The sequence below is a fragment of the Salvelinus sp. IW2-2015 genome, linkage group LG23 (genome assembly GCF_002910315.2).
Source record: "Salvelinus sp. IW2-2015 linkage group LG23, ASM291031v2, whole genome shotgun sequence".
In the NCBI taxonomy this organism is placed as follows: domain Eukaryota; kingdom Metazoa; phylum Chordata; class Actinopteri; order Salmoniformes; family Salmonidae; genus Salvelinus; species Salvelinus sp. IW2-2015.
This window is the reverse complement of record NC_036863.1, coordinates 11,347,220-11,419,308: the sequence shown is the minus strand read 5'-3', so window position 1 is coordinate 11,419,308 and position 72,089 is coordinate 11,347,220. Positions and strand designations below refer to the sequence as shown.

Below are 72,089 nucleotides of genomic sequence, written 5' to 3'. Positions count from 1 at the left end.
TAATAATACTTTTAGCTAAAAGGTTTACTTTTAATTTACAATCTGTAGAAGCTATGAGAATAGAAAGGTTCAGAACTTTTGTGAAGCATCACAGCATAGTTGAAAAATATATGGCAAATAGAAATCCAATATGGATGGTGTTAAGAGATAGATGGGAGGGGTTGAATGGAGCTGAAGGTTGGGACTAATAACTAATAACAACAATATAACCAATGTAAAACATATTGTGTCTAAAAAACGTATATAGGTTCAGAACTTTGGTGAAAGAGCACAGTGTGAAAGATATGGCAAATACAACCGGATGGACATAAAAAATAGATGGAAGAGGTTGAGGGTAGAGGAAGGACAGGAGTAAAAACAAACAAAATAGAACTGTTGTAAAATAGACTGTATCCATAAAATGTATATACTACAGTTGAAGTCAGAAGTTTACATACAGTTAGGTTGGAGTCATTAAAACTCGTTTTTCAACAACTCCACAAATTTCTTGTTAACAAACTATAGTTTTGGAAAGTCAGTTAGGACATCTACTTTGAGCATGACACAAGTAATTTTTCCAACAATTGTTTACAGACAGATTATTTCACTTATAATTCACCGTATCATAATTCCAGTGGGTCAGAAGTTTACATACACTAAATTGACTGTGCCTTTAAACAGCTTGGAAAATCATGGCTTTAGAAGATTCTGATAAGCTAATTGACATATTTTGAGTCAATTGGACATGTACCTGTGGATGTATTTCAAGACCTACCTTCAAACTCAGTGCCTCTTTGCTTGACATCATGGGAAAATCAAAAGAAATCAGCCAAGATCTCAGAAAAAAAATTGTAGACCTCCACAAGTCTGGTTCATCGTTGGGAGCAATTTCCAAATGCCTAAAAGTACCACGTTCATCTGTACAAACAATAGTACGCAAGTATAAACATCCCGCTCAGGAAGGAGACGCATTCTGTCTCCTAGAGATGAACGTACTTTGGTGCAAAAAGTACAAATCAATCCCAGAACAACAGCAAAGGACCTTGTGAAGATGCTGGAGGAAACGGGTACAAAAGTATCTATATCCACAGTAAAACGAGTCCTATATCGACATAACCTGAAAGGCCGCTCAGCAAGGAATAAGCCACTGCTCCAAAACCCCCATAAAAAATCCAGACTACGGTTTGCAACTGCACATGGGGACAAAGATCGTACTTTTTGGAGAAATGTCCTCTGGTCTGATGAAACAGAAATAGAGCTGTTTGGCCATAATGACCATTGTTATGTTTGGAGGAAAAAGGGGGATGCTTGCAAGCTGAAGAACACCATCCCAACCGTGAAGCACGGGGGTGACAGCATCATGTTGTGGGGGTGCTTTGCTGCAGGAGAGACATGTGCACTTCACAAATAGCTGGCATCTATTATATGGATATATTGAAGCAACATCTCAAGACATCAGTCAGGAATTTAAAGCTTGGTCGCAAATGGGTCTTCCAAATGGACAATGACCCCAAGCATACTTCCAAAGTTGTGGCAAAATGGCATAAGGACAACAAAGTCAAGATATTGGAGTGGCCATCACAAAGCCCTGACCTCAATCCTATAGAAAATTTGTGGGCAGAACTGAAAAAGTGTGTGCGAGCAAGGAGGCCTCCAAACCTAATTCAGTTACATCAGCTCTGTCAGGAGGAATGGGACAAAATTCCCCAAACTTATTGTGGGAAGCTTGTGGAAGGCTACCCAAAACGTTTGACCCAAGTTCAACAATTTAAAGGCAATGCTACCAAATACTAATTGCGTGTGTGTAAACTTCTGACCCACTGGGAATGTGATGAAATAAATAAAAGCTGAAATAAATCATTCTCTCTACTAATATTCTGACATTTCACATTCTTAAAATAAAGTGGTGATCCTAACTGACCTAAGACAGGACATTTTTACTAGGATTAAATGTCAGGAATTGTGAAAAACTGAGTTTAAATGTATTTGGCTAAGGTGTATATAAACTTCCGACTTCAACTGTATGTATAAGCTGGAAGTAGAAGCCTAAGCGTTGTTGTTCACTAGTTTTCTTCAATTAGGGAGGGGGGGTAGGGTTAGAAAGTAATAAAGGAAAAATATTTTTAAAAAGACATGTATATTTATATATATATGTATTTATATGTATATGTAACCGATGTGGAAATGGCTAGCGGGGGGGGGGGGGGGGCTAATAACGTTTCAATCGGTGACGTCACTCGCTCTGAGACCTTGAAGTAGTTGTTCCCCTTGCTCTGCAGGGCTTTTGTGGAGCGATGGGTAATGATGCTTTGAGGGTGGCTGTTGTCGATGTGTGCAGAGGGTCCCTGGTTCGAGCCAGGTAGGGGCGAGGAGAGGGACGGAAGCTATACTGTTTCATATATGTACAGTACCAGTCAAAAGATTGGACACCTACTCATTCCAGGGTTTTTCTTTATTTTTACCATTTTTCTAGAATAATAGTGAAGACATCAAAACTATGAAATAACACATATGGAATCATGTAGTAACTCCAAAAAGTTTTAAACAAATCAAAATATATCCAAAAGTTCTTCCCAACTGTATGTAATAACACAAAAACAATTCTGGGCTAATAATGTAAGAAATAACACACCAAAAAAAAAATACTGCAAAGTCTCCTAAGAGAAGAAGTACGGCAGCCCTATCTGTCGGCGCCATTTATTTTTTTTCTTCGTGTCTTATTGGTGTCCTTTAGTAGTGGTTTCTTTGCAGCAATTCGACCATGAAGGCCTGATTCACGCAGTCTCATCTGAACAGTTGATGTTGAGATGTGTCTGTTACTTGAACTCTGTGAAGAGTTTATTTGGGGTGCAATTTCTGCAGCAGAGGTAACTCTGGGTCTTCCTTTCCTGTGGTGGTCCTCATGAGAGCCAGTTTCACCATAGCGCTTGATGGTTTTTGCGACTGCACTTCAAGAAAGTTCTTGAAATTTTCTGCATTGACTGACCTTCATGTCTTAAAGTAATGATGGACTGTTGTTTCTCTTTGCTTATATGAGCTGTTCTTGCCATAATATAGACTCTGTCTTTTACCAAATAGGGCTATCTTCTGTATACCACCCCTACATTGTCACAACACAACTGATTGGTTCAAACGCATTAAGGAAAGAAATTCCACGAATTCACTTTCAACAAGGCACATCTGTTAATTGAAATGCATTCCAGATGACTACCTCATGAAGCTGGTTGAGAGAATGCCAAGTGTCACGCCCTGACCATAGTTTGCTTTGTATGTTTCTATGTTTTGTTTGGTCAGGGTGTGATCTGAGTGGGCATTCTATGTTGTATGTCTAGTTTGTCTGTTTCTGTGTTTGGCCTGATATGGTTCTCAATCAGAGGCAGGTGTTAGTCGTTGTCTCTGATTGGGAACCATATTTAGGTAGCCTGTTTTGTCATTGTGGGTTGTGGGTGATTGTCTATGTTAGTTGCTTGTGTCAGCACATTTCTTATATAGCTTCACGTTCGTTGTTCGTTTATTGTTTTGTATAGTTTGTTCAGTGTTCTCTGTTTATTAAATTCATGATGAAAACATACCACGCTGCGTTTTGGTCCTCCGATCCTTCCAACTACTCCTCCTCAGACGAGGAGGACAACGAGCGTGACACCAAGAGTGTGCAAAGCTGTCATCAAGGCAAAGGGTGGCTACTTTGAAGAATCTCAAATATAAAATATATTTTGATTTGTTTAACACTTTTTTGTTTACTACATGATCCATATGTGTTGTTTAATATTTTTGATGTCTTCAATATAATTCGACAATGTAAAAATAAAGAAAAACCCTGGATTGAGTCGGTGTGTCCAAACTTTTGACTGGTACTGTACATTATCATGCATTTCACACGTTATCCAGAGACTGACTGTTAGCACTTGGTGGTCTATAGCAGCTTCCCACAAGATTGGGCTTTAGGTGAGGCAGATGAACCTGTAGCCATATTACTTCAACAGTATTTAACATCAAACCCCCTTCCCCTAGCCATCCTCAAGTACTTTGTGCCCCCTCCGATTTTTGGGGTGCCTGAAGCCCTTGTTAAACTGCATAATATAGGTGCATGTTTATAAACGGTTGTAAAGATCCCAGAGTGGGCCTTTAACAGGTAGCTGTTCTGGTGGCACTGGTGTAAATGCTACTAAATATGGTAGGAGGCCGAAGTATATCTTTGACTCAGAGAGGAAATCCGAAGGGATTCAGGCCTCAATTACGCCGGTAAAAGTCTAGTCAGCTGCTGCCGGCCGGCTATTAATAGTTACATAACATGAATGGGGTTTAAAGTGCTGCGCACACACCAGTGCACACACACACACACACACACACACACACACACACACACATCCGCACACACACACACACACACACACACACACACACACACACACAGGTGGTGTTAGAGCATTAAGCTCTTAACAAATGCTAATAGGGGGGGCACAGTCATGGGGGCATGTGACCCATTGTGCTGGATGAACTCCACCTCTGGACTGTTGCCGAGAGAGGTGGATGGACAGAGAGGGAGAGAGAGCGAGAGAAAAAGAGCTAGAGGGGGCGAATGAAGTAGGGAGGAAATTAATGAAAGGGAAAAGAGATGAATGAGAGAGTGGAGTGGGTGGAGAGCGACAGAGAGAGAGCAAGAGAGCGAGAGAGAGATTTAAGAGCAGTGTTTCTCAGACTGCCATGGAATAGACCCGTGTGTCCACAACAAACTCTAGGAACAAACTCGATGTCACTGGTTGCGTGCCTGCATCACTGTGTGTGTGTGTGTGTGTGTGTGTGTGTCTTTGTCCTCATAGTGCTTGTTCACCTACTAACAAGAAATGTGTGTGTGTGTGTGTATATACACACCCAAGTGTGTTTTCGTCTCAACAATTCCATAAAAAAAGTAACTGTCCAGTGTTTCCTGATTTCTATGAAATATGACTTTTAACTACAATATGATCGAAATAGCCAAGCAAGCACATAACGTTCTAAGAACCATATTTTTATTAGAGCATGGTGTGAGGGTGGTTGTCCTATGGTTATTTTGCATACAACCTTCCCACAATTTCTGGGAATTGTGCAGGACAGTTGCTTGGCTTTGGAACATTTTCAGCACATTTAAGGAACTTCACAAAAAAACTTTAACAGAACGTTTCCTAAAAGTAAAAACATGTTTACATTTAAATTCTCCAACTGCTTTCACATTGGAAATGTTCTCAAATAGTTCAGAGAACGTTAAGAAACAAATCAAATCAAATTGTATAGGTCACATGCGCCGAATACAACAGGTGTAGATCTTACCGTGAAATGCTTAATTACAAGCCCTTAACCAAAAATGCAGTTTTAAGAAAAATAAGAGTTAAGGAAATATTTACTAAATGAACAAAAGTAAAAAAGAAATGAGCAAAAATAAAATAATGAGGCTATATACAGGGGGTACCGGTACCGAGTCAAACAATGTTCTTCTGTGGGAATTTCAGTAATTCAGCATGTTTCATCGTGGTTCTATTTAAAGTCATTCTGAAATTGTTCCGAGAACGTTAAGAAACAGCCTTCTTCTGTGTGAATTTCAGTACTTCCACAGAACATTCCACACAAGTTCCCATGTAGTTATATTTAATGTCATATCTTTACTACATTCTGGAAACCTTCTCAAAAATGGTGACTGAAGCAATGTTCTCAAAACGTTCAGAGAATGTAAGGTTCTCTTATGTCAGTTCTTGGCAATATTCTGGGAATGTAGAAAAACATGTAATTGTACGCATTAACATCAATAAGCTCTAAAATCCATTCTCCGAACAAGCAGAGAACTTTCCATAAAAAACACAAGAAAACTTTAGTAACGTTCAGAAAACTCTCTATCCCCTATCTTGTAAAGTGTGTTGAGGTGTGTTGGCCACACCCACTAATTGGCCACAGCTGATCTTAATGAACGCTTGTTTCCTTTGAAATGGGGCCTGTTTGAATTAGGGGGGAACGACTGCCCCCTCTCATTGAAACCACGGAAGTTCAAGGCTGACCTTGGTAATGCAGGCATTGTTAGCAGAAAACAGGATTCCCCATTATAGTGAATGGAAAAATTGCATGGGCAATGTTAGTGGAAAAAACAAAACAATTTGAAGACAATCATGGTACCAATAATTGCCTCTAATAGACCAGATGTATGTCCTTGAACCGATTATTTTAAAATCACACACAGAAGAAGTTATAACGATAATTTACAATAGTTGCTAAAGGCAGCCTGCACTGCCCCGGCTGGCCTTCAACTTGAGTTACCGGTCCTAAATGTCATACAAGTAGACCGCTGATTAGCCAGCTCAAACAATGAGCTAACATGACATCATGTTCTATGAGGAAATAGCAAACATTTATTAAACAGTCTGTTTGAGGTGTTTTTTTAAAAGTCTTCCGGTCAGTTTGGGGCTAAAGTTGGGATATTATCCAAGAGTGTTTGGCAATAGGATAAAATGAGACTTGCTTCATGTCGTGTTGATGCCAAGCAGTGTGTGTAAAAATAAATAAATACAAAATTCTGGTGGAAAACGACCTCAATGACCAAAACCAAATTTAAACAGTGTAGACATGATAATGGACCTACATTTGAGTCTCTTCCCTCTGTCCAGCTCGCTAACAATTACAGAAAAAAATCGAGACAGTGCATTGGAAATTCCAAAAACAATGGATAGATTACCATGTTTTGCAAATTTGGACTGTGAGGAAATATAACACATTTTCAGTATGGCCCTCTGGATCTTGACACCCTTGTACTAGACAATTGCAAATCAATGGCTGACTAAGTAAAGTGTGGTATATATTTTTCAAGGACCTTGTGTGTGGTGTGTGCATGAAAATCAAATGTGCATTCCTACTAAGCAAACCTGTCAAATCTTTGTGCTGGACCAGAAAACACACATTGCAGTATGTGTATCACTGGCATAAAAGTTACTATGGGAGAGACAACTCAGCAAAGTGTCACCTTAACACCTCTGTTCTCTCTTGCCATTTCTTTCAAGACATCTGACTGTCTGACTGTGTAATTCCTGTGCCTTAAACTAGCACAAGTCTGGTTTTCACCTTGTACACACACCACACACGCACACACACACACACACACACACACACACACACAACACACACACACACACACACACACACACACACACACACACACACACACACACACACACACACACACACACACACACACACACACACACACACACACAGGAAAACACCCGCTTTCACCAAACAAACTGATGTTAAACATCAATCACAAAATGCCCTGGCGAGACCTTGAAGAGATATCTTTTCAACTCCTCTTCATAAAAAGAGACATAGCTGCAGGCATATTTTTAATTAATTTTAATTTCACCTTTATTTAAACCAGGTAGGCTAGTTGAGAACAATTTCTCATTTGCAACTGCGACCTGGCTAAGATAAAGCAAAGCAGTTCGACACATACAACAACACAGAGTTACACATGGAATAAACAAACATACAATCAATAATACAGTAGAAAAATCTATATACAGCATGTGCAAATGAGGTAGGATAAGACAGGTAAAGCAATAAATAGGTCGTGCTGGTGAAGTAATTACAATATAGCAATTAAACACTGGAATGGTAGAATGTGTGGATCGGCGTGTAAAAGATCTGCCCTGCTGCTTACCCAAAACATGTTGTACTCTGTGCTATTCCTGTGCTTTGCAACAGTAACCCAGAGTCTGGCCTGTGGTGAACTGTGAAGAATGCATTTGATAATATCACATACTACGTCCCAAATGACACCCTATTCCATATTTAGTGCACTACTTTTGACCAGATCTCTATGGGCCCTGGTCAAAAGTAGAGCACTATCTAGGGAATAGGGTGCCAATTGAGAAGCAGCCCACAGTTCCTCATCACAAGGTCTCTAGTCTTCTGACATCATCCCCACCACCCACTCTGCTCTCTGCTCCCAGCCTGCTGTCAATCACCCCTATTGCTACAAAGTAATCTCCCACAATACCACACTTTAAGGTGGCACATCAGCTGGTTGTGGTCCCGAGGTTCTGATTGGTTGATGAGTGTCAGCACCTTTACTACCAGCCAATAGGGCGGCTTTTGGGCGTCTCATGCATTTAAATTATTCATTTTGACTTTATGATATAATGTGCAACTTACAGAACGTAGCAATACATAGTCTCTGATGATCTTTCTGTTGAATTTCTTTATGGAGAGAGCGAGTGAAAGAGAGCGAGTGAAAGAGAGAGGAGAGAAAGAGGATAAGACAGAGATAAAGAAAAGACAATATAGAAAGTGAGAGAATCAATTACTTTCTGGTGCTTATTGAGAAAACTACCTGAAACCAAGTGGTTTATTTCATACTTGTTTCACTGAATCCCACAGCAATCGAAAGGAATTTAAGCAGGTAATCATGAGGTAATAAGGCTGTACCAAATAATTTCCAAGTAAACACCAGGTAAAAACAAACGGTTTCTTGTAAGAAGGAAAGACATGAAAAATAAAAAGGAAAATGCTGCAAACTGCTGCTCATGCTCCCAGCTAGTTTTATTATAACACTGCTGAGACCCTTAGCTTTTCATACCGATATAGATGGCTGATGAAGACCTATGGGTCGAAACCTAGGAGCATGAGCAGCAGTGTGCTGCATTTTCATTTTCATTTTTAATGAATTCACCTATAACTCCAGCACCTGCAAAAAGTACCTGGATGTGCGTATGTCCTTCAGCTTTTGTACAAGAAGGTAAGATAGCGAGAGCATTTAGGCGAGAGCATTTAGGTGTCTGGGCAGTTCATTGCATACATGCTAGATTACATATGGACCTCACCAGTCTCTGGGTGGACATTTACATTAAGAGCAGGTTAATGGTCACACGCATGCACACGCATGCACACGCAGGCGCGCACACACACACAAAGGAACCATGAATGAGCCCGGATAGTTAGACTAGAAGCCGTCATCCTAGGAGAACCCATTGGCCTTGACATCAATCTATATAGCTAGTTTAACACAGAAAAGTGCAGAGGACAGCAGCAATTGTCCTTGATTTGTCCTTGTAAACTTAACAGCTCTATACAGACCTCCATGGAGACAGGTACAGTTTACAGCTTCTAGCTGGGTGGCCTGGTCATTAAGTGTGCGCTGGGCAGAGTCCAATGCCACAGCCACGTAACTTGTAGTTTGTTGATGAATCAGGTAGGATTGGATGGATATGTGTCGTAAGTGAGAGGTCTTTGATCTCACACACACACGCACACACGCACACACACCACACAAACACACACACACCACACACACACACACACACACACACACACACACACACACACACACACACACACACACACAACACACACACACACACACACACACACACACACACACACACACACACACACACACACACACACACACACACAACACATCACAGTACAGAACATTCCACGCGCGCACACGCACGTCTATGCAAACACACACACACGATTGCACGCACACACTCGTGTATGTGTATATGCACAACACACTGTACATAAGATTACGCACGCCCCGCCCCCCCCTTCAATTGTGTGCTTTGTGCGATTCAAGCCACACAATTGAAACACGCCAGTCCTCACCCTACTGATGTCACCTCACCAACATCAATATACTGTAGTGTAGCCAGAACAACTTTGGCTGAGTTTGAAACACGGCAGCCCAATTCTGATATTTTATCTTTTCACATGAGAGGCACCGTTCGCTGCTGCACCCGCACGCCCGACTAGCATCACCACCCTGGACGGTTCCGACCCTAGAATATGTGGACATCCTATAAGTCACCTAGGTGTCTGGCTAGACTGCAAACTCTCCTTCCAGACTCATATCAAACATCTCCAATCCAAAATCAAATCAAGAATCGGCTTTCTATTCCGCAACAAAGCCTCCTTCACTCACGCCGCCAAACTTACCTAGTAAAACTGACTATCCTGCCGATCCTCGACTTCGGCGATGTCATCTACAAAATAGCTTCCAACACTCTACTCAGCAAACTGGATGCAGTTTATCACAGTGCCATTCGTTTTGTTACTAAAGCACTTATACGACCCACCACTGCGACCTGTATGCCCTAGTCGGCTGGCCCTCGCTACATGTTCGTCGTCAGACCCACTGGCTCCAGGTCATCTACAAGGCTATGCTAGGTAAAGTGCCGCCTTATTCAGTTCACTGGTCACGATGGCTACACCCACCCGCAGCCGCGCTCCAGCAGGTGTATCTCACTGATCATCCCTAAAGCTAAAACCTCATTTGGACGCCTTTCCTTCCAGTTCTCTGCTGCCTGCGACTGGAACGAATTGCAAAAATCTCTGAAGTTGGAGACTTTTATCTCCCTCAACAACTTTAAAAATCTGCTATCCGAGCAGCTAACCGATCGCTGCAGCTGTACATAGTCCATCTGTAAACTACCCACCCAATTTACCTACCTACCCCCCATACTGCTTTATTTATTTTTACTTTTCTGCTCTTTTGCACACCAGTACCAATATCTCTTCTTGCACATGATCATCTGATGATTTATCACTCCCAAGTGTTTAATCTGCTAAATTGTAATTATTCGATTTATTGCCTACCTCATGCCTTTTGCACACATTGTATATAGATTCTCTTTTTTTCTACCATGTTATTGACTTGTTTATTGTTTACTCCATGTGTAACTCTGTGTTGTCTGTTCACACTGCTATGCTTTATCTTGGCCAGGTCGCAGTTGCAAATGAGAACTTGTTCTCAACTAGCCTACCTGGTTAAATAAAGGTGAAATAAAAAAAATAAATAAACATCAGATCTTTTTCAGAGCTGGTCAAAAGACCAATTAGCAATACAAATATAGAATATCACTGTCACTCCAGGAAAGATCTCTCTGCGTAAGGTAAGCTGAAGGCTCACACAGATTTTAAATTACAAAGATATTTTAGAGGCAGCATACAGTGGGAACTCAATATACACTATATGACCAAAAGTATATACCTGCTCTTTGAACATCTCATTACAAAATCAAGGGCATTAATATGGAGTTGGTCTCCCCTTTACTGCTATAACAGCCTCCACTCTTCTGGGAAGGCTTAATTATAGATGTTGGAACATTGTTGCGGGGACTTGCTTCCATTCAGCAGCAAGAGCATTAGTGATGTTGGGCGATTAGGCCTGGCTCACAGTCGGCGTTCCAATTCATCCCAAAGGTGTTTGATGGGGTTGAGGTCAGTCAAGTTCTTCCAAACCGACCTTGACAAACCATTTCTGTATGGACCTCGCTTTGTGCACGGGGCATTGTCATGCTGAAACAGGAAAGGGCCTTCCCAAAACTGTTGACACAAAGTTGGAAGCACAGAATTGTCTAGAATTTAATTGTATGCTGAAGCATTATATACGATTTCCCTTCACTGGAACTAAGGGACCTACCCCGAACCATGAAAAACAGCCCCAGACCATTATTCCTCCTCCACCAAACTTTACAGTTGGTACAATGCATTGGGACAGTAGTTTTCTCCTGGCATCTGCCAAACCCAGCTTTGTCAGTCAGACTGCCAGATGGTAAAGCGTGATTCATCACTCCAGAGAATGCGTTTCCACTGCTCCAGAGTCCAATGGCGGCAAGCTATACACCACTCCAGGCAACACTTGCCATTGGGCATGGGGATCTTAGGCTGCTCAGCCATGGAAAACCATTTCATGAAGCGAACAGTTATTGTGCTGACGTTGCTTCCAGTGGCAGTTTGGAACTCGGTAGTGAGTGTTGCAACCGAGGACAGACAATTTTGAATGCGTTACACGCTTCAGAAGTTGGCGGTCCCGTTCTGTGAGCTTGTGTGGCCTACCACTTTGCGGCTGAGCCATTGTTGCTCATAGACGTTTCCACTTCACAATAACAGCACTTACGGTTGACCAGGGCAGCTCTAGCAGGACAGAAATTTGACGAACTGACTTGTTGGAAAGGTGGCATCATATGACGGTGTCACATTGAAAGTCACTGAGCTCTTCAGTAAGGCCATTCTACTGCCAATGTTTGTCTATGGAGATTGCATGGCTGTGTGCTCGATTTTATACACCTGTCAGCAACAGATGTGGCTGAAATAGTCAAACCCACTCAATTGAAGGGGTGTCCACATACTTTGTATATATAGTGTATTTCTGTAAAAAAATTATCATGGAAACATTATTCATTTTGGTGACAATCCTGGGTCGTATTCATTAGGGCATGCAACGGAGAAAAAAAATGTCACGCCAACGAAAATGAGCATTTCTCATAACCCAAGTAGTGCCCACACTTTCAGTCGGTTTCTTCCATTTGGTGCCTAATGAACATGACTATGCTCTCAGTCCTTCTCTGTGAAGGAAAAGTTGTCTCTCTGGAAATACTGGAACCTACAACAGTAAAGGCAGAATGTGCCTCATTGATGATAAGGTCTCTAAGAATGGTTGTAAAATCAGAAACATTACAAAAATGCAGTAAAAATCTTAATTGACAACACACGTAAGCAATAAGACTGTAATGCAAACTTGGCAATATACATATGGGTGCATGGCTGCATGCACACACACACACACACAATAATAGTGATGTACACACAAGCACACCTTAGTATACATTACAATAATTCCAGGGAAGCCTCTGTGGGAAAAGCCCTACCAGGGAATCCTGTTGTACTTCTACTAGGTGAGGTATCATCACCCCGGAAACCAAACAAGACAGCACAACATTAGATCAGGCTAGATGACTCACATTGGCCACTTGGAAGATATGGATTAATAGTCATACCGCCAACACAAACAACAAACACCCAATAACCACTGATGTAGAGGGGGTAGACACACCTTATTTTGTGAATAGGGTTCTCCCACCTCTTACACTAGAGTTTTTATTTAGGGTTTACCCACCTATTGACCCACAGTGCTCAGGGTTTATCCACCTATATTTTACCACTACATCCCCCCATATCCAAACAACCATTAGTTAACCTCTCCATCAAGGCAAACTCATACATTAAATTCAGCTCATAGTAAGTAGCTCAATGTCACTTGATGATAATACAACCAGGTGGAATAGGCTAACATGTTGTTGTGAATGTCACTGTGAATGAGGCCAGTCTTCCCTTACAATTAAAAAAATTGCTTTGAAACCAAGTAAACGTACCTACTTTGGACATAAAGTACACAGTGAACTGCCTCCACTTAACCCATGAAAAGGCTGTATAAAACCCTGTATAAATGCAATCTACCATGACTATGGCAGAGGCTGAATGTCTACAGTCTATAGATCTCAGTCTTGTTGTCATTCTGAAGTAGTGGCCCCTCCCCAGGTCACACACGCTTACGTAAGGCAAGGCCAGAATATTCAAAACAGTGGTATATCAACAGTCAACACAAATCACTTCATATCTGAGAGAGAGAGAGAGGGTTGGGGGGAAAGAGCACACCCTGTCTCACCTAGAATGTTACATTTAAATAACATCACATCAATCAAAGGTGATTTGAATGCAGTTCTCTAATACAGTGAGGGGTTTCTAAGTCCTCTGTATAGTAGGTAATAATGTGAATAATAATGTGGTCAGAACATTTTGTGAGCAGAAATGTAGTGGCAGCTTTGCATTCTGTTTTGCATATCATTCCAGTCTTTCATGGACATTTACAATTGAGGTCAGTGAGGTGAATAAAAATGTAATTTCCTCACAATTGACTAATTATTTTCAGGAGATTCAAAATGTGGGGCTGAACAGTCATTAAAACCTGCCTAGATTCTTACAATACACGGTTGAATCCTAACTTGAGAGACATGTGCAATTGCGCATAACTCAAATTTTGGCGGAAATCATACGTTGGTATCAATGGGCGTTTTGTGTGAAGGGTTGAAGTTGTTCAGCGCTCTTTAGTCTCTACTACTTTGGTACTACCCAGGGTTCTCCCCAAAGAATGTAAGATGGGAGCTGCGCCACTTTGTTGGCCTGACTGCACCACTATGTAAACTAGGAAATGGTACTTTATTTGTTATTATTCAAGGCCAGAAACCACACCTAATAGAGTATTTTTTTTTGCTCTAGATTGCAGGAAATGGCATTTACAGGTGTTCAAAAACGACGTACTCAGCAGCACCATCTTGTTAAAATATCCTGAGGAGAACCTGCCACTGTATAAAATAGTAATTTGCTGCCCTCTGCTGTACATAGGGAAGGTTGCCATCTAGTGGTGTACAGTGAGAATTGCATAAATACCTCATTATTTCAACTCAGTGTCCTTCTGTTTGCTTTCACCACCAGCCCTGTCTTGAGGGCCAAGAGGCATGGCAAGCAAAGTTCGTACCCTATGCCACCATGGAACATCCAAGTTGTATTGCTATCTTTACCTTTATCTGATGTGCCACTTTAAAGGCACTAGGAATCAACTACAGATTGGCTCTTAGAGTATGATGTATTTACAATGCCTTCGGAAAGTATTCAGACACCTTGACTTTTTCCCTATTTTGTTACGTATTCTAAAATGTATTAAATAATGTTTTTCGTCATCAATCTACACACAATACCCCATAATGACAAAGCGAAAATTAAAAAAAAGGGAAATGTTTGTAAATGTATTAACAATAAAAAACAGAAATACCTTATTTGCATAAGTATTCAGACCCTTTGCTATGAGACTCGAAATTGAGCTCAGGTGTATCCTGTTACCATTGATCATCCTTGAGATCTACAACTTGGACTCCACTTGTGGTAAATTCAATTGATTGGACATGATTTGGAAAGGCATACATCTGTCTATATAAGTTCCCACAGTTGACAGTGCATGTCGGAGCAATAACCAAGCCATGAGGTTGAAGGAATTGTCCGTAGAGCTCCGAGACAGGATTGTGTCGAGGCGCAGATCTGGGGAAGGGTACCAAAAAATGTCTGCAGCATTGAAGGTCCCCAAGAACACAGTGGCCTCCATCATTCTTAAATAGAACAAGTCTGGAACCACTGTCATGTCGTGGCCCTTTCTGGGTGTAGATCGTGGCTTCCCCCTCTCTCTCACTCTCTCCTACACCCAGGTTCTGTTATCTCTGGTCATGCAGAGAGAGACACCACAGAGTGAACAAAAGTTTTCACTTGGCCAAACTCCTAAATCCCCAAAATGGGGGAATTAAACTATATGTCCACTTGTGGGAATGATCCGTGGACACTTAAGGGACAGGTATGACGAGTGTGTTTCATTTGGTGACATCATGGAGGACAGGAAACACACATAACTATCTCTCTGAATGTGTACACTTCTCAATTATGGGGTTTGCATCTAATTCTTGTATAAAATGAATGAGTAAAGATGAAACTATTTGTGAAATGATGTAATGTGATGTTAACCTTTAATTATGAGAGAATTGTATTCCCTGTAAAGTTTAACTAGTCAGCGGCCACGCCCCCGTGAGCACAGACATGATCTGGCGTCATGGAACCGCCCTTTTCTATGGTTATGAATAAAACCCCCTCCTGAGGAAATCCTCTTCACACTAAGCAAAACCCCAGTATGAGCTGTGGTTGCAATGGTTGAGTACCAAGACTAGAAATCCATACCAGGTGGCGCATTGGCTACACGGCTGGAAATGGTTCAACTCTGTGAATATCGATCCCTACAGAATAAGAGCAAATATTAGATACTAATTACTAGACTGCAGCTAGAAATGATGTAAACCTGGGATGCGAATACCGACAACCGCCGAAACATCTACTCTAAGAACAATGGATGCCTGATGTGTCCATTACAACAGACACTATCAGGAGCCGCCGATAGAGCTACCACCATGAGTAACCAGACTCTCTGATGAACTGACTCTCCCACAGACGGACTGACGATTCCGGAGAAGACCACAACGACATATGGGCGTAAATATATCGATTGCAATTATTCCCGAATGAGCGAGCGTTCATGTGCAAAGGATTAGCATTTCAATGAATATAATTATCCACTGTGTGTAGTGATCCATTTTGTCTTTCCCACTCCTTATCGGTCCACATCCCCTTTTCTTTGTATACCAAGCCGTCATGTCGGTTTAGCCCACTATGGGATCTTCCATATCATTGTTAGTAACCAATATCTACTGTTTGTTTGTTATGCATTTCTGTGATTATTTAGTTAGTTAGTAAATAAATGATAAAGCCAATTGGTGTATGGAGGATTCATAGTCTAGACTGGGTTCGTGCAGATAACCAACAATTTACGACGTTTGGAATGAGACTGACGTAAGGTAAAGAATAATTCATTAATAGAAGACTAYTTGATCAGATATTAAAATATCTGAAGAGATATATTCGGAAAATTATAACTTTGTAATCTGAAGATTTTCCTTGCTGCCCCTACTTCCTAGTTAATTACATTTACATTATTATTTTAATCATATAATAATAATTACAGAGAATTGATTTGATAAAATAACAGTCTTCACATTTAATGATACTAAAGACACGACACCACCAAGACTCTTCCTAGAGCTGGCCGCCAAGCCAAACTGAGCAATCGGGGGAGAAGGGCCTCGGTCAGGGAGGTGACTAAAAACCCGATGGTCACTCTGATAGAGCTCCAGAGTTCCTCTGTGGAGATGGGAGAACCTTCCAGAAGGACAATCATCTCTGCAGCACTCCACCAATCAGGCCTTTATGGTAGAATGGCCAGATGACAGTCCGCTTGGAGTTTGCCAAAAGGGACCTAAAGACTCTCCGACCATAAGAAACAAGATTCTCTGGTCTGATGAAACCAACATTGAACTCTTTGGCCTGAATGCCAAGTGTCACGTCTGAAGGAAACCTGGCACCATCCTTACAGTGAAACATGGTGGTGGCAGCATCATGTTGTGGGTATGTTTTTCAGCGGCAGGGACTGGGAGACTAGTCAGGATCGAGGGAAAGATGAACAGAGCAAAGATTCACCTTCTAACCGGACAACGACACTAAGCACACAGCCAAGACAATGTAGGAGTGGCTTCGGCACAAGTCTCTGGATGTCCCTGAGTGGCCCAGCCAGAGCCTGGACTTGAACCCAATCGAACATCTCTGGAGAGACCTGAAAATAGCTGTGCAGCAACGCTCCCCATCCAACCTGGTAGAGCTTGAGAGGATCTGCAGAGAAGAATGGAAGAAACTCCCCAAATACAGATGGGCCAAGCTTGTAGCGTCATACCCAAGAGGACTTGAGGCTGTAATCGCTGCCAAAGGTGCTTCATCAAAGTACTGAGTAAAGGGTGTGAATACTTATGTAAATGTAATATTTCAGTTTTTTTTACATTCTAAAAACCTGGTTTTGCTTTGCCATTTAGGGTTATTGCTTGTAGATTGATGAGGGGAAAATGTTTTTTATCCATTTTAAAATAAGGCTGTAACGTAACAAAATGTAGAAAAAGTCAAGGGGCTGAATACTTTCTGAAGGCACTGTATTTTTATGAATATCGCTATCAGTATCTCTCTCACTCACCCACCCACTATCACAAATGTGCAATGAGATGGCGGAAGTAGGGCTGTGGCAGATGCGGCCGAACACCCTGGTCTGCTCACTTTTGATGTTCAGATTAGGAATAGTGGCCTAACTGAAATCTGTACATGTACTGTAGGCCTATAACCTCTCACATGTATTCTAATATAATAATAACTCCTGCAGAAGTAAGTATATCCTTGCAGTAAAATGATACACCAAATGTACATTTCGTCTCAGGAACAGGAGTGGAGAAATATGATTTCTTTATTTCTGCATCCAAGACAAACTGAAATCTTATCAGAAACATGTTTTATCATCTTCACAGCTTTTCATTTCCTTAAAACCGGTCAAACTGATGTAATTTGGACATTTTGCACAGAACAAATATTTCTGCTGTTATTGCATTTTCACCCCGGTCCCTAAACGTCCTCCCTCAATGAGAGAAGCAGAAATGAAAGAAAACTTTATCAATGTCAACTAGATCCTACTGAGCACCGCTTTATTTAGTATTCTAGGGCAACAAGTTAGGTCAGAAAATAAGCTGCATGAATCTAATTATAGGAAAATTGACTAAGAAATAGCCTGCCAAATGTTGGAAACTATATGGCGAAAAATATAAAAACTAGGCAACAAAAAAACTATTATCCTGCACATCCTGTGAAAGAATTGTTCCACCGTCCCTGGATGTGCATAGAACATGTTCAGTACTTCCGCCCCACTAAATCACCTCAGAGACCCAGTACGAAGAGCTATAGTGTTCGGCACTGGCTGGAATCAGTCCTCTGCTGGCAGGGTGGGCGGCTGGTCTGACAGCCCCATAGAGACCAAGTCTTGGGTGTCTGGCTGACCAAGCGATGCCGGCTGGACAGGGGAAAGGTGGACACCGTGAGGTACGCCAGACAGGACGGCAAGAGACCTCTACTTTCCCCGTTGGCGTTAACACGCGCCCCCACCAAAGCTCTGGTCCCCGTAGGGGGTAGCCCACAGTGGGCTCGTAGGCACTGTAATGGCCCAGGAGGCTGGAGCCAGGGCTGTACCTGGGGGTGGAGGACACTTGAGACATCCTGGAGAGGAGAGGTCAGCAGGGAGGGATATGCAGACTGGAAGGGAGGAAGGAAACAAGAGCGTCAGTGTATTGGTCCGAGGAAAAGGAGCTGGACCCCCCTAAAATGTAGCCAATAGAGCTGGCAGTTACATTCTAAATCAGATCTGCTGTGTTCAACAAGATGTGTGTAGGATGGACAGAAGGAACACACGCTCACTTTACATGCTACACACACACAAATACAAACACATGTGAGGTTGAATCTCACAGCAGTGTAACTCCTCTCAGCTTACACACACACACAATACCAATTGAAAGAGGAAGTACAACACAGGCACACTAATGGAGAATGGAACACCTGATCCATTTTTGTGGTAGTCACAAACGTGCACATTTGATAGGCTACATAACTACACGGCTGACAAGGAAATCCATTTGCTGCCAATGGAATTTTTGCTAATGCATAAATCAAAATCAACTCAAACAAACCCCTGTTGCTGTAGTTATGTAGTTGCTATAAACATAGTCTGCAGGTTGGGAAGACAGCTGGCCTAGTAGGTGCAATACATTGGAGGGGGTTAAAAAGTATCATAGCATCAGTAGTCTTGTCCACCCATGCTCTTTTACATGGAACCGGGCTTAAAGACAGTCGGTAACCAACGTTAGATTTACGCTTAGCCAGTTACATCATTGCAATAAGCTATTACTGTACAGTAGACTACATAAAGTAGGTTCTCTCTCACCTTCGAAGTCTTCACTTTTCTGCAGTGTCCAAAACGCAAATGTAGCTTCTGCGTCGATGTCAAACCAATATTTATTTTGCGCTTATCTATATGTGCACATTATATATAACATATTCCACCTTCCATCAAGATATCGGTAAAGTTGCCGTATCCTTAAACTGTGTACATTGCATGCATTTACAGTAGCTAGGTCTAATTTCGTTTTTAAAGTATTTTAGACTTGGTGACGGGATACTCATGCACACGCTCGTCTATAGTCCAAATTCGCGCCTATTTATTGCACAACTATACAACCCCAAATTAGCAGCAAGCATGTTAACATTTGTAGCTCTTTCACATTGCCTACGTTTAGCATATTAATTAAGTTTATGGTTTTATAAAATCATTGAGGCATGAATGCATGTAGGCTTATGTGGAACTTTTGAAGAGACAAAACGGACACAATGGTCAATTATGAGAGCTGTTCAGTTTATTCTTGAAATTGTATTGCTTTTCTAAAATGGGATAATTGCCTCGTCTTGCTGCCTTTTTGGGTCAATTAATTATGAAACTCAATATTGAAATGCCAATTGAAAGTCATACAATTTCACAACAAAAAAGCCTGTACTAACAATATGTATACTAAACAAAAACATAAATGCAACATGCAACAATTTAAAATATTTTGAGTTACAGTTCATTAAAGCAAATTAGTCAATTATAGTACATTCATTAGGCTTAATCTATGGATTTCAAATGACTGGGAATACAGATATGCAGCTGTTTGTCACAGACACCTTAATAAATAAATAAAGTAGGGGTGAGGATCAGAAAACCAGTCAGTATCTGGTGTGACCACCATTTGCCTCATGCAGCGTGAGTTGATCAGGCTGTTGATTGTGGCCTGTGGAATGGTGCCCCACTCCTCTTCAATGGCTGTGCGAAGTAGCTGGACATTGGTAGCTGGACAATGGCTGTGCGAAGTAGCTGGACATTGGCGTGAACTGGAACACACTGTCTTACACGTTGATCCAGAGCATCCCAAACAAGCTCAATGGGTGACAGGTCTGGTGAGTATGCAGGCCATGTAAGAACTGGGACACTTTCAGCGTCCAGAAATTGTGTACAGATCCTTGCAACATTATCATGTTGAAACATGAGGTGATGGCAACAGATGAATGGCACAACAATGGGCCTCAGGATCTCATATCGCTGTGCATTCCAATTGCCATTGATAAAATGTAATTGTGTTCGTTGTCCATAGCTTATGCCTGGCCATACCCTAACCCCACCATGGGGCACTCTGTTCACAACATTGACATCAGCAAACCGCTCGATCACACGATGCCATAGACGTGGTCTGCGGTTGTGAGGCCGGTTAGATGTACTGCCAAATTCTCTAAAACGACGTTGGAGGCGGCTTATGGTAGAGAAATTAACATTAAAGTCACTGGCAACACCTCTGGTGGACATTCCTGCAGTCAGCATGCCAATTGCACGCTCCCTCAAAACTTGAGACATCTGTGACATTGTGTTGTGTGACAAAACTGCACATTTTAGAGTGGCCTTTTACTGTCCCCAGCACAAGGTGCACATGTGTAATGATGATTAATCAGCATCTTGATATGCCACACCTGTCAGGTGGATGGATTATCTTGGTAAAGGAGAAAAGATCAGTAACAGGGATGTAAACAAATTTGTGCACAAAATTGGAAAGAAATAAGCTTTTTGTGCATATGGAACATTTCTGGGATCTTTTATTTCAGCTCATGAAACATGGGACCGACACTTTACATGTTGCGTTTATATTTTTGTTCAGTATACATTTGTACATAATGAAAATGTTATGAGATACTCCAATATTTTCTAACATAAATTGTTATTGCTAGCTATATGGAGTGGGATGAGCTTCTTTCTTTGTCATTGTACAAAAACATTGCTTATTTCATATGCCGATAACAGTAGCCTAGGTAGGCGCATTTTGACACAGGTCACATTGCTTTTTTGCTCATAATGATATCGGTCTGGAGAACTGGACCTACATCGGTTTTTACAAAATGTATGTTGTGCACAAAATAAAAACTTTTTGAGAAGTAATTTAACTTTCACAATATTCATTATCTTTCAATCAAATGTTTCTAGGAGTATCATTTTGAACATACAAATTATTTTAGAACTGTTTCTGATTGAGGCTGGCACATGAGTAGGCAAGTAGAATGGCAGTGTGACATGACCAGTCAAGGAACATCTACCAGCACATTGTATGTTATTGAGACTCATTCAATATTTTCAGAGTAGGGGATAAGGGGCTGAGTGGGGAACAGGTAATCGATTCACATACACAGCCTTAGACTTCACACATAAATAATGATAAAATATATTTTTTAATCATTTTGGAAACCAAGCTTTGCCATCAAAGATAAATGTAGGGCAAACTATGCCCTCACCTCTCATAAAAAAACACTTTATCTAATACTAACTCACTAAGCTGTTTTTTAAATGAAATATACTGACTTTCTTCTGTCTAGCTAAAGTTTATGTGAGTAAAAATATTCTTTGGGGGGGCTTTTTTCATTGTGATCAAGGGCCTTGTGGTTGTTGTTGTTGTGATCCAGGGCCTTGTGGTTGTTGTTGTTGTGATCCAGGGCCTTGTGAGTTGTTGTTGTTGTGATCCAGGGCCTTGTGAGTTGTTGTTGTTGTGATCCAGGGCCTTGTGAGTTGTTTGTTTGTTGTTTGTGATTCAGGGCTTTGGTGAGTTGTTGTTGTTGTGATCCAGGGCCTTGTTGTTGTTGTTGTTGTGATCCAGGGCCTTGTGGTTGTTGTTGTTGTGATCCAGGGCCTTGTGAGTTGTTGTTGTTGTTGTGATCCAGGGCCTTGAGTTGTTGTTTTAAGTCCATCCAGAGGGAAGGGCTTCTTGTCTCTGTGATTGGTTGCTGTGGATGTCTCTGTGACAGTGAGCAGGAAGTGTAGCTGTCTGTTCTATATTTTGCTGTTATTTCGTGTTACATTGCTCTCCTCTTTTCTTTTTATCTGTCTCTCTCTCCCTCCTCTCTCTCTGACTGTCCTTCCAGTGTTAGGAGAAGAGAGAAGTGTGTGAGTGAGCATGGAGCACGGAGACCACCGTGCTAAGGGCCAGAGGGAGAATGAGGGGTCGTAGGTCAACGCTGGAGCTGACAGCTGGATGGAGGGAATAAAAAAGAAATGAAGAAGGTTGTCTTATGAAGGACAGAATAAAGGGTCAGATGCAGGGGTGAAAGTAAGGTGGTCCAGTACGGCGTCCCAGCAAAATAAATAGTGGGGGTACGCCGTACTGGTAAAACATGAGCCTATCACAATAATTAAAACCAAATGTCAAGAAAACTGGAGGCTATTACACCACTATTTATCATTAGGCTACCACATGTCAGAGGCATGAAAAATGAGTGAATGGACAAGTAAACGGTTGGTATAGTCTACGCCCTAACATGCAATGTGGTTAGACACCGAGACGCACGCGGACAGTAGTGGATACATAAATTCTGGCCTAATGACAAAATGTCATTACACTTTGTGGTGTTTGAGTAACAGATGTCTCTTTCCATTCACCACTGCTTGGAGGTTGGATATATGTTTCTAGTGAATGAACGTGCACGGGTAGCCTAGTAAAGGAGCCTCTTTGAAGTGACTAAAAACATCAAGACTGGTTGTGTTAATGCCACAATAAAATGTAATACATTTAAAGAGTTAAATTATAAATCTTTACGACTAGGCCCACAGAGATCCTACTGAGTTAATAGGGATTCTAAATGTAATTCTATGATTAAGCATGTGCACACATAGGAGGTCCCGTACTTTCACACCTGGTCAGATGAGGAAGAAGAGAACCCCAGTGCGCCTTTGGACGTAAACATAATTTTTTGGTAGCACTTACTTTACGGTACTGAAATGACCAGGTATTACTTAAAAATAGACGGTAACATGTTAATAACACAGTATTAATGATTTACGTGCTCGTTTGTTGAGGATTGATTAAAACAAGCACAACTGGTTATCATTAGGTAACAAGTAGTTACCAATTGTGTTGAATAAGTACCAGAAAGTAACCATTGATACCACATATTTTTCCTAGTAAACACCAAGTTAATACCAGAGGAAAAAGTACTGTAAATACTGTAAAAAAAAAAAAAAACTATTGTAAAATATTGAACGAGGAAGTCACGTGCATACTCTTTGTGCTTGTCACATTCTACGTTTACATTTGACATTTTAGTCATTTAGCAGACGCAACTTACAGTACTGAGTGCATACATTTTCATATATTTTTTTCTCCCTATACTGGTGCCCCGTGGGAATCAAACCCACAACCCTGGCGTTGCAAGTGCCATGCTCTTCCAACTGAGCTACACAGGACTTCCTCTACACATCACTTACTTGCAAGTACAGTACCTTCAAAATGAAGACAGAGTGTGTGCCCACAGTACAGTGCGTGGGATAAATTCCATTTCAATTCAGTCAATTATAATGGAATTGACCCCAACCTTCGTAGAGTGTATGTGAATTTTTGTTTGCACAATTCCCAAGTTATTCCCAAGTTAGATTTGAGGATTCCCAATTTTGTCGCTTATTCCCTTCTGATTCCAGGAATCTTACAACTGGGATTTCTGGCAAACTTGGGAATTTTGGGAAAGTTACCGGAATTTTGCAACTCCGGTCACACTGTTGAGATGGGATAATATTGTTACGAAGAAGGTTAAAATGATGTGAAATAGTATTTTTTTTAAAACAAAATTACAATACTTAAAAGGCACTTTATTCATAGAATGACCCATATAGCAATGTAAAGGATGTGTGTTTACCTCTACAGCTCTTTCCGTCCCTCTGCAGCATCCCAGTCACACAGCTACACACAGCTCCCATCCCTTTACTGGTGCAGATCTGCTCACAGCCCCCGTTCCCCACCTCACACCAGTCCGACTCTAATATACACAAGTACACACAAAATTGTGAATCGCACACATACTGCATGCATACACTAAGGCGACATGTCTGCATCACATACATGCACGCACACACACACTAGGGCAACACTGATCTGTACCTCTCCTTCTGATGGGTCCTACAGTGAGGATCTGCTCCTTGTGATTGCTGTAGTCCGTGTACATCCTCCTGTTGTGGGGACAGTTCTACACACACTCACACACACACACACACACACACACACACACACACACACACACACACACACACACACACACACACACACACACACACACACACTTGTATTAAGCTGGCATAACATAGCCATTGTAAGCTTAGCTATTCTAAGCATGCTTCACAACATGTTAGATTTGTTATCATTTGCCGCTTATAAAAACTGGACAAAGATGAAACTGGTTTAATTCAGTGTTCATCTCCATGTTCAGGGTCTCCTCACCACTTTGCAGGCATTGATCTCGTGGTCACACAGCGACACGTCACAGTGGAGGTGGACCTCGTCATAGTCCCCAATGAACTTGAAGACTGTGACGTGGAAGCGGCAGGTGAGGGACACCCCATTCTCAGCCATGCCTATGGTGTTATCCTTGATGTTGGGACAACTTCATAGATAAAGAAAGAGAAGTTAGTGTGGTCCTTTGTTTTCGTACAATACAACCTAACGTCTGTTCCTAACGTCTGTCCATCCGTTTGTCTGTCATTTGAGCAATTTATAGGGGATAGGGTGCTATTTTGGCTGCAGACATGTGGTATGTTATTTTGAGCCTACCCTCTTTCTATGATGATGTAGCGGAGCCGGTCGCTGCTGTAGCGGGACGGCGTGGCCCAGCACATATTGACGATAAGGATGAGCTGGTTCTCGTCGGCCCCCTCCACAAACACCCCCACGAAGAGGATGTCCCGTGTGCTCAGCACCACCTCGCCCTCGCGGTACGGCTGGTGGTACGACGAGTTCTTGTACAGTGCCATCTTAGTGATGAAGTTACCCTCCTGGGTGGGGAGGGTGAGGTTGATCACACTGGAGAAAGGGTTTAGGGAGAGAGAGATATGGGAAGGGGGAGAGAAGGTGAGGGATATCATTGAGGGATATCATTGAATAAACTCTATAACAAGTCAGGCCATGGAAAACATTGGTCTTGTGTGGAGCAGTACTTTTCTGTACATGCATGCACGGGCTACACGGAGAAGTATCGCTTGAGACCAACGGAATGCTATAACGTTGCGGATAAAGTTGTAATGACACAATTTCATGTGTACAACATGAACATACAACGAGCATGAGAAGGTATATCACTGGTGGGCAAGTTTCTCCAAACCAAGTGAAATCGCAAAAAAAAAGTGTCTGGACATTTCTATAACATGCCAAATACATTTTTGGGAAAAAAAAGGGAAAAAAAGTGAACTTGTCCTTTAAAGGCCTAGTGCAGTCAAAAACTTGATTTCTAGTGTTTTATATACATTTCCACACTATGAGGTTGGAATAATACTGTGAAATTGTGAAAATGATAATGCCCTTTTAGTGTAAAAGCTGTTTAAAAAGACTGCCTGAAATTTCAGCCTGTTTTGGTGTGATGGAGTTTTGAGCTACCTGGTGACATCACCAGGTGGTAAATTAGTTAATAGACCAATAAGAAAAAGGGTTCCAAACCTCTCTGCCAATAACAGGTAGTTTTCAGTTTTCCCCTTCCAACTCAGACCACTCCCAGACAGTCCTAGTAAAATTCTTCCTTGAGAAATTAGTCTTTGCCAAGAAGCTATTTTAGTTTCTTTTGACCATTTTAATTGAAAACAATCACAGTAGGGTTGAAAAATTCCGCTAACTCTCCCAAAATTCCCAGGAAGTTATGATTTGAGGATTCCAGATTTCCTGCTTAGATTTCCCTTCTGATTCTTGGAATCTTCCAACTGGGATTTTTGGAAAACCTGGGAATTTGGGGAAAGTTGAGAAAGAGTAGGTCCTCTAACCTGAGCATGGGCCTAAGCACGGTCTCCAGAGATATCTTGAGGTCCAGCTCGTAGGCGCAGGAAAACTCCACGTTGATGGTCTTGTCCCTGGTAATGATGTTGCCAGTGTTGTTCACGCTCTCAATCCACACCGTGTTCTTGTACATGATGTGTGTGCTGTTGGACTGGTAGAAAATATAAATGGCAGATATGCAGGACAATAAACATCATTACAGTAAGTATAGTATGCCTATTGGTCGGGGAAGAGAGTTCATCAGTAACATGGAGCCCTACTGGCCCTTGCGATAGGAAATGACAGGTCTACCCTATTGGCTATACAGTTTCTCACCAATAAAATTAAGTCCTATTGCCCCTTGGGGATGAGTCACAAGCCTACGGCATGTGTTTGCCACCAGTAGGTGGAAGTAGCACTAACCACTGCTCCAGGATCAGATATTTTTCAATCCCCATAATGACTAGTTATGATTAAAGGTAAAATAATCTGACTACAGATCTGTGGCAACCTTTACGATACAGCCACGTGGCCCCTGGTGTTGTTAATGTAGAAGGAGATCACTGATATAGGGTCAGATATACAGTTGAAGTCGGAAGTTTACAGACACTTTAGCCAAATACATTTAAACTCAGTTTTTCACAATTCCTGACATTTAATCAGAGTAAAAATACCCTGTCGTAGGTCAGTTAGGATCACCACTTTATTTTAAGAATGTGAAATGTCAGAATAATAGTAGAGAGAATGACATATTTCAGCTTTTATTTATTTCATCGCATTCCCAGTGGGTCCGAAGTTTACATACACTCAATTAGTATTTGGTAGCATTGCCTTTAAATTGTTTAACTTCGGTCAAACATTTCAGGTAGCCTTCCACAAGCTTCCCACAAAAAGTTGGGTGAATTTTGGCCCATTCATCCTGACAGAGCTGGTGTAACTGAGTCAAGTTTATAGGCCTCCTTGCTCGCAAACGCTTTTTCAGTTCTGCCCACAAATTTTCTATAGGATTGAGGTCAGGGCTTTGTGATGGCCACTCCAATACCTTGACTTTGTTGTCCTTATGCCATTTTGCCACAACTTTGGAAGTATGCTTGGGGTCATTGTCCATTTGGAAGACCCATTTGCGACCAAGCTTTAACTTCCTGACTGATGTCTTGAGATGTTGCTTCAATATATCCACATAATTTTCCCGCCTCATGATGCCATCTATTTTGTGAAGTGCACCAGTCCCTCCTGCAGCAAAGCAACCCCACAACATGATGCTGCCACCCCCGTGCTTCACGGTTGGGATGGTGTTCTTCAGCTTGCAAGCATCCCCCTTTTTCCTCCAAACATAACGATGGTCATTATGGCCAAACAGTTCTATTTCTGTTTCATCAGGACAGAGGACATTTCTCCAAAAAGTACAATCTTTGTCCCCATGTGCAGTTGCAAACTGTAGTCTGGCTTTTTTATGGTGGTTTTGGAGCAGTGGCTTCTTCCTTGCTGAGCGGCCTTTCAGGTTATGTCGATATAGGACTTGCTTTACTGTGGATATAGATACTTTTTGTTTTGCACTTTTCGCACCAAAGTACGTTCATCTCTAGGAAAAAGAACGCATCTCCTTTCTGAGCGGTGTGACAGCTGCGTGGTCCCATGGTGTTTATACTTGCGTACTATTGTTTGTACAAATGAACGTGGTACCTTCAGGCCTTTGGAAATTGCTCCCAAGGATGAACCAGACTTGTGGAGGTCTACAATTTTTTTTCTGAGATCTTGGCTGATTTCTTTTGATTTTCCCATGATGTCAAGCAAAGAGGCACTGAGTTTGAAGGTAGGCCTTGAAATACATCCACAGGTACACCTCCAATTGACACAAATGATGTCAATTAGCCTATCAGAAGCTTCTAAAGCAATGACATCATTTTGGGGAATTTTCCAAGCTGTTTAAAGGCACAGTCAACTGAGTGTACGTTAACTTCTGACACACTAGAATTGTGATACAGTGAATTATAAGTGAAATAATCTGTCTGTAAACAATTGTTGGAAAAATGACTTGTGTCATGCACAAAGTAGATGTCCTAACCGACTTGCAAAAACTATAGTTTGTTAACAAGTAATTTGTGGAGTGGTTGAAAAACGAGTTTTAATGACTCCAACCTAAGTGTATGTAAACTTCCGACTTCAACTGTATTATCACACCCCTAAAAATTAAGGTCAGGTTTTAATAATTATCCACTGATCCTAGATCTGTGGTTAGTTACCTGTACGATGGAGCCGCAATGGCCCTTGGTGTTGTTGATGTGAAAGGATATGAAGTCCTCTCCCTCAATGCCGGGGCAGTGCTGGTCGTTGATCCTCACGTCCTCGCGCTCGAAGCCCAGCTGGAAGAGCTTACACTTGGAGATGGACACCTCCATCTGGGCGTGCTTACACGTCACCTCTGCCTGGATGATGTCATCCTCGTCTAGTGGGAAAACACAGGGGTTGAAAATCATAAGACTACGGTAGCTAACTTGAATACAGTTGCTAGACTTTGGCTTGGGTCGTGTTCAAACTTGAATCAAATCAAATCTTATTTGTCACATGCGCCGAATACAACAGGTATAGATAGACCTTACAGTGAAATGCTTACTTACAAAACCTTAACCAACAATGCAGTTTTAAGAAAATACCCCCCCAAAAAGTAAGAGATAAGAATAACAAATAATTAAAGAGCAGCAGTAAATAACAATAGCGGGGCTTTATACATGGGGTACCTGTACAGAGTCAATGTACGGGAGCAACGGTGTCGAGGTAATTGAGGTAATATGTACATGTAGGTAGAGTTATTAAAGTGACTATGCATAGATAATAACAGAGAGTATCAGCAGCGTAGAATGGGGGGGGGGGGGCAATGCAAATAGTCTGGGTAGACATTTGATTAGATGGGCTTGGGGGTAGAAGCTGTTTAGAAGCGTCTTGGACCTATACTTGGCGCTCCGGTACTGCTTGCCGTGCGGTAGCAGAGAGAACAGTCTATGACTAGGGTGGCTGGAGTCTGACAATTTTTAGGGCCTTCCTCTTACACCGCCTGGTATAGAGGTCCTGGATGGCAGGAAGCTTGGCCCCGGTGATGTACTCGGCCGTATGCACTACCCTCTGTAGTGTTTTGTGGTCAGAGGCCGAGCAGTTGCCATACCAGGCAGTGATGCAACCAGTCAGGATTCAAGTAGTTCTGTCCTTGAGCTGTTCTTGTCTATTAATATTCTGTATTATGCAGTGTTTAATGTTTTGCGTGGACCCCAGGAAGTGTAGCTGCTGCTTTCCCAACAGCTAATGGGGATCCTAATAAAATACCAAATAGTACTCCCATTTCATGCCTAATGAACACGACCAATGTATTCTTGTAAAAGGTTTGATCAAAATAAGACTGAGCTGGATAAATAAATTATTAAGATTAAAAATAAACAGAGATAAAATATATATTTATCCTGTATAGCCTAACGATTACCACCACCACCCCCTCCCTCCCTCCACACACTCACCCCCAGCGTTGTTGGGCAGCTCGGGGCAGCCACACAGGTCTCCCCCGTTTTCCTGCTCACACGTGTTGTTGGTGCAGATCTCTCCTGCACAGGGGTCGTAGATCCATTCTGCTAAAGACAGATCCAGGCAAAATGTTAGCTGTCACACCACCTCATCCAACCAACTGTACTGACTGTTATTCTTGAAGAGCCTAATGCTATGTTTTATAAATGTAACAAACATTTTCCTGCAAACCCCCCAGACATTAACACATGCTCCAAGCTCAAGTTACCCGTATATAAAGTGCCTTCAGTATTAATACCCCTTGACTTATTGCACATTTTGTTGAGTTACAGACAGAATTTAAAATAGATCATATGTATTTTTATCTCACCCATCTAGACATTATACCCCCATAATGACAAAGTAATTTTTTGACATTTTTGCAAGTGTATTGAAAATGAAATAAAGTATTAACACCACTTGGCTATGATGTTCCAAATTGAGCTCAGGTGCATCCAATTTCCTTTGATCGCCTGGAGTATGCAAAAAGTCATGTGAAAGACAGACCATAAGGCAAAAGATTCTGTGGTCTGAGGAGACAAAAATGTTCCTTAACTGTGCACAACTCATTACCTGTCTAACAGTCTAACACCATCCCTACTGTGAAGCGTGGTGGTGGCAGCATCAATCTATGGGGATGCTTTTCAGCAGCAGGGACTGGGAGACTGGTAAGGATAGAGGGTACAATGAATGGAACCAAATACATGCAAATCATTGATGAGATGATGATTCAGAGTGCAAATGACCTTAGACTGGGGCGAAGATTTACACTGAACAAAAAATTAAAAATATAAATCCCATGTTTCATGAGATGAAATAAAAGATATCAGAAATGTTCCATATGCACAAAAAAGATTTCTCTCAAATTTTGTGCACAAATATGTTTACATCCCTGTTAGTGAGCATTTCTCCTTTGCCAAGATAATCCACCTGACAGGTGTGGTATATCAAGAACATGATTAAACAGCATGCTCATTACACAGGTGCACCTTGTGCTGGGGACAATAAAAGGCCAATTTAAAATGTGCAGTTTTGTCACACAACACATTCTTTGTTGCCAGATAATTTTATGTTAATTTCTATACCATAAGCCTCCTCCAAAGTTTTTTTTGAGAATTTGACAGTACGTCCAACTCGCCTCACAGCCGCAGACCACTTGTATGGCGTCGTGTGGGCGAGCAGTTTGCTGATGCCAATGTTGAGAACAGAGTGCTCCATGGTTATAGTATGGGCAGGCATAAACTACAGATAATGAACACAATTGCATTTTATTGATGGCAGTTTGAATGCACAGAACTACCGTAACGAGATCCTGAGACCCATTGTCATGCCATTCATCCGCTACCATCACCTCATGTTTGAGCATGAGAATGCATGGCCCCATGTCGCAAGGATCTGTATACAATTCCTGGCTGCTGAAAATTTCCCAGTTCTTCCTTGGCCTGCATACTCACCAGACATGTCATCCATTGAGCAGGTTTGGGATTCTCTGGATCGACGTGTACAACAGTGTGTTTCACTGCTACAACATTACACAGGCCACAATCAACAGCCTGATCAACTCTATTTGAAGGAGATGTAAATGGTGGTCATGCTAGACTGCATGAGGTAAATGGTGGTCACGCTAGATACTGACCGGTTTTCTGATCCACGCTCCTACTATTTTTACAGGCATCTGTGATCAACAAATGCATATCTGTATTCCCAGTCATGTGAAATCCATAGATTAGGGCCTAATGAATTCATTTCAATAGACTGATTTCCTTATATGAACTGTAACTCGGTAAAAAAAATGAAATTGTTGCATGTTGCATTTATATTTTTGTTTAGTATATGTTCCAACAGGACATTGACCCCAAGCATACAGTCAAAGCAGTCCTAGATTGGCCCAGCCAAAGCCCAGACTTGAATCCCATTGAATATCTGTGGAAAGACTTGAAGATTGCTGTTCACTGCCGCTCCCCATCTAATTTAACAGAGCTTGAGAAAACCTACAAAGAAGAATGGGAGAAAATCCCTAAATCCAGATGTGCAAAGCTGATACAGACATACCCAAGACGACTCAAAGCTGTAATCGCCGCCAAAGGTCCTTCTACAAAGTATTGTCTCAGGGGTGTGAATACTTATGGAAATTAGATTTTTCTATATTTTATTTTAAATAAATTTGCTAACATTTCTAAAAACATGTTTTCAATTTGCTATTTGTGTAGGTGGGTGAGATTAATTTTGAATTCAGGCTGTAACAACAAAATGTAGAATAAGTTAAGGGGTTTGAATAGCTTCTGAAGGCACCGTAGCTCAAGTTTGAAACAATGAAAGCCATTGCACAATATGTTTGTGTGTTACATCGCCCATTGGTAGCATGTACAGTTTAGTAGGAACAATAATGGTCGAAGGACTTACCCCTGCAGAACTCTTAGAGGGAATATTTTTTTCAAAGCTATAGAACTGTCTTCAAGGTCTACATTTTAATTTTTGTTTCTTAGAGTGTTCTAAATATTATTTTATCAAACTGCACAAATTGGTACATATTCACCCTTGTGCCTCCCTTTGTAACCCTCCTCCAGAAAGCCATTCTTTCACCATGCCCCCATGACCGTCCCCATCCCGTGCCCTTACAGCAGTTCTCCTGCGCGATCCATTTTGTGGTGAGCGTGCCCAGGGAGCGGCAGGCCTCGCCGTAGGCAGCGAGCGAGCCGCACACCTGGGCCTTGCGGTGGTTGTAGCAGCCGTCCAGGTAGCAGGACTGGTAGAATGGCCTGGGGTCCAGCAGGCCATGGCAGGGCTCGAAGAAGCCCTTCATTTGGGTGAGCTTCTGGCACCCCTCCTCGCCCTGGAGGCCAAGCACGGCCGTGTTCTCGCACGACTGGGCCAGTGCCACGTACTGGGTCTCGTCACAGCTGGGGAGAGGGAGAAGAGATGGTAGGTAGAGGTTGAGATGGAAAGATCCATCCACGCTTTTGAATGCACAAATCTGTTTAAACTAGCACCACAACATTCTCTAGAAATCCTAGAAGATTCTGGACACTGCCAAATAACCAGCAAACAAGTTTAAAAACAGCTTGGAGGAAGCAACAAAACCCTAGGTGTGATAAGCAAAAACATTTAAAAAAATGTTACTGTCAATTTAACGACTGTCTATCTCTTCCATGTCACCACGTCCCATGCCTCCTCTCCTATTCACCTATTCTGCATGCCATTGGTCTTCCAGCTCTGGGCCAGCTCCAGGGCGCTGATGGCTGGCTTCCCGCGGGAGGTGATGTAGTCGTCAGTGGGGTCTCCGTTGAAGTTGCCACAAAGGCCACACACCTGAATAATAATAATACATAGCTCTTTTATAGCTCTCACAGTTATTTTCTAAAACCTAAAGACGCTTTACAATAACCATATAATGCATTACATAAAGCTTATATAATGCTCTACAACCATAAGGAAAACAACAAACCTTGTTTTGCAGCCGCTGGCCCATGGTGATACTAAGCGTGTTGAAGCGGTTGTAGCGCACCTGGATGTCCTGTGGTGTGTCGATGACCAGGAAGCCCTCCGACGTGGAGACGCGTGTCATTAAACCCGTGACGAATGGCACCGATACGGGCGTGCCGTTCACCTGGTTAGGAGGAGGATGAGAAAGCGGAGATTCATGCGTGCATTGACATGGTGAGACTTTAAGTACACATACAAAAATAACTATACACATAACTCACCATCTAACTTCAAACTAATACAAACACACACATTTCCCATGCATTCTTTTCATAATAAACATTATAAAGTGATGCTAATACTCATCCATCCATTTATTAATTAATCTATTAATCTATCAACCATCCATCTCCATCACTCTTTTCTCCTCACTTTCACAGTGCTCCCGGAGATCAGTATATTCTCCTCGTTGATATAGAGGTATGCGTGGGAGATGGTGGTGAGGTTTGGCGTGCTCCACTTGTCGAAGTTGGCGATGAGCTGGAAGGAGAGGTCAGGTAGCTTGTGGCAGTTGGTGGACAGCACGAAGGAGCAGGAGGCAGGCAGGCGCAAGGACGCCCCGTCAAAGGTCCTGAAGACGCCGCCGCCGGATGCCACGCAGTGCTGCGAGCGCCGGGCAAAGCAGCCGCGCACACCGTGGTGCAGGGCACACTCCTCCTCGGCCTTGCAGCGGCGCGGGTCGCACTGGATGAGGTTGCGGCCGATGCACTGGCAGCGCTTGGTGCAGTCGCCATTCCAGAACAGTTGTTTGGGCTGGCGAAGAGAAACATAAGTTATGACAATACAGTGCCTTCAGAAATTATTCATACCCCTTGACTTTTCCTAAATGTTTTGTGTTACAACCTGAATTCAAAATGGATTACTTAAAAAAATATATATATCTACACATAATACCCCATAATGACAAAGTGAAAACATGTTTTTAGAAATGTTTTCAAATGTATTGAATATGAAATACAGAAATATCTCATTTACCCCTGAGTCAATACTTTGTAGAAGTACCTTTGGCAGCGATTACAGCTGTGACTCTTTCTGGGTATGTCTCTAAGAGCTTTCCACACCTGGATTGTGCAACAGTTGCCCATTATTCTTTTCAAAATTCTTCAAGCTCTGTCAAATTGGTTGTTGATCATTGCTAGACAACCATTTTCAGGTCTTGCCATAGATTTTCAAGTAGATTTAAGTCAAAACTGGGTCATGCAGGAACATTCACTGTCTTCTTGGTAAGCAACTACAGCGTAGATTTGGTCTTGTGTTTTATGTTATTGTCCTGCTGGAAGATGAATTTATCTCCCAGTGTCTGGTGGAAAGCAGACTGAACCAGGTTTTCCTCTAGGATTTTGACTGTGCTTAGTTCCATTCCGTGTCTTTATCCTGAAAAACTCCCCAGTCCTTAATGATTACAAGCATACCCATAACATGATGCAGCCACCACTATGCTTGAAAATATGGAGAGTGGTACTCAGTAATGTGGCAGGTAGCCTAGTGGTTAGAGCGTTGGACTAGTAACCGAAAGGTTTCAAGATCAAATCTCCAAGCTAACAAGGTAAAAATATGCCGTTCTGCCCCTGAACAGGGCAGTTAACCTACTGTTCCTTGGCCATCATTGAAAATAAGAATTTGTTCTTAACTGACTTGCCTAGTTAAATAAAGGTAAAATATTTTTTTTTTCAATGTTTTTTATTGTATTTGCCCCAAACATAACACTTTACATTTACATTTAAGTCATTTAGCAGACGCTCTTATCCAGAGCGACTTACAAGTTGGAAATAAGGCATTTATGAAAGCAACTATTCTCTGTTATAAATACAGTTCTTACTGAATGTGTCAAAGAGCACTGTTTCCACCCGGTTTCGAACCGGGGACCTTTCGCGTGTGAAGCGAATGTGATAACCACTACACTACAGAAACTGCTGCTGCTGAATACTTTGTATTCAGGACAAAAAGTGAATTGCTTTGCCACATTTATTTGCATTATTACTTTAGTGCCTTGCTGCAAACAGGATACATGTTTTGGAATATTTGTATTCTGTACAGCCTTCCTTATTTTCAATTAGGTTAGTATTGTGGAGTAACTACAATGTTGTTGGTCCATCCTCAGTTTTCTCCTATCACAGGCATTAAACTCTGTAACTATTTTAAAGTCACCATTGGCCTCATGGTGAAATCCTTGAACGGTTTCCTTCCTCTCCGGCAACTGAGTTAGGAAGAACGCCTGTGTCTTTGTAGTGACTGGGATTATTGATACACCATCCAAAGTGTAATTAATAACTTCACCATGCTCAAACGGATATTCAATGTCTGCTTTTTTTTACCCATCTACCAATAGGTGCCCTTCTTTGTGAGGCATTGGAAAACCTCCCTTGTCTTGTGGTTGAATCTGTGTTTGAAATTTACTGCTCGACTGAGGGACCTTATAGATAATTGTATGTGTAGGGTACAGAGATGAAGGAGTCATTCAAAAATCATGTTAGACATTATTATTGCACACACAGTAAGTCCATGCAAATTATTATGTGAGTTGTTAAGCACATTTTTACTCCTGAACTTATTTAGGCATGCCATAAAAAAAGGGGTTGAATACTTATTGACTCAAGAAATTCAGCTTTTAATTTTTAATAAAGGTATAAACACTCAACTTTGACATTATGGAGTATTGCATGTAGGACAGGGACACAACATCTAAATGTAATCAATTTTAAATTCAGGCAACAACAAAATTTGGTAAAAGGCAAGGGATGTGAATAGTTTCTGAAAGCAGTGTATGTGCAGTTTTAATGTTTCAATATTTAAACCTCTAGGTGAGGATTTCAAAGGCCATTCCATTCCATAATGTTCAGTTCACACAACAGACAATTAATTGCATTAAGTAGTGTCTGTGTACTCTCACCAAACATAATTGAAATCTCAAGCTAACTACCCAGCATACTGGGAGCATTCCCAGAACATTAGCTAAGATCCCCATTAAGCACTAGTTGGGTTTTTTATCTAACATTAAGATGATAACATCCCCAAAACATTCTAATAATGTTTTTGATGAAAATACAAAATAAAAATGTTTTAAATAAGATATCCTTGGAATGTTCTCCTGACATTCACTAAAATGTTGTGCACATCTGTAACAACCACCACAGAACCTTGCCCCAAAGTTCTCATTAGGTTTCCAAGAAGTGTAAAAATAATCTACCAGTAACATTTTCCCAGCCAACCAAAATTTGTTCTGTGAAAGTTTCCAGCAAATTTTCTCAAAACACAAAAACTGTTTAGTCATGATGATCATAATGATCATAATGTTTTTATAAAACATTCTCCTTATGTTGCAATAACTTTCCCAGAACACATTTAGTCTGTTCCTTAAAGGTTCCTGATTTCTCATTAGGTTGTGGGAAGAGTCTGTTGGGAACATTGTGGGGACATCACAAAAGATATGTTCCCAAAACACAAAAAACTGTTGAGTTGTGCAGATTATACAATGTTTTGTTTAGGGTGCAAAAAAACAAGACCAAATGTTTTATGTTCTTTAAAAGTTCGTAAAACATTTCTTTAGGTTGTGGGAACATTGTGGGGATATGACAAGAGATAGTTTTAGTGTTATGGGAACCGATCCAGATGTGCTGACATTAACATTATGTTTGTATCAGTGTGCACAAAATACGAATTTAATGTTGCAAAAATGTTGACAGAAAATCCTTTGAGTTATTTAAAGGTTCTCAAAACATTTAATAACAGTGTGTTATAAGAGATTTACAGTTTGGGAACAGTACATTATAAGAGATTTGCTTTGTTGTGGTAACATTCCTAAAAATTAAAGCTAGGGTACACAGAACATTCCTATAAGAATGCTGACATAACACCTAGTCTGGACCAAATAAAGACATCCTCTCTTTCAGTAGAGTATATCTGTGCCTCAACTTCACTGTTGTTTTGTTTTTAAAGAAACATGGTTAAAAAAATATGTGGGATTGGACCTGCAATGTTAGGATCTCCAACCAGATCATTAACCCTCTTCACCACCAGTGGATATCACCACCAGTGGAGAGAGACTACTGTCTGTGTGATTGACTCACCTCATAGTACTTGCCGTCCGTGTAGCAGCCACAGTTCTGGGGCAGGATGCAGCCTTTGCCGTTGAGGACGTAGCCCTGGTCACACTGACAGCCCTCCACACAGTCCTGGGTGCACTCCCTCTGGCCTCGGGCTGGGGCGCACTGCGGCTGGCACACTGACATGCAGCCAGAGTAGTGGCTGTTGGCTGGGCACGTCAGCACTGAGGAAGGAGACAAATAATCATGTCCTCAACGAAGATGTGGGTTAAGTCCAAAATGGCACCCTATTCCTTATGTACAGTAGTGCACTAGACAGACATGATAAACCTTTTTCTATTACCTGGCACTGGTACTCTGGACAGATTACAAGTCTGGGTGCATTTAGTGGATGGTAGACGCAGAATAGATATGAACAAAATATTAGTTAGCTGTTCATGTGACAATGTATGTCATTGTATAGGAGGGGTTACATAAAGCTCCTGCTTGTGATTCATCTCTTCCTTAATAATATGACTGAAAACTCCATGTAACATTTGTGAAAGTATAAGTTATTATTATCTAGTAGGCTATTTCTATTGAAGTGTAGTCCCATGTGAGCCTCAATTATTATTGTGCTCACCACAGGGCGTGTCACTTCTCCAGCCTAACACGCGCACCCCCTGGGTCTGGCATGTGCTGGTGTAGATCTGCAGCCAGTTGCAAATAGTTTCTGGGGCGCCCTGGTCCAGGCACGTGTCCTGCAGACAGCTCTGGTAAAAGAACGCTGGCGACACCTTGCTGTGACAGCGTGCAAACACACCACCGCGGTCCGCGATCAGCCCGCACAGACGCACTGCCTCGGGCTCCACAAATACGTACAGCCCGTCACCCAGGTGGAATCGGATTCCCGTGTAGCCCCCGCCTTCAACATTGATGCCTCCTCCCTCGACATTTTGTGCCCCACCTTCTACGTTGACATCCGTGACAAGGAGAGGGGCGTCGACGGCGCCGAGGCCTCTCTCGACCAATCCGCAACGTGGGCACGAGTCGCCGCAGCCTACCTGGCAGAAGGTGTCCCGATCGGCCCAGGCCATGCCCCAGTCGTTGGTGGTGAAGGTGGGCGGAGACGAGAGTGGCATGCCCTGGCACAGGCCGCAGGTTGCGTTGTAGAGGCGTCTGGGCAGCGTGAGCAGGAGCAGGGTGTTCCAGTCAAAGGCTACCTTCAGGCCAAAGTCCGTCTCCAACACCAGCTGCATGCCGAAGGTGAAGATGTGGACCTTCCCTGGTCCCAGCTTCAGAGGCAGGTATAGACGCTCCTTATTCACCTAGGAGATAACATGAGAGAGAGTCATGGCTGTGTGTCTGTGTGTGCAGGGACGCTGTATAGGGGGGGAAAGTTAAGATGATTCTAAGGGCCTGTGACTGACAGGGGCCCTGAAAAATTATTAGAACATGAGGTTAATAATTTAATATTGATTTTTTTTTACCTATCATCATTAATATAATATTTTATTTACAATGTACTAATAAAACGAACGGTTTATTTTTCTTTTCTTGTTTTTGGCTAAAAGTAAACATCCAGAGAGCCTCTGTTTACATGAAATGGTTCGGTCCTGCCCCCAAACCGGGCGGGAACGGTACTTGCTAGCAGTGAGCTGCGAGTGAGGAGTATCATGTCTCGCTTCCTAAAGAAAAATCTGGCTTCCAAAAACGAAAAGAAAGACAGGAGAGAGAAAAGGGCGACAACATGTTTCGTTTTTAATTTAATTTATTTTTACAGGGACAGTGCACATTAATCAACGTTTCAGTAAAAATTCCGGTTTTAGCCAGCCAGCTAATTTTCAACCGCAGTCCATGGGCAGGTTATAATGTGTCACCCAATTTTTCACAAAGGAAGGTGGGTGTAGTCCGTGAGTGGTGGAAATTAACCTGTTAGCTTAGTCCATAGTGAAATATGCTACTTTTGCTCCCCTAACATTAGTTACTTAATATTTTCACAGAAAAGTGAGTGTTTACATATCGCTCCTCTTTTAGTCACATTTAAACAATGCAGGCAAACCTTTAGCAAGCTAGTCATACTAAATCAGGAATGCTGGCCTTCTAGGCAGAGTTCATCTGTCCAGTGTCTGTGTTCTTTTGCCCATCTTAATCTTTACTTTTTATTGGCCAGTCTGAGATATGGCTTTTTCTTTGCAACTCTGCCTAGAATGCCAGCATCCCAGAGTCGGCTCTTCACTGTAGACGTTGACACTGATGTTTTGCGGGTACTATTTAATGAAGCTGCCAGTTGAGGACTTGTGAGGTGTCTGTTTCTCAAACTAGACACTCTAATGTATTTGTCCTCTTGCTCAGTTGTGCACCGGGGCCTCCCACTCCTCTTTCTATTCTGGTTAAAGCCAGTTTGCGCTGTTCTGTGAAGGGAGTAGTACATAGCGTTGTACTTGATCTTCCGTTTCTTGGCAATTTCTCACATGGAATAGCCTTCAATTCTTAGAACAAGAATAGACTGAAGAGTTTCAGAAGAAATTCTTTGTTCCTAGCCATTTTGAGCCTGTTATCGAACCCACAAATGCTGATGCTCCAGATACACAACTAGTCTAAAGAAGGCCAGTTTTATTGCTTCTTTAATCAAATGCATGCTTTTCAACCGTTCGCTGCCTGCACCCGCACGCCCGACTAGCATCACCACCCTGGACGGTTCCGACCTAGAATATGTGGACATCTATAAGTACCTAGGTGTCTGGCTAGACTGCAAACTCTCCTTCCAGACTCATATCAAACATCTCCAATCCAAAATCAAATCAAGAATCGGCTTTCTATTCCGCAACAAAGCCTCCTTCACTCACGCCGCCAAACTTACCCTAGTAAAACTGACTATCCTACCGATCCTCGACTTGGGCGATGTCATCTACAAAATAGCTTCCAACACTCTACTCAGCAAACTGGATGCAGTTTATCACAGTGCCATTCGTTTTGTTACTAAAGCACCTTATACGACCCACCACTGCGACCTGTATGCCCTAGTCGGCTGGCCCTCGCTACATGTTCGTCGTCAGACCCACTGGCTCCAGGTCATCTACAAGGCTATGCTAGGTAAAGTGCCGCCTTATCTCAGTTCACTGGTCACGATGGCTACACCCACCCGCAGCACGCGCTCCAGCAGGTGTATCTCACTGATCATCCCTAAAGCTAAAACCTCATTTGGACGCCTTTCCTTCCAGTTCTCTGCTGCCTGCGACTGGAACGAATTGCAAAAATCTCTGAAGTTGGAGACTTTTATCTCCCTCAACAACTTTAAAAATCTGCTATCCGAGCAGCTAACCGATCGCTGCAGCTGCACATAGTCCATCTGTAAACTACCCACCCAATTTACCTACCTCACCCCCCATACTGCTTTTATTTATTTACTTTTCTGCTCTTTTGCACACCAGTATCTCTTCTTGCACATGATCATCTGATGATTTATCACTCCAGTGTTAATCTGCTAAATTGTAATTATTCGATTTATTGCCTACCTCATGCCTTTTGCACACATTGTATATAGATTCTCTTTTTTTTTTCTACCATGTTATTGACTTGTTTATTGTTTACTCCATGTGTAACTCTGTGTTGTCTGTTCACACTGCTATGCTTTATCTTGGCCAGGTCGCAGTTCCAACGAGAACTTGTTCTCAACTAGCCTACCTGGTTAAATAAAGGTGAAATAAAATAAATAAATAAATAAATAAAAAATCAGCAGACAGTTTTCAGCTGTGCTAACATAATTGCAAAACGGTTTTCTAATGATCAATAAGCCTTTTAAAATGATAAACTTGGAATAGCTAACACAACTTGCCATTGGAAAACAGGAGTGATGGTTGCTGATAATGGGCCTCTATACGCTTATGTAGATTTTCCATAAAAAATCTGGCGTTTCCACCTACAATAGTCATTTACAACATAAAAAATGTCTACACTGTATTTCTGATCAATTTGATGTTATTTTAATGGATAAAAAAATGTGCTTTCCAAAAACAAGGACATTTCTAAGTGACTCCAAACTTTTGAACGGTAGTGTACATACATACACACACACACACACACACACACACACACAGTCAAAAGTTTGGACACACCTACTCTTTCAAGGGTTTTTATTTATTTGTACTATTTTCTACATTAACAGTGAAGACATAAAAACTATGAAATAACACATATGGAATCATGTAGTAACCAAACAAGTGTTAAACAATCAAAATATATTTCATATTTGAGATTCTTCAAATAGCCACCCTTTCCCTTGATGACAGCTTTGCACACTCTTGTCATTCTCTCAACCAGCTTCACTTAGAATACTTTTCCAATAGTCTTGAAGGAGTTCACAAATATGCTGAGCACTTGTTGGCTGCTTTTGCTTCATCTGCGGTCCAAATCATCCCAAACCATCTCAATTGGGTTGAGGTCGGGGGATTGTGGAGGCCAGGTCCTCTGATGCAGCACTCCATCACTCTCCTTCTTGGTCAAATAGCCTTTACACAGCCTGGAGGTGTGTTGGGTCATTGTCCTGTTGAAAAACAAATGATAGTCCCACTAAGCGCAACCCAGATGGAATGAAGTACAGTTGAAGTCAGAGGTTTACATACACCATAGCCAAATACATTTAAAACAGAGTTTTTCACAATTCCTGATATTTAATCATAGTAAAAATTCCCTGTCTTAGGTCAGTTAGGATCACCACTTTATTTTAAGAATGTGAAATTGTCACGACTTCTCCCGAAGTCGTTGCCTCTCCTTGTTCGGGCGGTGTTCGGCGGTCGACGTCACCGGTCTTCTAGCCATCATCGATCCATTTTTCATTTTCCAGTGGTTTTGTCTTGTCTTCCCACACACCTGTTTTCAATCCCATCCATTACCTCTTGTGTATTTAACCCTCTGTTTCATGTCTTTGTCAGAGATTGTTTTATGTCAAGTGTTGTTTCTTGGTGTATAGGTGCGCGACGGGTCCTCGTACCCATGTTTATTTTATGTATGTACATTTTCGTGTTTGGAGCATGTTAAGTGGACATTTATTAAAAGTCTCCATTTACACTCCGTTTAACTCTCCTGCGACTGACTTCCCTGCCACCTATACACACGACTCTGACAGAAATGTCAGAATAATATTTATTTCAGCTTTTATTTCTTTCATCACATTCCCAGTGAGTCAGAAGTGTACATGTACTCAATTAGTATTTTGTAGCATTGCCTTTAAATTGTTGAACTTGGGTCAAACATGTCGGGTAGCCTTCCACAAGCTTCCCACAATAAGTTGGGTGAATTTTGGACCATTCCTCCTGACAGAGCTGGTGTAACTGAGTCCGGTTTGTAAGCCTCCTTGCTCGCACACGCTTTTTCAGTTCTGCCCATACATTTTCTATAGGATTGAGGTCAGGGCTTTGATGGCCACTCCAATACCTTGACGTTGTTGTCCTTACGTCATTTTGCTACAACTTTGGAGGTATTTGCTTGGGGTCATTGTCCATTTGGAAGACCCATTTGCAACCAAGCTTTAACTTACTGACGGATGTCTTGATGTTGCTTCTATATATCTACAATTTTCCTGCCTCATGATGCCATCTATTTTGTGAAGTGCACCAGTCCCTCCTGCAGCAAAGCACCCCCACAACATGATGCTTCATGTTTAGGATGGTGTTCTTCGGCATTCAAGCCTCCCACTTCTTCCTCCAAATATAGCGATGGTCATTACGGCCAAACAGTTTTATTTTTGTTTCATCAGGACAGAGGACAAAAAGTACAATCTTTGTCCCCATGTGCAGTTTCAAACCGTTGTCTGGCTTTTTTTTTATGGCAGTTTTGGAGCAGTGGCTTCTTCCTTGCTCAGCGGCCTTTCAGGTTGTCGATATAGGACTCATTTTACTGTGGATATAGATACTTTTGTACTTTGCTGTTCTGGGATTGATTTTTACGTTCATTTCTAGGAGACAGAACGCGTCTCCTTCCTGAGCGGTATGATGGCTGCGTGGTCCCATGGTGTCAATACTTGCATACTATTGTTTGTACAGATGAACGTGGTACCTTCAGGCGTTTGGAAATTGATCCCAAGGATGAACCAGACATGTGGAGGTCTACAATTCTTTTCTGAGGTCTTGACTGATTTCTTTTCATTTTCCCATGATGTCAAGCAAAGAGTCACTTAGTTTGAAGGTAGGCCTTGAAATATATCCACAGGTACACCTCCAATTGACTCAAATCATGTCAATTTGCCTATTAGAAGCATCTAAAGCCATGACATAATTTTCCAAGCTGTTTAAAGGCACAGTCAACTTAGTGTATGTTAACTTCTGACCCACTGGAATTGTGATACAGTGAAATAATCTGTTCGTAAACAATTGTTGGAAAAATTACTTGTGTCATGCACAAAGTAGATGTCCTAACTGGCTTGCCAAAACTATAGTTTGTTCACAAGAAATTGTGGAATGGCTGAAAAATGAGTTTTAATGACTCCAACCTAAGTGTATGTAAACTTCCGACTTCAGCTGCATCACTGCAGAATGCTGTGGTAGCCATGCGGTTAAGCTTGCCTTGAATTCTAAATAAGTCACTGACAGTGTTACCAGCAAAGCACACTCACACCTCCTCCTCCATGCAGAGATCATCCGTTCACCAACTCTGCGTCTCACAAAGACACAGCGAAAATTTGGACTCGGACCAAATGGACAGATTTCCACCGGTCAAATATTCATTGCTCATGTTTCTTGGCCCAAGCAAATCTCTTATTATTGGTGTCCTTTAGAAGAGGGTTCTTTGCACTAATTCGACCATGAAGGCCTGATTCACAGTCTCTTCTGAACAGTTAATGTTGAGATGTGTCTGTTACTGGAACTCTGTGAAGCATTTATTTGGGCTGCAAGTTCTGAGGCTGGTAACTCTAATGAACTTATCCTCTGCAGCAGAGGTAACTCTGGGTCTTCCTTTTCCAGTGATGGTCCTCATGAGAGCCAGTTTTATTTTTTATATTTATTTCACCTTGATATAACCAGGTAGGCTAGTTGAGAACAAGTTCTCATTTACAACTGCGACCTGGCCAAGATAAAGCACAGCAGATTGACACATACAACAACACAGAGTTACACATGGAATAAACAAACATGCAGTCAATAATACAGTAGATTTTTTTTTATTAGAAATAAATAAATACATTTTAAAAAGTCTATATACAGTGTGTGCAAATTAGGTAAGATAAGGGAGGTAAGGCAATAAATAGGCCATGGTGGCGAAGTAATTACAATATAGCAATTAAACACTGGTATGGTAGATGTGCAAAGGAGCAAGATAAATAAATAAATACAGTATGGGGATGAGGTAGTTGGATGGGCTGTTTACAGATGGGCTATGTACAGGTGCAGTGATCTGTGATCTGCTCTGACAGCTGATGCTTAAAGCTAGTGAGGGAGATATGAGTCTCCAGCTTCAGTGATTTTTGCAGTTCGTTCCAGTCATTGGCAGCAGAGAACTGGAAGGAAAGACGGCCAAAGGAGGAATTGGCTTTGGGGGTGACCAGTGAGATATACCTGCTGGAGCGCGTGCTACGGGTGGGTGCTGCTATGGTGACCAGTGAGCTGAGATAAGGCGGGCTTTACCTAGCAGAGACTTGTAGATGACCTGGAGCCAGTGGGTTGGCGACGGGTATGAAGCGAGGGCCAGCGAACGAGAGCGTACAGGTCGCAGTGGTGGGTAGTATATGGGGCTTTGGTGACAAAACAGATGGCACTGTGATAGACTGCATCCAATTTGTTGAGTAGAGTGTTGGAGGCTATTTTATAAATGACATCGCCGAAGTCGAGGATCGGTAGGATGGTCAGTTTTACGAGGGTATGTTTGGCAGCATGAGTGAAGGAGGCTTTGTTGCGAAATAGGAAGCCAATTCTAGATTTAATTTTGGATTGGAGATGCTTAATGTGAGTCTGGAAGGAGAGTTCACAGTCTAACCAGACACCTAGGTATTTGTAGTTGTCCACATATTCTAAGTCAGAACCGTCCAGAGTAGTGATGCTGGACGGGCGGGCAGGTGCGGGCAGTGATTGGTTGAAGAGCATGCATTTAGTTTTACTTGCATTTAAGAGCAGTTGGAGGCCACGGAAGGAGAGTTGTATGGCATTGAAGCTCGTCTGGAGGTTAGTTAACACAGTGTCCAAAGAAAGGCCGGAAGTATGCAGAATGGTGTCGTCTGCGTAGAGGTGGATCAGAGAATCACCAGCAGCAAGAGCGACATCATTGATATATACAGAGAAGAGAGTCGGCCCGAGAATTGAAACCTGTGGCACCCCCATAGAGACTGCCAGAGGTCCGGACAACAGGCCCTCCGATTTGACACACTGGACTCTATCAGAGAAGTAGTTGGTGAACCAGGCGAGGCAATCATTTGAGAAACCAAGGCTGTTGAGTCTGCCAATAAGAATGTGGTGATTGACAGAGTCGAAAGCCTTGGCCAGGTCGATGAATACGGCTGCAAAGTAATGTCACTTATCGATGGCGGTTATGATATCGTTTTGGACCTCGAAATGGTCGGTAATGTTTTTGTTAACTTGGCTTTCGAAGACCTTAGAAAGGCAGGGTAGGATAGATATAGGTCTGTAGCAGTTTGGGTCTAGAGTGTCTCCCCCTTTGAAGAGGGGGATGACCGCTGCAGATTTCCAATCTTTGGGAATCTCAGATGATACGAAAGAGAGGTTGAACAGGCTGGTAACCGGGGTTGCAACAATTTCGGGCAGATCATTTTAGAAAGAGAGGGTCCAGATTGTCTAGCCCAGCTGATTTGTATGGGTCTAGATTTTGCAGCTCTTTCAGAACATCAGCTATCTGGATTTGGGTGAAGGAGAAATGGGGGAGGCTTGGGCGAGTTGCTGTGGGGAGTGCAGGGCTGTTGACCGGGGTAGGGGTAGCCAGGTGGAAAGCATGACCAGCCGTAGAAAAATGCTTCTTGAAATTCTCAATTATAGTGGATTTATCGGTGGTGACAGTGTTTCCTTGCCTCAGTGCAGTGGGAAGCTGGGAGGAGGTGCTCTTATTTTCCATGGACTTTACAGTGTCCCAGAACTTTTTTGAGTTTGTGCTACAGGATGCAAATTTCTGCTCGAAAAAGCTAGCCTTAGCTTTCCTAACTCCATGAGTTTCATCATAGCGCTTGATGGTTTTTGCGACTGCACTTGAAGAAACTTTCAAAGTTCTTGAAATTTTCCGGATTGACTGAATTTCATGTCTTAAAGTAATGATGGACTGTCGTTTGTCTTTGCTTATTTAAGCTGTTCTTGCCATAATATGGATGTGATCTTTTACCAAATAGGGCTTTCTTCTGTATACGACACCTATCTTGTCGCAACACAACTGATTGGCTCAAAATGAATTAAGAAGGAAATAAATTCCACAAATTAACAAGACACACCTGTTAATTGAAATGCATTCCAGGTGACTACCTCATGAAGCTGGTTGAGAGAATGCCAAGAGTGTGCAAAGCTGTCAGGGCAAACTGTCTGATTTATTTAGAATTCAAGGCACACTTAACCAGAATGGCTACAACAGCATTCTGTAGCGATACGCCATCCCATCTTGTTTGTGCTTAATGGGACTATCATTTGTTTTTCAACAGGACAATGACCCAACACACCTCCAGGCTGTGTAAGGACTATTTGACCAAGAAGGAGAGTGATGGAGTGCTGTATCAGATGACCTGGCCTCCACAGTCCCCTGACCTCAACCCAATTGAGATGGTTTGGGATGAGTCGGACCGCAGAGTGAAGGAAAAGCAGCCAACAAGTGCTCAGCATATGTGGGAACTCCTTCAAGACTGTTGGAAAAGCATTCCAGGTGAAGCTGGTTGAGAGAATGCCAAGAGTGTGTAAAGCTGTCATCAAGGCAAAGGGTGGCTATTTGTAGAATCTCAAATCTCAAATATATTTTTATTTGTTTATCACTTTTTGGGTTACTACATGATTCCATATGTGTTATTTCATAGTTTTGATGTCTTCACAATTATTCTACAATGTAGAAAATAGTAAAAATAAAGAAAAACCCTGGAATGAGCCGGTGTCCAAACTTTTGACTGGTACTGTATGTGTATATATATATTTTTTTGTTTTGTTTAACAGGACAAATATAATGGGGCACGTGCCCTTGTGCCCCCTATGGTCATGATGCCTCTGTATGTCTGTTTGTTTGTATTTGTTTGTTTGTGTGTGTGTGTGTGTGTGTGTGTTATATCTAGTGGGTGTAAGTGTGAGTATAGGATCAAGTGTGTGTATTGTGGTTTTTCTCAGATCTTTGGGTTGGTTTGTGAACCCTTTCCAAATGTCGCTCAGGTCAGCCGTTCCTCTGAGCCCAATCCAGCCCGATAAAAGATGTTGATTGAAATAAGATCCACCCTGAGCCAATCAAAGAGGAATTCACTCTTTGCTCCGTTATTCTATAGGCTTGATTAGCAAATAACTCTCCCTTACACGTCCAACCACTGTGACCTTCACAATACATCAGTCACATTTGAAGGATGAATACGCACTGAAATTAAGACATAATAAGAACACATTTCCCCTGTCACTTTTCAGTTGGATTCTCTGAAAGGCATTGGTAGGATTATTGGCATGTTCCCATTACTTACCACAGATGTTTCTTACTAATAAAGTCTAGCAAGATTGACTGTGCCTAAGAGTTTTCACACTACTGACTCAAACCAAACCAAGCTTTACTGAGCATTTCACAAAGACAATGTGATATATCAGAGCCAGTACAGTTTGGTTCAGGATGGAGAGGTAGTGTGAAAAGGGTATAATCCACTCACCGTGATGGTGTGTTTGTAGCTCCGAGACACCTCAATCTCATAGCCGTAGACCTCCAAGACGAACCCTCTCACCCAGATGGCCTGCCCTGTGTCCCTCTCCTCGTTCCGGGCTGACAGCTTGAAGTGAGGGAAGGTGGCGCTGCTGCTCGTCCCAGGCTGGGTGGCGGGGCTCTGATCCCCATCATCCTCCTCCACCACCCCACCGTTGCACGCCGTCGTAGCCAGCCTCAAGGTACAGCTGCTCTGTAGCTCGAAGGGCACACCACCGAACGGAAGAAAGTGGCTGTAACCGGCGGCAACGCATAGCGCCTCGGTGCGCGGCTGACAGAAGTAGAGGCCCTCAAGGCCCTCCTGGCAGTACTCGCCCTCCCCGCATGGTGCCAGCGTGCAGTAGACGCTGTTGTCCGAGCCGTTGCAGTAGCAGCGCTCTTTGCACTCCCAGTCGGTCCAGAAGGTTTGGTTGGTGGTCAGCTGCCGGCTGCCAAGATCGAGGCAGCCGCAGTCACTGCGTGCCACGCACTGGCCATTGCGCAGCGCAAAGCCCTCCTCGCACTGGCAACCCTCCTGACAAGGCAGTGGGCACGGCTCGTCGGGCTCGTCAAGGCCGGCGCAGGTCAGCTGGCATGCGCTAGTGCACTCATCAAAGTGACTGTTCTCCGGACAGGGCAAGGCTGCAGGAAGGAGAGAGAGAAAGGTGGGGGAGAGAGATGAGAAAGAAAGTGGGATGGTGAAAGAAAGAGAGAAAAGTAGAGAGATAAAAACAGATGTTGAACAGAGACAGAAACAAGAGAAAGGGAAATTCAGAATTAGCAGATTCAATGCGTGGTTCATAAATGAAAAATACATGGTTAGTCAATTACTCAACAACATTCCAAGGTGGTGGTGGTGGGGGGACTAACTCACGGCAATTGGTAGCACTCCTCCAGGCGGCAAGGCCCACCTGGGCGTCCTGACAGGCTGAGGCATACGCCTGCAGCGAAGAGCAGAGCGCCGAGCGGTTTCCCTCACGCACGCACATGTTGTACAGGCAGTTCCGGAAGAACGGCGAGGGGTTGACGGCACCATGGCACGCCAGGAATGAGCTGTTCCCCGGGTCGTTGATGTTGCCACACATCCATGGGCTCTGGTAGAGCCGCAGGTCCGTGCACATGCGGTACAGGTCGTCGCAATCGCCGTTACATGTCAGGTCGTCAGCGATGGCCCGCCAGCCTTCGGTAAAGAGTTCGGGGGATTCGGCCAGACGGCCATTGGGTAGACGGAGGTCGTCGCTGGCATTTCCGTTGAAGAGGCCGCACAGGCCACAGGTGGCGTTGTAAAAGAGGGTAGAGAGGGAGATGTTGAGGAAGCCCTGGCGGGTGTAGCGGACTAGGACCAATCCGCTGGACTCCACCACGGTGGCGTTGCCCGGGGCGCGGTAGATCATCAGGGTCTCCAGAGGGTGGATATAAGGTAGTAGTACCGGTTCACCGTTCAGCTGGGAATTAGAGACATCATAACATTGTGTCACAGACTGGTAATAGCAGGGTAAATTCATTTGAATTCTATCACTTTTTGACAGCATGCTTTTTGATTTAAACAAGATTTTCCATACATGTTTGCCCATGGAAGAAGTGGTCAGGAAGTTACTTATTGGACCTGAATGCAAAAACATTCAGGAGATAAAGGTGCTCAAAGTTGAACCATTTTGCATATCCCACCATGCCTTGAGACAACCATGTCTTTATCACTGGAAAAGATAAATGGTTGAGCTTGATATCATTTAAAAGTAAATAAAATGGGTTTGTCAAACTATTATATAATAATTTATTTCAAGTATATATATATGTGTGTGTATATATATATATATATATACACACACATATGGCATTATTTTACCTTAAATGTCAATTATCTAAAAATGTGTCAATTCTGATTGTTTTCATATTCGCGTATGTTGTAGCTTAGACCCTACTTTACATCATCTGAGTTTTTTTTTTGTGCCTGCCATTTGTTGATACAACATGCTCTTGAATACAGGGTGGGTGTCATTTCGATCATAGAAATGTAATTCATAAATTGGACCTATCCCTTCAGACAACTGCAATTTAGCTAGTACACCATTGAAATTGAATTTACATTTTTACTTCGAATTACTACAACAAAGATGGCCGCCGAATCACCCACCGTTGAATGTCAACTTAAATGGTCATGTCTATTCTATTATCTATATTTCTATCATTTCAATCATTTCATTTCCATAGATACTGTCAATCTATGGAAGATTGACAGTATTATTTGAAACAAAAGATATTCCCATCCAAGTCAACATTCTCTGATGTGTGGACCTCCAACCATCTTTGTGGTACCATTTGAAAGTTGAAATGTAAATGTTATTAACATTTTTGTAAATGACACCCATCCTGAGCATGACACCCATATTCAAGAGCTTGTTGAGAGCAACCGATGGCGAGCACAACACAAGGTGATGATGTAAAATGAAGTGTAAGCTACAACATATGCGAATATGAAAACTCTAGTTCATGCATTTTTAGATAATTGATGTTAAAGGTTAAAAAAAAGACAAAAAACATGTCCAAGAAAAATGATCAAATAGTTTGACAACCCTGTTTGTAAGCTTTTAAATCAATCTCAACCGTTTATCTTTTCCAGTGATGACGACATGACATTGTGGGGTATAAAAAATAGGTCAACTTTGAGCACCTTTATCTCCAATATGTCCCTTTCTGAGCACTTCTACCATTGGCAAATATGTATGGAAGGTTTCATTCAAATCAAAATGGGTGCTGCCAAAAAGCGATTTAATTCAAATAGATTTACCCAGCAGCAACATTCAATCACTGTAATGTAGTGTTGGGATATACATATTCCAGCTAAATTACTTTGAGCATGAGAAAGGTATCTCATGATGACATTAGACTTTCAGGGCCAGTTTCCCAGACTTCATTTTAGCCTACCCCTGGTGTAAAATTATGTTAAATGGAGTTTCTCCACTGGAAGTGATTCTTAGTCCAGAAGTAAAGTTAGCCTAGGTCTGGAAAACCGACCGGCAACGAGGCCCACAATACTGATGCTTTCTGAATACATTTTCAACAGAATCTTTATAGATCTCTTTATCTGTCTGGAGACTCATACGTTTTCTCTCAATCATAAGACTGAGGTAGTACCAAAATAGCCTGGTCCCATACTGTATGTTTTGCATGACAATGAACAAACACAGAGAAAAGTTGGCGATAGCACAAACAGACTGGAGCACCAGGCTAAAATACTGACCTTCACTGTGTCAAAGTCCGATCCACCCATCTGGGCCTCCAGGTTGGCCACCCTGACCACCACGGGCCTCATCCAGGCCGGACCCTTGTTCACCAACCGCCGGCCCATCTTCACCTCCACAGCCGACACGTTGGCCGGCGTCGGCCCACACGACCTCAGCAGGTAGTAGGAGCTGTCGTCCGGAAAGAGCATGGAGGCCCCGTCGAAGGAGGCCGTCACAGCGTTCTGGCCCAGAGAACACACTCCCTCCCTGCGGGGGTAACAACCCAACAGGCCGACCTCCGCCACACACACCTCGCCTTCTCTACACGAGTCGTTGAAGCAGGAGACTTCGCCGTTGGGCCCACAGACACAGCGCAGGGTACACTCTCTGGCCTCGCCAGTGGGGCCCGCCCAAAAAGTGTCGTTGAGGGGGTAGTATAGGCCGTCACGCTCGCAGCCGCAGTCCTGCCGCCGGACACAGCGGCTGCCACTCAGCACGTAGCCCGGGTCGCACTGGCAGCCCTCGGTGCAGGGGTGGGCACAGTACAGGTGAGCGGTGAGGTCTGAGCAGGAGGCCGGGCAGGCACTGGTGCACACCTGGTAGTGGCTGGACTCAGGGCATGTCAGGGCTGGCAGCAAATCAAAGGAGAAAGAGGATGTTATAATACAAATTATATTAATGAAACATTGTTATGCTGTTATGTGTTAAATGATTACTACTGTAAGTTGTATTATGATATTGTGGGGGCAAAGAAAGAATGAGAGATAAAGACAGCTGTTGGAATAAGCAATATTAACCACATCTAACAGAAACAGCAAGTTACATCTTTATTTTAGGGATAAGTAGCTATGAGTCCCTTTCATGTCCAAACAAAACCATTCCTACCCCGACATATAGATACATGTGGGACAGAAGAGCACCTACCACAGAAGGTGCGTGATCTCCAGGGTCGTATGGTGACCCCCAGGGCTTGGCAGGCTAAGGCATAGGCCTGGATGGCCTGACACAGGGTGGTAATGTTGTCCCTGTTGCTGCACATGTCGTAGACACAACTATAGACGAAGGCCGTGGGGTCCACCACTGCCCTGCAGTCCCTGAAAGGCCCGTCTGTCTTGTTGATGAGTCCACAGTAGTCCGGGCGGAAGTAGAACGCCTCGGTCAACGGGTCACAGATACTGCAGTTCTGGGCGCAGCCATCCGTGCAGCGCCAGTCAGCGTCCTCTGCTCGCCAGCTGCCACCTAGCTCCACCACGCTCTCGGCCAGCGAGCCGTCGGGCAGCACGGGGTCGTCGGCAGGGTCGTCGTTATAGTTACCACACAGGCCGCATGTGTTGTTGAAGTAGGAGCTGGGCAGGGAGATAGAGGCATAGTGCTGCCCGTCGTAAGACACCAGGAGGCCAAAGTCGGTCTCCAGGGCGACAGCAACACCTGACTGGTACACCCTGACCGCACCCAGCTGGAGTTGGACTGGCAGTGTCTTTACCAGCCCATCCACCTGGAAAAGAAAGAGCTAGTAGATTCAGGGCGGATTATGGAGTTTAGTACCACGTAAACACAATATTCGATAACCAATAGAGCGGTACACAGAATCTGCTGGTCTTACCTGTCAAACTACGTGATCAGAACACTGTTATGTACCTAGCCTCACCTGTACAGTGCCCTGGCTGCCCTTAGGCAGGGTGACGCGGTGGCCGTACACCTCCACAGTAACGTCCCTCAACCAGGATACGGAGGCCACGCCGCGGTTCTCGTTCTTTGCCTCCACGCTGAAGAAGGGCAGGCCGGCCACCTCCCAGCATGGCCGTGCAAGCAAATAGGAGCAGGTGCCCTGGAAGTGGTAGAGGAAGCCGTCAAAGGTATGGTAGTGTGGGTCACCGAAAACCACGCAGGTGCTGGTGCGCGTGGGCTGGCAGTAGAAGGCACCCTCCTGCTGCTCGCATGTTTCCAGCTGGCCGCATGGCGCCTCCTGGCAGAGCACCTCGTTGTCCATGTCTAGGCAGCGGCACCGCTGGGAGCACTGGTCAGACAGCCAGAAGATCTCGCCGCGGCGATAGAACCGCCCTAGGAGAAGATATGGACATTCCTAATAACTATGGGGTCTTCCCGAACCTAGATATTGGTCCATTGTGTCAAGTCTTTGTTATGTTCCACTTCATACTCACCATTGTAACTGCAGCCATTGGCTGGGTCTATCAGGGCAGTGTCTATACGGAAGACCCAGCGGCCAGGCAGGTTAACATTGGTCGTCTGCTCGATTTCAACCACGTCATTGGAGCGGGACCCAGGCAGGTTGAGAAAGTGACCAATGTCTCCTCCATTAAAACCTGACTGGAAATGGGAGAGATGGGGAACGGCAAGCAAGGAGGTTATCACTTACTTAGAGGTGGGAGGCATCAAGATTGGTCTGCTGTATTTGAGCTATATCTGGGGGGTTGGCCTTCTGTGTTTTAGAGGTCATAGGTGGGACTTCATGATTGGTCTGATATGGTTTTAGGGGAGGTATATGGGACATCATGGTTGGTTGGTTGGTTTGATGTGTTTTAGGGGTGGTACATAGGGAAATGTGATTGGTTTGATGTGTGCCGTTGGTGGTATATGTAGGTTATCATGATTGGACTACCTGTGCTGTGGTTCCACCTAAACCAGTCAGAGGGTCTCCTCCACTTGCAGTGCCTGTGCTCCAGTTGATCTCTCCATAGTTGAACATGGAAAAGCATGACAGACCATCTGATATCAATACAGCCTGAAACGTGTTAACCTATAGAGAGGTGAGAATATGCAGGTATAGTAAGTTCAATATGAGCCCAAAGAGAGAGAAAAGAAAAACACTGAGTGAGACTAAACAAAGATTCACCACCTGGCAGAACTGACCTTTTAACCTAAACAAATAACCACCTATTAGACTAAACAAATACTTACCTAGAGGTTCAATGAGATTTCTATTTGAGGCAACAACATATGAACATTTACCTTCAGTTCTGGCTAAAGATCACAGACACACATGATTTTTTACATTTCTTCTGGGATAAATGGTAATGTCAGTGGCCATCGTCAACTAAGGCCACATACTGTAGAACACCAATTCAGGTACCATCTCTTTTCTTGTGCGTGTGCCTAAAGGTGTTTTGAGTGTGGAGCATAATAATCCCTGTGATTAGTGATTGTGGTTATTTTACCGGGGTGGTCTGACTGCCTCCGTAGAAGGTGACCTGGTGCCAGGTTGTGATGAAGACCCAGGTGGCTGTGAAGGTGGGCATGTTCTTGAAGTACTTGCGGATGTCTCGTGAGGCCCGCTCCAGTAACTCTGGGTCTGCGCTCTCGCGGTAGTACACATCTCCGCGGATGCCGTTGTGCACGTCTGCCCATAGTGGGGCGATGAAGGATCTGCTGTCACTCAGGGGGAAGGCCTCGGGGGTGAACTGGCTCACCTGCACGTTGAAGGAGATCACACCGTTGTTGTTGACCTGCAGAGATTGAGAGGGAGGCACGGTCCCGATTGATGTGTTGATGAACAGATTTATGATAAAATGAACAATTAATGGTTAGGTGAATGATATGGTGGATTAACATTTCTCTGAGATATTTGCCGTTATTGAAGGAAAGAAGGGTATATAGGAGCTTACATAGATTGAGCGATAGGGGTTATTAAAGAAAATGAATGGCATGAGTATAATTATTTCAGTGGAACTTCCATCATCCATCTTGGGTGTCTCCAGATCTCGGTGGACGGGCCCATAGGGGTACATGATCTCTTGAGAAAGAGCTGAAGGAAGAAGGAGGGAGACAATTGTAACAGATCTAGCAAAGAAGGGAGAACAACTGGTCAAATTTTTAGATAGACTACTCATGTCATCTGAGACATTTAGGAGAATTCAATCAAGATAAGATCAATGTCTTGCTTGTTTAACCAGAAAGAAAGGGAAAATAACTTATGCCTTCTAAACATACTGAACTTTCACTCTTTCATAACGGTCTATAAGACAGTGGTCCTTGAGTAATTTGCTCTGATACCTCTATATAAGATACAGAAAACATGTGAATCAGAATGGGATCCACGTCACTCACCTTCTCTCTGAGTAAAGAAGCTAAAGAGGTGGAACAGAATGACTGGAGTGCCTGGCCTGAGCATCCTAGATGGAGGAAAGAGAAAGAGGGGATTGAAGTAAGTCCACTGGGGACAATGAGAGTGAGAATAGTTAATTCAGGACAAAGCATTTAACGAGAGTTATTCAGGAAGGGCTTGTTGATTGAGTTTTTCAGATTCTTCCATAGCCATATGTAACAGTTTAACTTTAGTCCGTCCCCTCGCCCCGACCCGGGCGCGAACCAGGGACCCTCTGCACACATCAACAACTGACACCCACGAAGCATCGTTACCCATCGCTCCACAAAGGCCGCGGCCCTTGCAGAGCAAGGGGAAACACTACTTCAAGGTCTCAAAGCGAGTGACGTAACCGATTTGAAACGCTATTAGCACGCACCATCGCTAACTAGCTAGCCATTTCACATCCGTTACACATAGACCCCCAAAACCTCATGAACAACAGCGCCAGCAACTAGAACCCTATGTCTTCTAGGAGGCTGATACCAAAGAAGGGTAAAAATTACTCACAGAGACAACTTCTCATAAACAAGAGCATTTAACAAGAGCACTGGGGAGCAAGGGAGTACCGGCCAGCCGGTCGACGACGACGACACGTAACTTCTTTAAAATCAGTCTCCCATGTCTCCCTTGGGAGGTCCCCCCTATCCCCGTTAAAGGAGCCCTGAAAAGGCCCCATTATGCCTTCAGGAACAATGTGTCAGGATCACATTCGCCTTGCGGTCCCGTGTGAGTGGACCACGGTGGGGCTGTGCCCTCTCAAAGCCATGGACCCTGCGGCCCAACCCAAGCCTCTCCGCCTCAGAGTCTCCTTGATGGGAGCTGGGCCTGGGAGCTCATTACCACGTCTGTTTGGGAGCCATGTCTTGTTGGCTAAAGAGAGGGGAGCGTAAACAGTGGAGCCCTAATGGCTTTAATTGAGCAGTCTTGAATTGCTAGGGTTCTTACTGTGGCCCTCTGGGGTTGCGTCGGTGCCTGGCTTGGCCGGCTTCCCATTGCCAAACCAGAATGTACAGCCAAGTCCATCCAAGGGAAAATTCCTGATCTAATTCAATTCAACATTTGATTGAATGGTAGCTGCATGTTGATTCAATGGTTGTCGTCAATTGAATGTAAAAACACCATTTAATGTTGTGTCCACTCTGATTTGTGTATGTAAGACGCTTGGAGAAAGTCCCAAAGGGGACTTCATTACTGATTTGAAAAACCAAAACTCAAGGTACTTTTTTTGTATAGGTGTTTTTTTAATTGCCTTTGAAAGTGATCACAGAGAATAGCATGTTTTATTCATAATGGACAATGTTAATTGATATCCATGCCCGTTGTTCTACATAATCCAAATTAAGCGTTTGTAGATATAGTTTAAAAAACATTCATTTATAAAACTAGATCTATGTAAATTTGAATTTAATGTATTAGTTAATGTGGCTCTTGACCTTTTTGCTAAGAATGAGAGATACAGTATCATATGCAACATTCTGGGCACAAACTGGTTGAACCAACATTGTTTCGAAGTAATTTTACAACATATTGTGACGTGGAATCTATGTGGAAAATATATTGGATTTGAAAAAAGTCATCAACGTAAACTGGTGGAATTTCAACCACAGGATTATGTCATCATTGTAACCAATTTTCAACACAGACAAACCTTGTATAAAATATGTTGAATTTGTACCTTTGAAACAATGTCAGATCTTCAATGTAATATTCACTATCAGATAAAAAACAATAGGCTAGGCAGCACATCCTACTGGAGAGTTGATCTATTTACAGCTATTTGTTTGGCGATCCATCCAGGATTTTAACCAAGCCCTGGTTTAGGTTTGTCACTACTAACAATGTGCTATTGTGAGAATGATTATTGAGAGATCTCTTAATAAATGAATATATTTCACTGTTGCTATCGAAGTCATTCCTTTTTTGATATATTGTATTTTTTTTTTTGACGTCACACTTGCGCAGACCCAAGTTCCCATCGCATCCACACTCAGTGTTGTTTCTAATACTTGTAAGACTCTACCCCATATGACAAATTGTATTTTATTTCTGTCTTAAATAATGAAGCATTATATTCTTCCATTCTCTTAACGTTGGAGTATCATTTGACTCCCAGTATTTAAGTAAGAGCATCTTCAGTATGTCACAAAAATAATATTGTCCAATATTGTCCACCCCCATTTGCCATGTCTTGAAATATGCAGATGGGTGGATTAAAAGTCAATTTACATTGTCAAACTTCTGACATCCAACTTTCTAACTCTGCCTTTAACTTTTGGACTTGATAGCACTCGCAGAAGTTATTAATTATTGAGTTATTGTTAGTTTTACACTTAAGACATGACTCTGACATTCTTAATTAAAGCATTTGTATCTTTAAAAATTATAAACTGGTTTGGCGTGTACTCATTTTGTGAGGGCTGTGAGGTGTTTACCAGGTTTATTTGGCATAAAATAGTATGCTTTCTTTGAGTTTAACCTGAAGTTGTTGGCTCTCTTCAAAAGTAAATATCATATTCCTGTTTAAGTTCAGAAACTGTATTATTTTCTTTACCGTGTAAAGATTTGTTATATTTTTTCTAAGATAGAAATTAAATACAAATAAATCACTAACTCAGATTTAACTTTAGCAGAGTATGAGATTATCATTCCCCTAAAGGATACCTTAAAAGCATCCCAAATTATGTCGGGGGTCAGCTTTTCTCTGTCCTCTATGTCTACATCTGTAATGCAAAATGTATTTTTGTTTTCATTTACATATTTAATACCTTTTGGGTCTTGAAGATGCAATCTGTTCATTCTCCATATTCTGTCACTAAGTGTATTTTCTGTGGGTACAATTAAGCATGATACAGGATAATGATCCAATATCACTATACAGTGCATTCAGAAAGTATTCAGACCCCTTGACTTTTTACACATTTTGTTACGTTACAGCCTTATTCTAAAATGTATTAAATTGTTTTTCCACCCTCATCAATCTGCACACAATACCCCATAATGACAAAGCAAAAACAGGTTTTTAGAAATGTTTGCACATTGCCTCGATCTTGACTAGTCTCCCAGTCCGGACCAAAAGGCTCCTTAACAGCTTCTACCCCCAAACCATAAGACTGCTGAACAAATGAATCAAATGGCCACCGGACTATTTACACCCCCCCCCCCCTTCCATTTGTTTTATGCACTGCTGCTACTCGCTGTTTATTATCTATGCAGTCACTTAACATCTACCTACATGTACAAATTACCTTTAATAACCTGTACCCCTGGACATTGAATCGGTACCGGTACCCCCTGCATATAGCCTCGTTATTGTTATTTTGTGTTACTTTTTATTATTCTTTACTTTAGTTTATTTGGCAAATATTTGGTCAACTCTTCTTTAACTGCACTGTTGGTTAAGGGCTTGTAAGTAAGCATTTCACGGTACGGTCTACACCTGTTGTATTAGGCGCATGTGACAAATAAAGCTTGATTTGATTTGAGTCCCTGCCACTAAAAAACATTCCCACAGCATGATGCTGCCACCACCATGCATCACCATAAGGATGGTGCCAGGTTTCCTCCAGATGTGACGCTTAGCATTCACGCCAAAGAGTTCAATCTTGGTTTCATCAGACTGGAGAATCTTGTTTCTTAGTCTGAGAGTCGTTAGGTGCCTTTTGGCAAACTCCAAGCGGGCTGTCATGTGCCTTTTACTGAGGAGTGGCTTCCGTCTGGCCACTACCATAAAGGCCTGATTGGTGGAGTGCTCCAGAGATGGTTTTCTAGAGGGTTCTCCCATCTCCACAGAGGAATTCTAGAGCTCTATGAACATCTGAGTGACCATTGGGTTCTTGGTCACCTCCCTGACCAAGGCTCTTCTCCCCCGATTGCGCAGTTTGGCCGGGTGGCCAGCTCTAGGAAGAGTCTTGGTGGTTCCAAACTTCTTCTATTTATGAATGATGGAGGCCACTGTGTTCTTGGGGACCTTCAATGCTGCAGACCTTTTGTGGTACCCTTCCCCAGATCTGTGCCTCTCCTCGACACAAACTTGTCTCGGAGCTCTACGAACAATTCCTTCGACCTCATGGCTTGGTTGTTGCTCTGACATGCACTGTCGTCTGTGGGACCTTATAAAAACAGGTGTGTGCCTTTCGAAATCATGTGCGATCAATTGAATTTACCACAGGTGGACTCCTATCAAATTGTAGAAACATCTCAAGGATGATCAACGGAAACAGAATGAACGTGAGCTCACTTTCGAGTCTCATATCAAAGGGTCTGAATACTTACGTAAATAAGGTATTTCTGTTCATTTTTTGTATAGATTAGCAACAATTCTAAAAGCCTGTTTTTGCTTTGTCATTATGGGGTAATGTGTGTAGATTACTGAGAGAGAGAAAATGTGGAAAAAGTCAAGGGGTCTGCAAATTTTCCAAAGGCACCGTATCATGTATTTTAAAACCCAGTATATTGTTGAGTGCATTTTTGTAAATCAAAATGTAGCCAATTCTTGAATAGCTTTCCTTACTTTGAGACAAAATGGAGTAGTCTTTTGTAGTTGGGAATAATCATCTGCAGGTATCCTATAAAATATTTGAAGAGATGAAAATGTTCAGCCTCTTTGGAGGTTCCTTGAATTTCACTTTTTTTATTGCCATATCTGTCTAACTTGCTAAAGGTTTGATCACCTGCTAAAATAATAGTTCCAGTCTGGGGTTGATCTAATATAGCTTGAATTATATCTAAAAACACCAGGTTTGCACCTGGGAGGAAATATTTCCTCATGTAAGGTACAATTCAAATTAGAAAATGTCCTTCTTGGTATGTATGCTGGGATATACAGTAATGGAAAAAGGTGTATTCCTATTTATCAGGATGCCTACACCTCTGCTGTTACTACAGTAGGTGGCAGCATAGGCCTCTCCAACAAGATTCTCTTTAAATATTACATTTATCCTTTTTTGAGGTTTAGCTCTTGCATAAAAATCACATCTACTGACAATCTCTTTAAATATTCAAGAACCTTATGCTTTTTTTGCCATCATGAAGCCTGTGCACATTCTATGTAATCAGTTGGATTTTGTTGGTGTTTACTTGTATAGAATCAAAGTTAACCATGTTTGTTCGGTCTCTCATTGAAGAACCAGATAAAACATTTTAGCAGACAATTCATATGAGGGCGGTGGAAATCCCATAGATATGGAAGACTCATAGTATGAATACATGGTTATAGAATACATCACATACAGTGGAGCAAAAAAGTATTTAGTCAGCCACCAATTGTGCAAGTTCTCCCACTTAAAAAGATGAGAGAGGCCTGTAATTTTCATCATAGGTACACTTCAACTATGACAGACAAAATGAGAAAGAAAAAAATCCAGAAAATCACATTGTAGGATTTTTAATGAATTTATTTGCAAATTATGGTGGAAAATAAGTATTTGGTCACCTACAAACAAGCAAGATTTCTGGCTCTCACAGATCTGTAACTTCTTCTTTAAGAGGCTCCTCTGTCCTCCACTCGTTACCTGTATTAATGGCACCTGTTTGAACTTGTGTTATCAGTATAAAAGGCACCTGTCCACAACCTCAAACAGTCACACTCCAAACTCCACTATGGCCAAGACCAAAGAGCTGTCAAAGGACACCAGAAACAAAATTGTAGACCTGCACCAGGCTGGAAGACTGAATCTGCAATAGGTAAGCAGCTTGGTTTTGAAGAAATCAACTGTGGAGCAATTATTAGGAAATGGAAGACATACAAGACCACTGATAATCTCCCTCGATCTGGGGCTCCACACAAGATCTCACCAATCCCAGAACCACACGGGGACCTAGTGAATGACCTGCAGAGAGTGGGACCAAAGTAACAAAGCCTACCATCAGTAACACACTACGCCGCCAGGGACTCAAATCCTGCAGTGCCAGACGTGTCCCCCTGCTTAAGCCAGTACATGTCCAGGCCCGTCTGAAGTTTGCTAATGAGCATTTGGATGATCCAGAAGAAGATTGGAGAATGTCATATGGTCAGATGAAACCAAAATATAACTTTTTGGTAAAAACTCAACTCGTCGTGTTTGGAGGACAAAGAATGCTGAGTTGCATCCAAAGAACACCATACCTACTGTGAAGCATGGGGGTGGAAACATTCATGCTTTGGAGCTGTTTTTCTGCAAAGGGACCAGGACGACTGATCCGTGTAAAGGAAAGAATGAATGGGGCCATGTGTCGTGAGATTTTTAGTGAAAACCTCCTTCCATCAGCAAGGGCATTGAAGATGAAACGTGGCTGGGTCTTTCAGCATGACAATGATCCCAAACACACCGCCGCGGCAACGAAGGAATGGCTTCGTAAGAAGCATTTCAAGGTCCTGGAGTGGCCTAGCCAGTCTCCAGATCTCAACCCATAGAAAATCTTTGGAGGGAGTTGAAAGTCCGTGTTGCCCAGCAACAGCCCCAAAACATCACTGCTCTAGAGGAGATCTGCATGGAGGAATGGGCCAAAATACCAGCAACAGTGTGTGAAAACCTTGTGAAGACTTACAGAAAAACGTTTGACCTCTGTCATTGCCAACAAAGGGTATATAACAAAGTATTGAAAATAAACTTTTGTTATTGACCACCATAATTTGCAAATAAATTCATTAAAAATCCTACAATGTGATTTTCTGGATTTTTTTTCTCATTTTGTCTGTCATAGTTGAAGTGTACCTATGATGAAAATTACAGGCCTCTCTCATCTTTTTAAGTGGGAGAACTTGCACAATTGGTGGCTGACTAAATACTTTTTTGCCCCACTGTATATAAAACGTATGAACATGTAGGCTGAGCAAACATTTAACAAGAACACAAATTACATAAAGCAATACTTACAGTTGAAGTCGGAAGTTTACATACACCTTAGCCAAATACATTTAAACTCAGTTTTTCACAATTCCTGACATTTAATCAGAGTAAAAATTCCCTGTCGTAGGTCAGTTAGGATCAACACTTTATTTTAAGAATGTGAAATGTCAGAATAATAGTAGAGCGAGTGATGTATTTCAGCTTTTATTTATTTAATCACATTCCCAGTGGGTCAAACGTTTACATACACTCAATTAGTATTTGGTAGCATTGCCTTTAAATTGTTTAACTTGGGTCAAACGTTTCGGGTAGCCTTCCACAAGCTTCGCACAATAAGTTGGGTGAATTTTGGCCCGTTCCTCCTGACAGAGCTGGTGTAACTGAGTCAGGTTTGTAGGCCTCCTTGCTCGCACACGCTTTTTCAGTTCTGCCCACAAATTTTCTATAGGATTGAGGTCAGGGCTTTGTGATGGCCACTCCAATACCTTGACTTTGTTGTCCTTATGCTATTTTGCCACAACTTTGGAAGTATGCTTGGGGTCTTTGTCCATTTGGAAGACCTATTTGCGACCAAGCTGCAGTTGCAAACCGTAGTCTGCCTTTTTTTTATGGCGGTTCTTGAGCGGTGGCTTCTTCCTTGCTGAGCGGCCTTTCAGGTTATGTCGATATAGGACTCATTTACTGTGGATATAGATACTTTTGTACCTGTTTACTCCAGCATCTTTACAAGGTCCTTTGCTGTTGTTCTGGGATTGATTCGCACTTTTCACACCAAAGTACGTTCATCTCTAAGAGACAGAACGTGTCTCCTTCCTGAGCGGTATGACGGCTGCGTGGTCTCATGGTGTTTATACTTGCGTACTATTGTTTGTACAGATGAACGTGGTACCTTCAGGTGTTTGGAAATTGCTCCCAAGGATGAACCAGAATTGTGAAGGTATACAATTGTTTTTCTAAGGTCTTGGCTGATTTCTTTTCATTTTCCCCTGATGTCAAGCAACATCAGAAGCTTCTAAAGCCATGAAATACTTTTCTGGAATTTTCCAAGCTGTTTAAAGGCACAGTCAACTTAGTGTATGTAAACTTCTGACCCACTGGAATTGTGATACAGTGAATTATAAGTGAAATAATCTGTCTGTAAACAATTGTTGGAAAAATTACCTGTGTCAAAGTAGCTGAAAAAGCGTGCACAAAGTAGATGTCCTAAACGACTTGCCAAAACTATAGTTGGTAAACAAGAAATTTGTGGAGTGGTTGAAAAACGAGTTTTAATGACTCCAACCTAAGTGTATGTAAACTTCCGACTTCAACTGTATTTGTACTTTGAGGCGTTATGCCTTTTTAGGGCTTTTAAGCTCCTACTCCTCCCCTAACGTACCAAAAATATGTGGATTATGTCATTGTAAATGAATTGGAGAAAGACTGACACTTAAATACTGTGGCCAGTTTGTAATACCTTGTGAATTAAATTAAATTATACCACAGCATTATTGAATGCTTGTTTTTGATTGGTTAGAATGTACATTAAAACAAGATATTGGGACAGTTGGAAAAGACATTGGGACACCTTGCAATCATGACACAATAAGCACCTTCACATGCAGGCCGTACTTGCTACAAGTTACAGAAAGCTAAACCAACAACCACACAAACCAAAATTGGATACATTGTAAACGCAGGTCCAACAAGGAAAAAACGTAGCTAGCTAACTAGCATTAATACATTTTTGAAGATACTTTTTTTTGGAGCATCTGATGACCTAACATGGTGAGTGATGAACATGAATTTCTCTGGTCCCTACTGTCGCTTATAAAAAATATAAACTAAAAAAGTATTTATACCGGTAAACTAGTGCTTTCATATTATTTTCTTATGCAAATGTGGAATAAGCGTGATTTTTTTTTTTTTAAATGTAAAAGACATTTTTAGCTTTATTTAACGATAAACGCCTCTGTTCTGTACATTATCTTGGAAAAATTAACTCTGCAAAGGTACTGGGCTCCACCTCGTCCCAATGCGTTGTCCATTATTCCAAGGTAATGCACAGAATGTTGCCGTTTATCCCTTATGTATAGCGGCTGGGGGGGGGGCTCTACGTGAGAAGAGTGGGTCCACCGAGAGACTGGGGTGAGATGAGTGGAGGCACCACCAGCTATCGAAGTCATTCCAAAGGGTAGGTTTAACAAAGCAAATTAAATGTTACCATACTTTATAAGTCTCATATCATCAAAGATACTATTTATGAGGCCTTTATAGCATTTGCAAAGTCATCAACAGCTTTCATTTCAATTGAAAACAGACAATACATATAGGCCTAGAGTTTCAAGCTTTGGTTGATTTCAAATGTTATCTTCAAGTAAATCATTAATATGTTGGATTCACGTCTCCATCTCAACCAAAAATGTAAGTTTAGTCCTTAAATGTAGTCCAATTCTTTAACTTAGATTTTTGGTTGAGATGGAGACATGAATCTAACATCAATTATTAATTTGTAGACAGACTTGATATTGAATTGTGTTTGGTTGTCAACACAACCAATTACCAACATTTGAAGGAGATTAATCTTCTGCTTGGATAGTTCCATCTGTGCCAGTGACTTAGTCTTGTTTTAATTCCATCTTGTCTACAAATAAATAATTGATATGTTGGATATCCTTTAAAATGTTAATATTTGGTTGCGTTTTCAACCAAACAGAAATCAATATTTAGTTAATCTACAAATTAATAATTGATGTTGGATTCACATAAAAAGTTAAGGCTATCGTACAAACTAATGTACCAGTATTTATTCAACATTAAAATGAGTAACACATCCATGGCCACATTTTGAGTTAAGCCTACAGTAACTTCTTATGTAATCATAATCAAGATAGCATGCAGGTCGCTGGTCTGTGGAGATATTCACAACTGCTATAATAATATGCACAGAATCTCAAACAGCTTGGATCACTTGCATTATGTACTTTTAATGCAATCTCAACTGCAATTCAGGTCATTTAGTTGTGCTATGAGATGAAGCACAGTGATAAAATGTATTTCCATTTTAACTTTGTTGTGCTTTTAAATGGTTGAAAGCCCAGTGATAACACAATGGGATTTCAACAAACTTCGGACCTGTCTTTTTGAGTGGGTGAATAAAGGTTGAAATCTCATTGAACAATGTCTCAACCAAATATTACCCAAATGTCCATGTTGAAATGATGTGGTGTGCCCAGTTATCCTCAATGTGATCTCTGGGGAATGTGATGTGAATGAAGTATGTCTCTCCCAAATCTTCACTGTCATCTCTTTAATGCGTGTACAGTATTCAGCCTGATGGTAAATTGTGTTCAGGTGTGCCAAGGTTAGTGGACCCTGGTGAGAGGGGATCATCGTTCAGTCATCGCCCTGTCGTCATGCTTTGTCAACACAGAGATTACCACAACTGCTATTTTCACTCCTTCAGTTCCCCCCACGCTATCTGACAGACATTTACTCCATAATGTTCCAACAGAACAATGGAGATAAAGCCCGGGAATGCACTCAGGGACTGCACTTTCAAAAAAAGACCTCTTCTAATGGTGTAAACACAACCTCTCTGGGCTCACACTCCAGTGCCCTAAACTTCTGACTGTATCAGGAGGAGTTTACTCTAGCTGCAACTAATAGAACAAAAACAATTGTAGGAGTATCCAAATCATGAAATAATACAGCTAGCAGAACATTCAAATATAGCATAATTGTTGCCATGTATCTGAAGACACAAGTAGATTAGCTAATGGCTAATGGCTAATGTTGGCTAATGTTACTGAAATTCTATTAAAACGACAGACTGGTTAACTTCTAAACACACATCTTCATTAGCACATACTTGTCAAGTCAAACTATATTGCCAGATGCTCAGCAGTAGGCAATGTTATAACATTGAACATATAATCTTAATACAGTATTAACTAATGAAAGAAAGGCATTACATTATTCCAAGACCAAATGCCAAGGATAGCTCCGTCATCTTCCCTGTGAGACATCACCATACACATGCTCATTAAGCAATATGACGTCCTCTATACTCTCATGTCCATATTTCCTAAGAGCTGAAATGGGTGAAATGCCATGATACCTTAAATGCTGTATACACCATGTCTATCAGTAACAGGGATTATCCACCATGTTACACACTCCTGTATTATCTTCAAAAAGCTATGAGATGCCAAGGGTAAACAAGTACAAACACACACCTATCCAGGAGTCAGATTCAGGTGCACCTTACCTGTCCACTAGTCGGTGATGCACCTGCTGGAGTGAAAGAGAGATAGAGGAAGAGGTAGATAGATTGACCACTCACCTGCTTTCAGAAGATGGACATTTAGCTCCTCACCACTCTCACCAGGCTGCCTCCAGTACACAGCTGTGTTCCATCCAGCTGGGAACATCCACAGAGTTTAAAAGAAGTGAGGAGAGGACTGGAGAAAGACTGAGGGGTGGTGGTTGTTGTGGTGATGGTGGGAGGGGAGGAGGGGGGTGGACATCCAAACAGAGGAGCACTTCTCGTCCACTTCCAGCAGGATTAACGGTACTGTAATAATGGGAGTCCCAGAAAACAGCCGAATCCTCGCCTAGGGCATCCAATGGATTTCAAAAGGAGCAGGGAGAAAGAGAATACTTGAATGAGAGAAGCAGAGAAAGTGTAAGCCCCTGCCGAAGCTCTGGAAGGAACTTTACTAAAAGAGGCAGGTGCAAATTTTACCGGGGATAGTGTTCAACTTAATCAGAAATCAGTGTTTGGGGAAAGGGGAAAGTGGGGAGGGGGACTTTGAGAGTGCAGAAAGAGGGAGAGAGAGTGTGTAGAAAGTGAGGGAGAGAGCAAATAAGAGATCCTGTAAATGAGGGAGGAAAGACTACACAAGCAAAGGCAAAATATTGAAACTAGACCTTATTTCCCTCCAAGCATGGAAGGCAAAACGGTTTAAACAAATAGGATTTTGGACATAAATGTCAGCCCCTTGGATTGGGCCCTGATCACCCCCATCAGCCCTGTCGAAAGGGTCTGTCTATGTATGGCTAAAGCTTTCTACCGGAGTGACTCAGACCCAGCCAAAGCAGCCCAGTCTCACTCTGGGTTATTTTATGGACACAAAGAGAGAGAGAGAAACACACAGACTAAAACCCTGCTTTTTCAAGACCTTGGGTAGTTTGAGTTACAGAATTAACATGAGTCACTTAGAACACACTGTGTGCTTCTCTTTAATTAGGGACGGCCTCATTTACAGGGACACACAGCGCACCTCATTTCCATAGATCCTGGAGAGATTAGGCATAAGAGAAATCGTAGGTGGATGCGTGCTGATAGGGTCTGGGAAGGAGAGGGGAGTCAGTCATGTCTTTGTTGTAAGGGGGACAGTGGAGGTAACTGGAGAGGTGGGAGCAGGATGTGTGAAAGGCTGCAGGACTGAGGGTCGACCCGGGGCTCCCATTGACCAGTGTAGGGGCTCTCTGTGGAGGATTCTTTTACACCTCCCATACCTTGTTGTGTAAAATGCACATACTCTTAACCAACCTGTGAAAGAGAGCGACACACAAAAGGGGACAAAAAACAACATGATCCCAGTGGGCCTGCCGGGACCGGGATCCTCCTGTGCTAGCGGTCAGTGTTTTGGGAAATGTCGAGGACAAGGAGAAGTGGGAGAAATTGAGATGGGGACGATAGGCCTGATTTTCACTTGAACCTCTCTCTCTCGCATGGACTCACTCACACTCTCATCTGCCCAAACAAAATTCTTTAGACAACAAGGACATGATAGGACATGATAGAGGATAATGGTCGCTCCCTCTCCATTTAGCTCACTGGGAATGGGGACAGTGTTGTATAATCAAATTGGTTGTTACATACTCAGCTCAGCTGAGGTGACACTGCATATTTGCCCCATGTAAGGTGTGTACACATCTATGCCGAAATGGAGGACAGGAGGGCATAGATATTTCCAGGAACATAGTCTTGCTAAGGAGGTTGACCTATGACTAAATGGTCTGATTGTCGTTTCAATTGTAAAAAAGTTGAGAAAATAAAACAGTCATGGTTGAAACGGACTGATCCAGTTACCTCAATAAGTAAAAAAGCATTACATCAACCGTTTATGTGGGACCACAGTGACAGGTGAGAACAAAGTCGGGCGTATCAAACATCAGAAGTTCTGGAGAGCCCATCAAGCTTGACCCCCCCCCCCCAATTTTTTTTTTTAAATCCTGGAATGGATTCTGGGTGAGCTCAGCGCAAGTCACCCAATCCCCAGAGGGGGCCACTCCATATCAACACTCTAACCTCCCCCTATGCCCAGCAGTTGGCCTTGCCCTCCTCTCCTCTTCTTTCCTCCACAATGTAGAACCTCCTTGTGGTAACCCAAATCCACCTTCCCTAAAGACTCCTTCTCCTGGGCACACAATGGGCTCCGTTCAGCCCAAACTGCCCTTGGTCCAGCTCCATAATGCAATGGGGGAGATCAGGATACCGCCTGCCGGGCCAGGTCTTAGATACGGGACAAGGGCGTGAAGAGGTAACGCAACAACTCACCCCCCACCACCTCCCAACCTCGGCGTGACCCTGCATTAGCGGGGCAGCCTCGTTTTCACAGCCTGGTAACCCCATCACCAGCCTGTTTGTCTCCAGAAGCCTAGACTTCCCTCTGTGGAGGAACTGGAACTGGTGGGCCTGGTGCTCCAGTCAGAGAAGGCCCAGGCCAAGGAGACCTCAGCCCAAACCCCTGCCTGGTGACAGAGCTTCTGCTGGGGCTGGAAGTTGGGATTTAAAGCCGGCCAGCTGAATTGGCTGAGGGAGGTCGTGATGGCATCAGCCAAATGTGTCTCATGTGGTTCACAGTCACACCATGCCTGGAGGATGGGGAGTGAGGGGAGGAGGAGCTTTCGGCACCTCCAGGCTGGGTGACACCAATTAAGCCTGATTATTTTGCAGCCAAGTTGTTGCAGTGATCCAGGCGGTTGTGGGACTGGCTCCAGTTGGAAGACTTGAGCTCCGTGGTGGTGACTGCATTAGTTGGCTTTTTCAGTACTCCCACAAAACAGCAGGTCAGGAAAGCAATACTTCCGATCAGTCAAAACTATAAATGATGACTTACCTAAAGCCAGTGGATCATAATCAAATGGCCACCCAGACTATTTGCAATGCCCCCCTCCTTTGACACCGCTGCTACTCTCTGTTGTTATTATCGATGCATAGCCACTTTAATAACTCTACCTACATGTACACTTTACCTCAACTAACCAGTGCCCCCGCACATTGACTCTGTACCGGTACCCCTCTGTATATAGTTTTGCTATTGTTATTTTACTGCTGCTCTTTAATTACTTGTTACTTTTATTTCTTATTCGTATTTTTATTTAAACTGCATTGTTGGTTAGGGGCTCATAAGTAAGCATTTCACTGTAAAGTCTAAACCTGTTGTATTCGGCGCAGGTGACTAATACAATTTGATAGGTCTTGCAGACACGGCTCAACAAGAATAGTTAGAAAGACACCAGCCAACAAGAGTGCATACATCATTTGCATCAGGAACCGACAACTCAATTTACAAAGGTGAGAGGCCAACGAGAATGCACCTGAGGAGGAAGGTTTCCCATTTCGATAGAAGGGAATAAGGTATGACGTGACATGATACATGTCTGTGAATATCCTCAGATGCCACAGAGTTGTCAAGTCACACCCAGACCTGTATAACCTCTATCCCACTAAATGTGGACCCATTTGGGATATGAGAAGCACCTCTGAGCCTAATCTGAAGTCCCTAATGGGTCTTGAGTTCCAGTTGACACCCTTCACCGGGATAGTGTTGCACTGGAGTTGCCTTGAGAAGGGGTCTTGTGGTGGTGGACATAACTATACCACTCATAGGCTCCGGATTAAATACATTTTGGTGGGAAGTGAAGGATGGGAGTAGAGAGGGGAATCCCCAGAAACCCAACACCTGACACCTATGGAATGGAAACATAGCTGCAGCTTAAACATGAATGCAGGAGAGAACCTAGGTTTGTGGAATGGACCTGACGTGTCTACCTTACCGAGCCCACAAGGCTACTGCAGCCTATGAAATGGAGCTGCATTGGCTGGATTTGAAGCAGGCAGCGTTTACAAAATCGTCAGTGGAAGTGCTTACATCGTATCGTCTGAGAATTGTAGATTGGAAAGCAGTCGTGGTCATCCCCCTCTTCAAAAGGGGGAGACACTCTAGACCCAAACTGTTACAGACCTATATCCATCCTGCCCTGCCTTTATAAAGTCTTCGAAAGCCAACTTAACAAACAGATCACCGACCATTTTGAATCCCACCGTACCTTATCCGCTATGCAATCCAGTTTCCMAGCTGGTCACGGGTGCACCTCAGCCACGCTCAAGGTCCAAAACGATATCTTAACCGCCATCGATAAAAGACAGTACTGTGCAGCCGTCTTCATCGACCTGACCAAGGCTTTCGACTCTGTCAATCACCACATTCTTATCGGCAGACTCAACAGCCTTGGTTTCTCTAATGACTGCATCGCCTGGTTCACCAACTACTTCTCAGATAGAGTTCAGTATGTCAAATCGGAGGGCCTGTTGTCCGGACCTCTGGCAGTCTCTATGGGGGTGCCACAGGTTTCAATTCTCGGGCCGACTCTCTTCTCTGTATATATCAATGATATCGCTCTTGCTGCGAGTGACTCTTTGATCAATCTCTATGCAGACGACACCATTCTGTAAACATCTGGCCCTTCTTTGGACACTGTGTTAACAAACCTCCAATCGAGCTTCAATGCCATACAACACACCTTCCATGGCCTCCAACTGCTCTTAAACGCTAGTAAAACTAAATGCATGCTCTTCAACCGATCGCTGCCCGCACCTGCCCGCCCGACTAGCATCACTACTCTGGACAGTTCTGACTTAGAATAGGTGGACAACTATAAATACCTAGGTGTCTGGCTAGACTGTAAACTCTCCTTCCAGACTCCTATTAAAGCATCTCCAATCCAAAATTAAATCTAGAATCGGCTTCCTATTTCGCAACAAAGCATCCTTCACTCATGCTGCCAAACAAACCCTCGTAAAACTGACCATCCTACCGATCCTCGACTTCGGCGATGTCATTTATAAAATAGCCTCCAACACTCTACTCAACAAATTGGATGCAGTCTATCACAGTGCCCTCCGTTTTGTCACCATAGCCCCATATACTACCCACCACTGCAACCTGTACGCTCTCTTTGGCTGGTCCTCGCTACATATTTGTCGCCAAACCCACTGGCTACAGGTCATCTATATGTCTTTGCTAGGTAAAGCTCTGCCTTATCTCAGCTCACTGGTCACCATAGCAACACCCACCCATAGCACACGCTCCCGCAGGTATATTTCACTGGTCATCCCCAAAGCAAACACCTGCTTTGGCCGCCTTTCCTTCCAGTTCTCTGCTGCCAATGACTGGAACGAATTGCAAAAATCACTGAAGTTGGAGACATATCTCCCTCACTAACTTTAAGCATCAGCTGTCAGAGCAGCTTACCGATCGCTGCAGCTATACACAGGCCATCTGGAAATAGCCCACCTACCTCATCCCCATATTTGTTTTTCTGCTCTTTTGCACACCAGTATTTCTACTTGCACATCCTCATCTGCACATCTATCACTCCAGTGTTAATTGTTAACTTGTAATTACTTTGCCACTATGGCCTTTATTGCCTTACCTCCTTACTTCATTTGCACACACTGTATACAGATTTTCTATTGTGTTATTGACTGTAGTTTGTTTATCCCATGTGTAACTCTGTGTTGTTGTTTTTGTCGCACTGCTTTGCTTTATCTTGGCCAGGTCGCAGCTGTAAATGAGAACTTGTTCTCAACTGGTCTACCTGTTTAAATAAAGGTGAAA

At 42.7% G+C, this 72,089-nt stretch overlaps 1 protein-coding gene, 1 long non-coding RNA gene and 1 other non-coding gene across 3 annotated transcripts; all 3 read right to left on the bottom strand.

The window, feature by feature from the left end:
* Positions 1-17,692: 17,692 nt before the first annotated feature.
* Positions 17,693-19,494, bottom strand: LOC139022875 (uncharacterized). Its single transcript, XR_011473942.1, has 2 exons — positions 19,235-19,494; positions 17,693-18,546 (listed from the first exon to the last, which is right to left on the bottom strand). It is a non-coding gene; the product is annotated as an uncharacterized lncRNA (long non-coding RNA).
* A 187-nt stretch (positions 19,495-19,681) lies between these two features.
* Positions 19,682-66,787, bottom strand: tecta (tectorin alpha). The gene is made up of 25 exons (XM_023967424.2): positions 66,521-66,787; positions 55,330-55,394; positions 54,888-55,027; positions 54,441-54,728; positions 53,885-54,022; positions 53,427-53,592; positions 52,913-53,325; positions 52,189-52,759; positions 51,282-51,892; positions 48,915-49,485; positions 48,012-48,682; positions 37,842-38,526; positions 37,244-37,443; positions 33,549-33,929; positions 33,139-33,300; positions 32,878-33,002; positions 32,313-32,593; positions 29,651-29,761; positions 28,388-28,590; positions 26,153-26,316; positions 24,957-25,205; positions 24,627-24,789; positions 24,291-24,375; positions 24,049-24,168; positions 19,682-22,390 (listed from the first exon to the last, which is right to left on the bottom strand). The coding sequence occupies exons 2-25, from the start codon at positions 55,391-55,393 to the stop codon at positions 22,287-22,289; spliced, it is 6,666 nt and encodes a 2,221-aa protein (XP_023823192.1). The 5' UTR covers position 55,394; positions 66,521-66,787; the 3' UTR covers positions 19,682-22,286.
* trnav-cac (transfer RNA valine (anticodon CAC)) lies at positions 35,015-35,087 on the bottom strand. Its single transcript has one exon. It is a non-coding gene; the product is annotated as a tRNA-Val (tRNA).
* Positions 66,788-72,089: the final 5,302 nt, after the last annotated feature.

Coding starts and splice junctions, on each gene's coding strand:
- tecta (XM_023967424.2), bottom strand. CDS start 55,393: ATGCTCAGGCCAGGCACTCCAGTCATTCTGTTCCACCTCTTTAGCTTC. Junction 33,301..33,548: donor TCTCCGGGAGCACTGTGAAA/GTGAGGAGAAAA, acceptor CCTCCTAACCAG/GTGAACGGCACGCCCGTATC. Junction 22,391..24,048: donor GGACGGAAAGAGCTGTAGAG/GTAAACACACAT, acceptor CCCTCCATCCAG/CTGTCAGCTCCAGCGTTGAC.